Source organism: Ambystoma mexicanum, chromosome 6q (genome assembly GCF_040938575.1).
Source record: "Ambystoma mexicanum isolate Mex_15411 chromosome 6q, UKY_AmexF1_1, whole genome shotgun sequence".
NCBI lineage: Eukaryota > Metazoa > Chordata > Amphibia > Caudata > Ambystomatidae > Ambystoma > Ambystoma mexicanum.
The window spans coordinates 522,718,371-522,790,459 of NC_090937.1; positions in this window are offsets into that span (position 1 = coordinate 522,718,371).

The following is a 72,089-nucleotide window of genomic DNA, read 5'->3' on the forward strand; positions in this document are numbered from 1 at the left end:
TATTTAATGGCAGGGACACATTTGGAAATGTTAATAGAGAGTACGTAGGAGAGTTCAGGAAAACAGAAGAATATTTGGGTGTTGTCCACAAAGAGTTGGTACAAGAACCCAAAGGAGAGGATTTGTGCTCCAAGAGCAGAGGTGTAGAGTATAAAGAGGAGAGGACCCAAGTGAGATCCTTGTGGAAAAACACTAGTTAGAGGAGTGCTTTGATTGAATTTGTTGTTTCAGGAGACAGAGAATTGGTGAGGTGTCAGGAAGGATTCAATCCAGGCAAGTCTGTGTTCTCAAATCCCAAGAAAAGAGAGAGTATTAACGAGATCATAGTGATTGACAGTGCCAAATGCAGCATACGTGTCAAGAAGCATTAGGATAGAAGAAAGGTCTGAGTGCTTAGCAGAGGCGATGAAGTTGGAGACAATCATGAGAACAAATTCCATGCAGTGACAGGAGTGGAAACCTGCTTGTAAGGGGTCTTAAAGGTTTAGATGTCTACAAATTGTAAGACGGTTGAACACAAACCTTTTGAGCACTTTAAAGTTGTGCGGATGTAGAGACATAGGATGAAAATTACCTGGTAGGTTTGGATCAGCACCTTTATTTCTTTTTAGGAGAGGGATTATTGTGGCCATTTTGAAAAAAAGGAAAAGCAAGCAGAGTCAAAAGACAGGTTGAGGAGGTCAGTGAGGGAACAATAGGCTTGCCTACCCATAGGGAAAGAGGAGTTAGCCATCATCAGCAGAGATTGGAACTCTTCAGTATTAGTGTGACTCAAGTGGGAAATAGAGGCATGGGATGATGGTAGAGTAGATGGAGTGCAGCATGGAGGAGGAGATTGGGGATGGCCAGCAGACAATCTCTAATTTTGGAAATTTTTGCACAGAAGTATTCAGCTAGGTCATTACCTGTGAGTGTGAAGTTGATTGTCATAGGATTTGGAGGTGTGAGGAGTGAATGTATTGTGCTGTTACGGAGAATTCTCAGAAATGTGCTAATTCCCTTCTACCTTAGGGACCCCCAGGTCTTTTGCTGGATTTAGGACTTTTAATTTTTATCCTGGAGAGAGTGAGAGACATGTTTGCCATACTCTCATGTATTTTTCTATGATTTGAACCCTGTGTTTCTTTTGGTTTTGGAGTCTGACAAACTCCATAGGCATCATCTTTTTACATTGTGACACGCAGCACCTTCAGTGCAGTGACACATAGAAATCCTCTGGATTTCTGCTATAGTTTAAATACCTCCTGTTGGATAAATACTGTTTCCAAGAGCAGTGAAATGAAACTGACTTTACTTACATTTGTAACTTTCTAGACCCAGCACATACTAGCTTACAATTGGGTGTTGGAGGGGTTACTTAGTATCCTTGTTGTCTAGTTTCTCATGTAACATTTTATGTTACCCTGCCTACAATTGATGGCTGGTGGCAATAGTTTATTGCTTTCTACCATTGAGTGTTTCTACGACGGGCTGCAATTACAGCTGCAGTAAAGCACCCACGGGTGCCCATTTTGTCAAAATGGCCCTGGTCTTCTTTTTTCACCATTTCTTGTTGGAAAGGGCATTCTTGAGATTTACAGGTTTGGTCCCTTTGTTTGTTTTGTCTTTGGTGGTATTCACCAGTGAAGCCTGCCTCTGGCTCCAGCATGTCTGGCAAGGCAGGGCAGGAAGCGAGGGAGGTGCCCAAAACTCCCTGTGCTTAGTCTCCTTGGTTACAGGAATGCACCCACAGGTGTTTGGCTGGCTGGCTGTCTTTGGAGGACAGCCACCCTGCTGTGTGATTGACAACTAGGCTGTGAATGAATGGGAGAAACCTGTATAAAAGGCGTTGGGCCTCATTACACGGTAGGCGGTAGCCATGGCGCTACTAGCGCCATGGCTGCCCCCTACCGCCGTCAGAGTCCGGGTTCCCGGAATAGGGACATACCGGTCTATTCTGACCTTTGTGGGACCGGTAAGTCCCCATTCCGGGAACCATTCCCCATTCCCATTTGAGCCCCCATAGGGCTCAATGGAAATGGGGACGGAGCAAATAACGGTACCGCTATTAGCGGTACCGTTATTTGCTCTGAAGTCCCTCAGCGGGTCCTGTCCTTAATGTGTGGTCTGACCACACGTTAAGGACCGGACCCGCTGAGGGACCTCGTAGTAGGGAGGTAAGGGATTACCGGCACCGGTGCACTTACCGGTGCCGGTAATCCCTTACTGCATAACGTGTAATGAGGCCCGGGGTCTTTTGCTTGGAAGGCAGAGTCAACCACTGGACGATGGGAATCCGAAGCAGAACTTGGAAGAAACACTTGCTGCAACTCCTGGACCATTGGTTTGCCCGGTGAAGCCCTGCTGCAGTGCTGAAGCTCCAGATTCCCCTTGGCTAGAGAAGCCCTGCAAAGGATGACTTCTCCAAATGGGTTGGTGGGACCAATCAACCCCAAGACGAACTCATCAGCAAATCCTCTCAGAGCTGGCTATACTTCCATTGCTGCTGCAGGAACTGATTGCCGGGGAGAGGAACACCAGAATTGAGTGTATCATCTTCAAGTCGGACCTGAGCTCCAGGACGTTCTTCCGGAATCCTTGAAGCAGGACTGACCAAGCCTGAGCCACCTCAACAGAGTCCTGGACCCCAGATGAGAGGAAAGTCAATGAGGTATCTGAGAACCGCGGTGCTGCTATTCGTGAGAAGCTGAAACCGCAAAGTGCAGCTGATCTGAAGTCTGCCCATTGCTGCCAGAGACCTTCAAACCATAGTGCAGGAGTCCCCAGATGTCCTCTCTCTTATCCCCTTGACTGAGGCCCAGCATCTGCATGATCTACAACAGGAACAGAAGCCAGCTGAAACCAATTTCTTCAGACCTAAGGTACTGTAAACTAAGGGGTGCTTACCTCTTGTTGTGTAGCCTTGCCAGCTCTCAGTTAAGACTTTCCTTGGTTGCCTCTTGCAGAGTTGCTTGCAGCTTTGCCCATCACAAGCCTCCCAGCTTGTTGCCCAACAGTGATTTCTTTTTTAACAAAAACTCTCAATAACATTCTGCAAGACTTTTTACTTACCTTCAAGAAGAACTCCAGCTCCACTAGACGTTGTTCAAGTAACATTGGCTGTCCTGACTCCCTGAAGACTCTTATAACCTCTGACTTTGTGTTTTGATCTGCCCCTTCAACAAGTCACACAATCTATAACTTGTATAGCTGGGAAGGGGTTAATCTACAGTGCATTGGGGGTTCACAAGTAGTTACCTGTTTGAGAAACTTGTTAACCATTGTTTCTTACCTCTTACCTTTTCCTTTTAACGCCAAACTCAGTATTGCTCTAAATGTACCGCTGATATATCAATGTCCACAGTGTCCTAGTTGTTTAAGTCACCCCTGGATGTAGGACGTGTCTGTGTGCCATCCTAACTGCGTATCTACTGATTTATTAAAACTGAGAGTGTGCATTTTCGAAGAATGTTTTAAGTGTTATTTATATATTTGCTGCCTTCTAAAGAAGGCTTATTCCAACTGACTGCTAAATAAATAAATATTTGTTTAATCAAGAAACCTTGAGTGTAAGTGTTTATTTGGATACGTGTCACTGTGAAACTCTATGTTACAACCCTACAGCTCACAATGACCCCTCTTGAGATAAGCCTGGCTGCTCAATCACTCTACCAACTTATGTAGTACATGCTTATACCAAAGATTGGGTTACCTATTGCCAGGAGGACAAGGCTGGTGCAGTCTCCCACAAGGTACTGATACAATCATGCCTAACACTGGTGGCAGCCGGTGAGGATCTATTGTAGAGTTGTTACATTGAATACTTTGCTTTGCTCGTGTTCAACTAAACTCCCACAAGGCTAAACTCCATAAGAACAGCAATTGTAACATGCCAAATATGGATAACTTCAGTCAGGAAGCCCTGATCATTTTTACAGTAGATCATCTGAAAGAAATGTGTACATTCAGGAATCTTACTGTAAAAGGAAAGAATAATGAGTTGATTACAAGGTTGTTGAATCACCAAAATGTGGGTAGTAGGCATGTAACACCTACTAACATGCATATCTAAATTGATAATGAGGATGATAGATCAGATTCTAACTCTAATGTCTTGCATGATTCAGAGGAGGTAAAAGAGTCCCAGGATAGGAGCCCCTCTTTGCTGCCTACTGCTCTTTTGCCTCCAGCTATGTCCACTGGGACCCCACAAAGTCCATCACTGAGTCCAGACTATGTGTCTCTTGAGAAAATGCAACTTGAATTGGAATGTAAAAGGTTGCAAGCCTCCGATGAAGCCAAACATCAGGACATCAAGCTCAGCAATATGCTCTTGACATGAAAAGATTGTCTCTTGGAAATGGTTCCTTCCCAGAGGCCTCACCTGCCTAAAGAAGCAGTGAGTATGTATGATGTGAAACCTGATATTTTGGATTGGTTGGGTGCCTTTGAATACAATCATGGGATTCAGGGCCCCACAGGGAATCAGCTAATGGCTTTTGTCTAGGCTTCCCCAGGTTGCAACTGATGCTGTAATGAAAGAAACGAGTATGAGAATATGAAGCTGGCTTTGATAGCCAGATCTGGGAAAAGTCATTCCCAGTACCGTAAGAGGTTTAGGACCATCAAAAAGACTGATGGTACCCCATGGGCTACCTGGGTGTGTTAATGTTTGAAATACTTAGATGTTTGGGTTAAGAGTTACAGAGTGAACTCCTTTGAGGAAATGACACATCTGTTTTTTTTTAAGAGTCTATTTTTGATGCCTGCTCTCATGAGCTGAGACAGCACTTGGCTGACTCAAATGAGATTGATCGCAAGAGTTATCAAAGGCTGCTGAATTGTGGGTTGCTAACAGGACCACTCACAAGGATTCTTTGGCCACTCAGAAAAAGGATGAGGGGAAGCAGCGCAAGAAAGATGGAACAGAGAATTCAAATTCCAACCACACAAAAGAGGGCCAAAACAGAAAAAGGGTACACACTATCGGAAACCAGGTCAGTCTAGTGAAACCTCTGGTGCTAAACCAGAGGGAGGTCAGCAGAAGCCCCCATTCCACAAAACATTTGGTAAATGTTATGCTTATGGGTCAACTGACCGTGTGAAAGGGGACCCCAGATGCAAGGGTAAACCTTCAGGGGTCCACACTGCCTCCATAGCCTTCATCTCTGAGGATGAAGTTCATATGACAAGTGGTAATTTTCAGGTATTGGCTGAAGACCCCATTGGAGTCTCAGCCAGTGTTTCTTTAGTGTCCCTGGGTCTGTGGGAACAGCAGAATGTAGATGTGTATGATTCTATTCCATACAACACAAAAGAATACTACAAGGACAGTGTATTTGTAAATGGACAGGAGACCCCTGCCATTAGAGACACTGAGACCAGCATTACAGTAGTGGATAACACTTTTCTAAGGCCTGAAGATGTTGCTAAGGCACCTAAGGCTCCCACTTAACTTGCTGGAGGCCCACTCCAGATGATTCCTAGACTACCAGCTCTCATGCAGTGCAACACTATGACTGTGAGGATTCCTGTCAGTGTACAAAGTGAGGTGCCTGGGAGAGTCCTGTTGAGGAATGACTCAAGGACTCTTGGAGTTGTATCAATCACCCCCATACCTCCCAGTAAAAGGAAGCAGGAACAAACTAGATTGGCCAGAGAGGAAACTTTAGATGACTCTCAGAGGTAAGTTATAGAGGAACCTATAACTTGCAGTCCACGGGAAGGACACCGTTCTACTTCTAGGACAAAGAAGGAGACAAAGGGGAAACCCAAGGTATTAGGAAAGAAGAAAGGTGCCACACCTGTTAAAAGGACAAGGACATCCCCGAGAGGACAGTCCAAGGTCACACCTGTGACCGCTACACCAGCTGCGGCTGACTGTGAGGAACAACCAGAGAATGGTGAAACAGCTACTGGTAAAACAGAGCTGGAAGAAGTCCTTCACTATGTTGGAGATATGGATCCTAAAGACCACCCTGAGCTGCAGACTTTGCTTGCAGAAGGTGGACCCTCTAAGGCAGACTTCAGCAGTGGTCAAAGAGAGTGGCCTACTCTTGATGGACTTCGCCAACAGGCAGCTTCCCAGCTGGAAGGGCAAGAGCCAGGGAACCACAGGATGTACTGGGAGGATGGCCTTCTTTACAGTGAGCATATTGAGTCTACCCCAGGGGACTATATAAGACTTGTAGTATCTCAGGTGGTGAGACCCCAGTTTCTGCAGTCTGAGTGGGCTCCTTATTGAAAGACTCGCTTTCCCGCTTACTACCCACACTCTTTCTACCCCCACACACCCTACCCCCACTCTTTCTAACCCCCACTCTTTCAAACCGCACCAACCCTACCCTATTCTTTCTACCCACCCTATCCCACTCTTTCTAGCCCCACCTACCCTACCCCACGCTTTATACCCCACCCACCATACCCCCAGTTAGTCTATACCCACTTACCCTACCCCCACTCTTTCTACCACCACCCGCCACCCCCACACTCTTTCTACCGCCACCCACCCTACCCCATTCTATCTACCCCACCAACCCTACATCCATTCTGTCTACCCCACCTACCCTACACCCATCCACTCTACCCCCACACTTTCTACCCCATCCACCCTACCCCCACTCTTTCTACCCCCACCCACCCAACACCCACTTTCTACCCCTACCCACCCAACACCCACTTTCTACCTCCAAACACCCTACCCCCACTCGTTCTACCCCCAACCACTCTACCCCACTCTTTCTACCCCCACCTACCCTACCACCACTCTTTCTACACCCACCCACACACCCTACCTCCACTGTATTCTATCTCAACCAACCACCCACACTGCCTCCACTCTTTCTACCCCCACCCACACACCCTACCTCCACTCTTTCTACCCCAACCCCCCACCTTACATGCACTCTATCTACCCCACCAACCCTACCAACACTCTTTTTAACCCACTGATGCACCCTACCACCCTTCTTTATACCCCCACCCACCTTACCTACACTCTTTCTACCTACACTCTTTCTACCCACACCACCCTACCTCCACTCTTTCTACCACCCACCTCTACTCTTTCTACCCCTACCCACCCTACCTTCACTCATTCTACCCCTACCCACCCACCATAGCACCACTCATTCTACTAAACCCCACCCACCCTATCCCCACTATTTCTACCCCCACCCACACTACCCACATTCTTTATTACCCCCACTCTTTTTATACCTTCTCACGCCCCCCTTCCTTGTTCATATTTTCTCTTGTTCATCATCAATGGCACCCCACATCTATGGCTTCCCCCTTGCTCTGTTCCACTTGTTATTCTATTGTGCACCTGCACCCCTTATCGTATCCTCCTTTGAAAAGTTGCACTCTCCTCCTTGCACCTTGGTGCCTATAAATGCAAAATGCAAAAAAAAAAATAAGTAAATGCCAACACTATTGGCATTGCCATTACATGTTTAACCAGAGATTGTCCTGTTTGTCGGTTATATTGTCAGGCATTATAGAAGAAAAAAAAAACATTAGGCACATATTTATCTTCTTGATTATATAAGCCACATTCCTTAGCCAAATGTCATTTTCTTCCAGTTAATAACATGGCAGAGAAACTTAACCAGACTCAAATGTAGCCATACAAATAAAAAAAGAAACAAGGAAACTAGTGTTGCAACATCAATCTACCTATCTTCCCTTGCCATCTGCTCTCCCCTTTCTATTGTATCCAATTCTACACTTCTCCTTCACCTTTCACCCCCTCATTCACATTCCATCAGCTCCCTCTGAACACCATTCCCATTTACCTCCACTCCCACCTTCACCAAAAACACCCAAAATGTCTGTTTTGGCCTGGCTGGGGAGAATCAAGGGTGATGCTTCTTCCTCCTCTGCAAGGACTGAGCAGTGAGGCTGCCAGACTTTGTTCCATCTCAGACGGTGTACACTCAACAATGCCACCCTGAATAGTGTGGCTACTCCCAACAGGCCCTGATGGAGGTCCTTATGGTCCTGCCGTCTTGTTGTAAAAGACAGCCCCCCACCAGAATACTGAAGCAAGGAATAGGACATCTTCTTTCTTATAAAATGACATTTCAAAGCACAACATTGTATTTTTCATTGCATTTTTGAAGAACATTTTAATTGAGTTGAGTGCAGTGGGGAGTGCTAGCATGCAGACGAGAGGACCAGGGTTGAGGGGACTGGGAGCATGGGGCCGACAGTGCAGGATAAGGGGTTTCCAGCTTCCTGCTATCGTTCCTGGTGGGGCGTGGCAGGCAGGAGATGCCCTTGCTACCCCTGCCATGTCCCTGTACATCATTGCCTGGTTCATACTGTTTACATAATGGTTATAAAATATGCAATTGTCCAAGATGGATTTTTGTTTGATGTGTTTACTTTGATTTGCTATTGAATCTCACAATTTTGTTCAATACATGTGTCCTGATATTTTCAAAAAAATGTGTGTGTGTGTTTTTGCAGGTCCTTACACATGTGCTGCCCATCGTTTAAACCGTGAGGGACGCTTTTTTGAAATAGCTTATACTGTGAACTGAATCACTTCTAGAGGCACCTAATGTTATCAGGTAAAGGATAGTGTGAATAAATGATTTGCCCAGGATCACACACTTTGGTTAAGCGGTAAAGCCAGAATTTGAGACTAGCTTGACATTTAGATACACTTGACCACGCATCCTCCAAGCTCAAGTTGGTACAAATATGTGTTGAAGTTTAGTTTTGAATCTAAAATAATATTCAATGTTATACAATGGGCCTCATTACGACCCTGGCAGAATGGGTTAACGGGTGCCGCTAATGGATGTGGAACCGTTAAACCCATTCCGCCTGATTATGAGGTTCCCTCGCGGGACCCGGTAAGGACGCCTGGTAAAACCAGGCGTCCTTACCGGGTCCAGCGAGGGGACCAGGGAGCTAACAATGGGCCGGTCGGCATCGGGCCGCTATTAGCTCCCTGCACCCATTCCCATTGAGCCCTTTGGGGGCTCAAATGGGAATGGGGAAGGTCCGGGCCCAGGTTCGCTGAAGGAGGAATTACCGGGCCCTCCAAACTTGGAATGGCCCGGTAATTCCCCATTCAGGGAACCCGGACCCGGTTTTGATGGCAGCCATTCCCTTATTAAGGGCATGGCTACCGCCAAAGTCGTAATGAGGCCCAATGACTTTAAAATGGCACATAATAAACCAACCTGAGAATGTCATCATTGTAGAAATGTGTTGATGAAAAAGAGTAAGGGAGTCATTTTGTTTTGAATCCTAAATTGCACTACTCCTGTTTGCAGTTTTTTTGCAAAAGGGCCTCTCCATGCAAGTGTAATTGTTTCCACCAAATACTGGTAAAGTAAAGCATAAAACACTGGTAAATATCACCTTTGATCTTCACTTTTCCACTATGTGTCTGTAAAAGTGTAAATCTATCTGACAATTAACGTTTGTGGGAGCCATCCGCAATGGTTTCTTTTGGAATGTGCCTGCTTGTACCAGTGTGTAAAAGTCAGGTGGATTCCATATAAATCCATTGGTTTTGAACCAACATAAAAATACATGCTGGTGGAAAACCAATCGGATTTGGCAGGGGGACCTGTAAGAGCAGGCAAACTTCTGAAGTCCAATCTGCTCTCCGGCTTCGCCTGCCACATCATACAAAATCCTTCTGTGCATAGAAAGTGGTGATAAATGCGTTTAGCACCACTTTTTCCATTCTGCTTGGCTTTGAAAATGACCCCCTATGATTGTAGATTTATTTTTCCCATCCTGAATGGAAGCCTACAAGCTCCAGCATAGAAATTAATGAGAATTTAAAACAAATCTGATAAGACACAAAGTGAAATGAAATGCATGACAAGGTAATTGTTTCACACAACTTGTTCTGCATCCCCTTAAGTTCTAATCATCCATGTCACACATTTTATAATTTCAAGAAAAAACTGCCACAGAAATTGTCACTGCCAGTTACCTTTTCACATATTTTACCACTTCCTGTTGTAAATAATTTGCCTCTGAGACACATTAAAAAGATAAGATCTCATTGTGAGGGCATGTGTATCTCTAGCTGTTTGTGTTTGAGGGGAGAGAGACAGGGCAGGGGCAAAAGGGCATGGTCATCTGTCCACTTGTTAAATCCACCTTTGATTGCACTCTTTAGGACATATTTAAATACAGTTTGTTTTGGTTTTAAAAGATGTACACCTTTTATACTTTACCCATAATATTAAAGAAAATGCTCTTCTCTTTGGTTATTTTCCACGTGTTCATGATTAATCTTCGGGGAGTCAAATGTTTATTGGCGAGGTGGTAACAATTATCCCAACCCACTGCCATTCCCATTACTGGTGGGGTCCCGCAGAAAATACTGTCAATTTCCGGCACTGCCTTAACACCCTGCACCCAGGATTTACATCATACTTTCCAATCAAGACCAACTAAACACATAATGTATTCTGTATGCATGTACACTCTGTTAAGTTATTCAAACAGTATGGGGTTTTCAATGCATTCTATTTAGGTCTGGACCCCATGGCAAGTATGCATGAGAAGAAGATCTGAAACTAGTCCACACTTGACATCCTGCCCTTGTCATTTTCATGTAGGGCCTTGTTGGAGCAAATCGGTGAGGTATTCCCTATGCTTAGCAAACAACGAACCCATATCTGGGCATATACACTTTCACTTAGGGAGACAAACTGAAATTAACATGCATTGGCAAAACCAACCGCTTCGGTTTTGATTAGGCATGGATAGGCATTTGCCAGGCACTGCCATAAAGGAACCACCTGGCCATAAGATTGAACAGCAGGGAAACTGTCCGAGTGCCTGGGTATATGATGTCATTGCCTGGCAAATGTCTGTCTAATACCTATACACAAGACAACACTGCTGGCTGTGTGATAGCTTGTTTTAGACAGGGCTCCAGTCCAATGAACAGTGGCATTGACACAGATATTGCTTATAAAATCATTTTTTTTAAATCATGCCAGGAACTCATTTATAGAGGCAATTAAGTAATGAAACACTCAAAAGAATGCTTAGAAATAAAACTGGCAGGTCCTGTACAACACAAAGACTGGCGTTACTTTGTGCTAGAGCTCGCTCAAAGAGTTCCCAAAGGGTACGTTTTGTCAGTGAGGGGCAGGAAGTTGGTTCTAATGCCATTGGCATTCACATAGCCAAAGCTAGTCATTGGTTGGGTAAATGACCATACACACCCATGGGATGTGTGTTTCTGCACACATGCTGTCTCCATCCTATCTGTGTTCCACTGCAAGAGATCTGACTTACACTTAGCTGGCAAAACTAAAAAAAGGATAGAGGTAAGTCTCAGAATTAATCTTAACCACCGGCATTGCTAATGGCTTGTTCCCCTCTTTAATGGCACAGACATACTAAAGAATTATGGCATTGAATGTTGTGCAGAACAATAATAGTGGTAATGTTTCATTGAAATCCTTGTTTCAAGCACTTTTTGATTTTACTCCCCTCCCCTTTAGAATTACATTTTGTCACTACCAACGTTATTTTTTAGCTTATACTTAAGTTGTTAATGCAGCAGAATATATATTGTCAATGGGCCTCATTACAACTTTGCCGGTCCGGGAACTACGGTACCGGTAATCTTGCCGGTACCCTAGTTCCCAGACCGGCAAACTATGAGTTGTGCTAGTGGGTGCCTTTCTGCCTGCTAGGTTTGACCTGGCAGGCAGAGCGGCACCCGCGAGCACAGCATGCCGGATGCACCGGCACCATTCTGAATGGTGCCGGTGCATCCAACCTCCCCATTCCCATTGAGCCCTATGGGGCTCAAATGAGAATGGGGAGCATTTTTTTTTCTGGCGCCCGCGAATGGGCAAATACTGGTTCCGGCAGGAGCCGGAAATCTTCTGAAGATTTGCAAGAGCCTGCCGGTTTTACTGGCAGGGCTACCGCCAAACTTATAATGAGGCCCAATGTCATTTGTAAGGGCCCCCGGTCGATTGATGCACCTTTTGCAGAAATCTATGTGCAAGCTACATCATGTGTCATTTATTGTTTGATATAGTTAATCATTTTATGAAGCATGATGTGAAAAAACTATATTTCCACAGAAAATAAACATACTTTAAATGTAATTTGTGATTTTAGCTTTGAGAACATAGTTGTAGGCAGCCTGCTTGAGTAAGTGTGCTTGAGTAAGTGTTCTACCTCACTTAGAGGTGTGAATGACCCTTCATCTTCTTGGTCGTTTGTGCTTTAATGGCTGTGAGTCATAGATCATTGTCCAGGGCAAGCAAGCAAATCCTGGCTGGGATTCCTGCAGTGCAGACTCTCTGAATGCTAATCTCTCTGAGGTTCCTGCTGCACGTTTAGAGTGAAATCAACTCCCCCATCCCTTGGGTTCCACATTCAAGACCACTTTTCTAGGGGGGGACCAGGACGTGGCCTTGGGGAGCTTGGTCTGCTCCTGATCCTTCCACTTGTATTTTGTATTTTGTATTTATTTTATTTATAACGTGCAATCCATCAGGCCCAGAGGCATCAGGGCGCAATTTGTACAAGGTTACAGAAATGGAAATATACAGAAAACATTACATAAATTTACACAGAGGATCTATATACATATATTACAGTGGTTTTGGTGCCGCTAAGTAATAGCATAGGTCAGCAGGTCAGAGTATGTCAGACAGAGGCACAGAGCCGGCCTTAAAGCTGGTCGAAGAGCCAAGATCTAGTATTGGCTTTGAAAGTGTTAAATGAGTCTTCAGTTCTGATTGTAGCAGGGAGGGAGTTCCATAACTTGGAGGCTAGGACAGGGAAACTTGAACCCCCTGCTTTTTGCAGTTTAAATCTAGGGATCGCTAGACAGTGGGACTGGGCAGTTCTAAGAGGTCGGGAGGATGAGTGGCGCGACAGTCGACTACCGAGGTAGATCGGGGCTTTATTGGCCAGTCATTTATCCGTAAGGGCGAGTGTTTTGAGCGAAATCCTGTGCTTAACATGTAGCCACTTTAACTTAGTTCTGGTTTCTGTGATGTGGCGGTTGCAGGGAATGTTTAGGGCGGCACAAATGGCATTGTTTTGGGTGGTTTGGAGTTTATTCAGGTTCTCTTGGCTAGTGCCTAAGTAAAGAGCACTACAGTAATCAATTTTTGCCATGATAAGGGTTCTCGCTAGAGTGACACTGTTAGCCGTGGTGAGGAATGGTCTGCAAGCTGCAATGAGTTTGCACGTGTATGCAGACGCAGATCTGACAGCATTTGTTTGTCGGGTTAGTGATAGGGTGGCATCAAGGTAGATACCTAACCTTTTAGTATCTTTTGAGACTCGAATGTTATTACCGTCTATAGTGAATGACTGATAGAACAGTTCTAGTTTGCTCAGGCGTTGTGCAGTGCCCAAGATCAGGAGCTCCATCTTGTCGTCATTTAGACACAACTGGTGTTGGGCCATCCAAGCTTGGATGACCAGGTAGACGTCATTAAGGGCCTTGGTGTCAGCTAGATAATCACCAGTGATGGGAATGAGTATCTGGGTGTCGTCCGCATAGTTAGTGTAGGAGACACCCAGATAGTCAAGCACATCAAAGAGTGGTTTTGTGAAAATGTTATAGAGTGTAGGTGACACACAGGATCCCTGAGGTACGCCACAGTGAATTGGGGAAGGGTCAGCGGCTACGGATGGGGCAAAGACTCTCATCGATCTATTGCTCAAAAAAGATTTGATCCAGGCCGCAGCCGAGGATGAGAAGTTGGCAGCGGAGTGGAGGTGCTTGCAAAGGATCTGGTGGTTGACCAAATCAAATGCAGCTGAAAGGTCGAGAAGTAGTAGCATTGCTAGTTTACCCTGATCCTTTAATACCTCAATTTGGGTTTTAAGGTCAATTAAAGCAGTCTCCTTCCCGTTTCTGGGGCGGAATCCGGATTGTCGTAGACCTAGCAAGTTGTTGGTTTCCAAATAGTTTTGGATCTGAAGGTATGCAGCACGGTCTAAGATCTTAAGCAGAAATGGGACAGTGGTGATAGGTCGGAAGTTAGTGGGTATGCTTGGGTCTAGGGATGGTTTTTTAAGCAATAGGATCACCCAAGCGTCCTTCAGATTGTCCGGGACAATACCTGTTTTAAAGGAAGAGTTGATGAAGGCCGTGATGAATGGGGCCAACTCATGCGCTGAGTTCTTGATAATAGGGGCTGGGCACGGGTCACCTTGGCAGTTGGATGGCTTAATTATCAGAATTATATTTTCTACCTCTGCAACGGTAAGCGGAGAGAATGTGAATGGCATGGTATTGGCAGTGTCTAGAAGGGGGGCCTTGGCAGGGGAATGAGCGCGGTTGTCACGCTTCAGGCTATCCTGCTTATCTTTAATTTTTTTCTTGTAGTGTGGAGATTTTATTTAATAAGGCTGCTTAGATGTTGGCACACCATTTACTATCTTCAAGCACGTGTCAGGGGGGGCAGCTGGAGTTTCAAGCTCTTTAAGGATTTTGAAGAGTTCCTTTGAGTACGAGTCAGCTTGCAAAATACGGTTGTTAAGTGATTCCTTTTTTGCAGTGATGATAGCATCTTTATAAGAGAGTGAGGCTAGAAGGAAACCATCTTTATGCTCGTCCGAAGGGTGGCTTTTCCATCGATTTTTGGCACAACATTTAGCTTTGCGGAGCATTCTTAACTGTGGGGTGAACCATGAATTAAGATGAGCTTGTGGTTTAGCCTTCCTGAGTTTGATAGGTGCTATGGAGTCAATGGCCGTTAGCATTGTTTGGTTGTAGGTGTCTGCTAAGGAAGTCGGATCAGAGCATGTGTTGGTGGCTGCATTAAGGGTTGGGAGTAACAATGGAAGGAGTTTCTCCTTAGTTATGTCTTTTTTGCTTCTAGTCGGGAGTGCTGGGGCTAATGGTGACAGAATTCGTGGGGTTGCTTCAATGTTGAAGGTTATGATGTGATGGTCAGACCATAAACAGGGGGTATTGTTAAGAACCTTAATATTGCAATTGGAGCCAGCTAACCAGTCAAGTGCTCTACCTTTGATATGGGTAGGTTCTTGAATGTACAAGGTAAGGCCGAGGTCACTTATTGCGTTCTCCACGTCAGTTGCTACAGGATCTTTTAGGTCACCAAGACCTAAGTTAAAGTCGCCTAGGATGATTGTTTGTGAGTTGTTTTTGGTATTGTCGAGGAGGAGCGTGGAGATTTCACTGACAAAGGTCGGAGCAGGTCCCGGAGGCCTATAGATTAGGTGCAAGGTGGCTGTTTGGTTGGGTGTGAGTGCTAGTTTGACTGACAGCGACTCTGCTGATGTGAGTTTGGAGTCAGGTATCACTCTTAGGTCGAGAGCATTTTTATGGATGAGAGCCACACCTTGTAGCAGCTGTCCCTAAGCTGGTAATCATCCACTGTTCTGTCAGTCACTGTACCTTTGTCATAACCCTGATGTATTGTATTGTAATGTGATGAATGGGGCAAGTACTGCCACAAAGTCTTTGATGAAGGGAGCTGGGCAAACATCTCCTTGGCATCTCAGAGCTTGAGGCCTTTGATGATTTTGATTACTTCTGGTACTGAGACTGGCCTGCAATAGGTTGAGGGGTTCAGGCATGGGAGTGGTAAGCTCAGGCATATCTCAAATGTGCAATTTTGATTGCTTAATGATCATTTTGTTTTGGACTTGGGTGATTTTGTCCAGGAGAGCCTTTTTGATATTAGTGCACCATATGATATCCTTGATGCAACTGTCTGGTGATGGGGTTGGAGATTCATGTTTGTCTAAGAGTGCAAATAGCTCTTTTGAGCCTGATTTGTCCTTTGCTATTTGCTCATTGTAAGTGAGGTTTTTTGCTAGGAGGATGGCATGTTTATATGTTTTTGCTGCTGAAGTGAATTGATCTTTTTTGGACTCTGTCAGCGCTGTTTTCCAAGTAGTCTCAGCCGCCCACTTGGTGGAGCGCAAGGCTTTGAGATTCTGTGTATACCATGGGTTCAGATATGCTTTAGGATTGGTTTTACCATGCTCTGTGGAGCTACCTTGTCTACAGCACTAAGAAGAGTTTGATAATAGAGCTCTACCATACAGTTAGGATCACAGACTATGGGCCTCATTACGAGGCCGGCGGCAGCCATGCTGCCGGTAATGATTTTTTACCGGGCCCATGGAATGGGCAATTACCGGTTCATGCCAACCTTGGCGGACCCAGTAATGGCCCATACCATGGGCCCGGTAAAAATGAATCCCCATTCCCATTTTAGCCCCATTGGGCTCAATGGGAATGGGGAGGGTGCTAACAATGGGCCCATCAATAACAGGCCCGTTGTTAGCTCCCTGGTCCCCTCGCGGGACCCTGAAAGATGTCTGGTTTTGCCTGACACCTTTTCGGGGTCCCACGAGGGAACCTCATAATAGGGCATAGTGGTTTTAACGGCACAGGCACCATTACCGCTGCCGTTAAATCCATTCTGCCCACCTCGTAATGAGGCCCTATGTGTCGATGGTTAAATATAGGGTATAGCATTGGGAGCATGTTCTCAGGTGTGATGTTACATCTGTTTCTTGATTATGAGGCAGTCGCCAGTTGACGCGGGGCTTTAGTTGTACTGTCTTTGGGGATGGAGAAGAGATTGATGTTGTTTTCAGACCAGGGGCAGGGAGTGTGAGATATGATGTTTTCGTTCTGATCATATCTACAAGCCAGTCTTGCGTGCAACCTTTGTTGTGTGTGGGACGGGTAATGCACTGTGTGAATCCTAGAGATTCTATTGTGTTGGTTATAGACTGGGCATTATCATCTGCAGGGTTGTTCAGGCCTAGGTTAACGTCATCCATAAGGATGATTCTGGAGGAGGGCTTAGTGTTGGTGCCAAGGAGAAGAGAAACGTCTTCTTCAAATGATAGTAGTGCACCTGGTGGCCTGTAGATAATATGGAGGGTTAGTGTAGTGGTGTTGGAGAGTGTACGTTTTGTCGGGAGCAGTTCACCCAAATGAAATGTTTTTTAGTTAGGCAGTGCACTGATGGACAAGGCAATTTTGGCAATGGGGGCCACACCTCCTCCTTTGGCAATAGGTCTATCTCTCCTTTACATTGTGTATCCCTCAAGTATGACAAGAGAGAGTTAGGGGGCCGGAGGCTGCGTTCAACCACGTGTCTGTGATAGGTAAGGTCACTCAAAACATTGGGCACAGTGTGGGAACTCAAGACATTGGGCACAGTCTAGGTGTTTAAATCATTGGGCACAGTGTGGGCACTCAATACATTGGGCACTATTTGGGTGTTCAAAATGTTGGGAACAGTGTGGGTGTTCAAAACATTGGCCACAGTGTGGGCACTCAATACACTGGGCACAGTGTGGGTGTTCAGAACATTGGGCGCAGTGTGGGCACTCAAAACATTAGGAACAGTGTGGACGTTCAAATCATTGGGCACAGTGTGGGAACTCAATACATTGGGCACACAGTGGGCACTCAGCATTGGGCACAGTGCGGGTATTCAAAGCATTGGGTACAGTGCGGGCAATCAGTACATTGGGCACAGTGTGGGCACTCAATACATTGAGCACAGTGTGGTCACTCAATACATTGGGCACATTGTGGTCATTTAAACCATTGTTGTTTCTTTCTTCCTTATTTTAGTTTCCTTGTATGCGCTTCTGATTTGTATGCATTGTGGGTCTTCTTATGTATTGTTTGTACTAACATAAGTCTTGAATTGTTATCTATTTGTTCCATGTTTAACATTACTGAAAACTCTGATAAGGTAGCATTCATTATTTTACTATCCAAAATGTCTGGATTCAAAATATTGTACTTCTATGGTGTATGATGCAGCCATTGCCTATGTGTAGTGAGTGAAACTGGGTATTAATCTTAGCAGTGCAAAGTGGTAACGTGAGTTATGGTTGCTTAGCTTACCATAACTGGCAAATTTCCGGGGTGTTTAGTTTTACTTGGAACCATAAAGTCCCTTTAACACTGTTTTTTCACTGGATTTCATGGTTTTCATTAGTGTAATTTAACCCTAACGTCCCTTTAACAAAGTTTGTCACTGAATTTCATAGGTTTCTACCTGTGCAGCCTTAATTTGCTACCAGTTCCTTATATTATACTCACCCGCAACGTAGCAGCTCGAGAGTCCCTGTGCGAAAGTCCATGGACATCATGTAGCATTCACAAAACCCAGAAGCGCAGGGGTGAACACAAAATGTTCTACCCTTCAACACATATACATAAAACAACATTACTTATATTTACTACACCCAAATATACCGTTTTGTACAAAGCGTCATTTGAACATGTAGAGCTTTTTTTTTGTTCATTTAGCACACAATATAATGGAATACACCAAGCACAAACCATAACTGTACACCTCATATTATCACTTCAGTAAAACTCTTCATACAGACTCACAAACACCAGGCACTCATTAAAAAATCACCTCTTAAGAAATCGTAAATAGACTGTATTTATTTCTTTATATGTGTAGAAAGCTAATTAAAATAATAATGTCTTCTTTTCTTATAGTACATAGTTTACATGAAGAAACAACATCTCAATTTAATTATGGAAAATACCAACAATCACAAAGACAATCCCTCTACCCAACTGTACATGATGAAATCCAAATTAGATGAACTTAGTAATGAATTTAGTAATGACTTTAAGGAACTTTTAAATTGAATTAAAAATTATGCTATTTGAAATGCTGATTATCACTGTCCTTCTTGTACCTCCAAGTAATCACCCCCATCAATGAAAGATGCTTTGATGAAACTTCTCCCCCTTCCTCCCTTCCAAATCCTCCCATTTATGTTTACGATTCTGACACCCTAACTCTTTCATAAATAAATGTACATGTTATGCTAGAAATATCTTGTTAATTATTCTGTCATAATTGTTGTTATTTTTTAAAACCCAATTAATAGTCAGCAGACTATACAACTGTCTGGGGTGTTTGCTCATGCAATAGGGTGACCGCCGACATTGCGCTGTATTCCGGCATGTCCGTTCTCGCATGACACACTTTTAATTAGTCCAGGGACAGCACGCCTGTTTGCAGACACCCATGTCCACATGCTCTGCGGTCTCCCACCCACTGGTGTTCGCGGACAACCATCAGTGCCCCGGACGTCCGGGGATGTCATCATGTGACCACATCCATGCTGCATGATGGTGTGTCCACGAGCAGTGTACATCACCACGTACATTTTGAAACTGCATTTTTCTGCCAATCTAGGATATTTCAAATGGAAAATGTACCCTTGCAAAGCTCCTATACTATTCTTTTTTGATTTGTCACCTTACAACTTTTCAAGGCCTATATTCAACACGGTAGTCTGTGGACAGTTGCGCCATCCATGGACAAATCCTATGAAGGGACTCACTCATTACTTTTAGTCATTCTGGCAGACGAGGAGAGAGCACCGAAAAGAAGCAGCTGCTTTGCAGATCATTGTGCCTGCATCTATCACTTCACTCATGGCCTACCTCCAGCACCCAGAGTGAGTCATGGCTGTGGGGTTTTTCACCACCGTTGGGGGTCTTCCGGAGGCTGTGGAAGCCAAAGTGAGATGTACTGAGTGCATGGTCCTACTCAGTCACTGAAAACCTGGGTTGCACTCCTAAAGGACCACCTCCATGTGCCGCCACACCAGATCCAACCACTCGGGTGCTCTGAGAAAGGCTGTTCCTTTCTCAGGGAGAAGCAGGTTGACAGTATCTACCCCATCTTCCTCAATCCAATTCCTACCAACACACAGGCTATCCAGTTGGGCAGAAGATCCTGGTGGCCACCTCACAGGCCAAACAGAATGCTTTTGACCTGTACCTTTCGAGGGTCACAGTACTATGTTTGTACTGCAATGCACCGATTTGCAGGGGAGAGCAGTTTCAGAGTGCTTTTGGGGCCGCGGTCAATGAGCATGAGAAACACTGCAATTTACGTTAAATTTAAGGGTTGATAAAAAGTGTTTCTCATTTTCTTTCTGTTTTTACTTATTGTTAACTTCAACTACTAAACAATACTTGAATCCATATTAAAATCTGATTGCTCACATTTACCAGATACCCTCCATCTTTTCTAAAAATGTTGACAATATCAAATTTTATATTTTCATTATGAAAAGATGTCATGCCAACATCCCGCAAAAAAGCACATACAACTTTGTTCACATTGCACTTTGCTTTCTCAATGTGTGAACAAAATAAATTCAAACACATCCACATTTGTCTCTCTATCCAAGGAAAAATTATTTTTGAATGTCGTACAGTTCCATCACCTTTCTAAATGTATACTTCATGGCAAACTTTGGTAAAATATCCGGTAACATAGCCCAAACTGTTGCTTACACAGTGAACTACAATGATGTCCGGATGCTTCAAGTTAACCATATTCTCACAAAATGGGAGGAATTCCGCCCACTTCATTCCTCCAATTCCACCATGAACCTTGACCTTCATCTAATCCAGAATTCTCAGACAATCCACAGTGCCCAGAACACAACTTCAGCCAAAGGATCCAAGAGTCTCCCAGAATCCATACACGCTGCTTCCTCAAAGACATAGCCATAGCCATCTTCAGTGCACTCACAAAACAAAACTCCTGCTACTATGTCTGACTGTGCACCACACCCACGGAACCTGATTGGCTGATCCCTGATGTCCACGAACATCCACGACTGTCCATGGTCTCTGCAGTCCCCTTTTCATGCCAAGCATCCTTAAAAGACCTGGATGGCAAGTGCGGGTCCGCAAACTACCATAGTGTTGACAGACGCTGGATCACACTGCAGCCCTTCTGCCCTTTCTCAGGTTTCAACATTTCCAGAATCTGGGAACTATTTAGCTCCTGGTCATAGCCAAGGGGAACCTGGTTAGCTTGAAACCAACAGATACCAGGAGCTAATTTTGACTCCTGGGGCAAGTGGTGCATACAAACCTAGCTATGTGATATTAACTTTGTATGCTTATGGATGTATATAAAGGATAATAAAGAACACATTTAAGGGACACTTAGAGCATATTGGATATCATGAAATAGACAAAGTTACAGTTTGCATCTTGTGCAAAGTTAGATTTGCTGTGCAGTCTGTACTAACTCTTGGTTCCCCAGAGGAAGCTCGTGCCTAACTTGTTATGCCGGATACCCTGGAGCTACTTTTTGGTCCTGTTCAACAAATCCCAATTTCGATCCATGCTTTCTACTTTCATGTTTGAACCAGTCCCTCATTTGCTGCTTTCAAAAAGTCACACATCCATCCACCCCTCGCATCCAAAAATGATACATGTAACCGTGTCATCTCAGTTCAACAATTCAGAAATATTCTTGAACTCTCACAGTACAAGTCTCCTGTTACTCACAAGCACCTACATCAGAAACCTCTGTAGAAGTCCTCAATATATCTACTTGCAGATACAGCATCTGCATCTAACAAGGCATAGTACAGGTATGCTTATTTTTCAATATTTTCAATAAGCACATTCTCTTTATAACCACTCTAGCAAATGCCATGTGTTACAGCATTCAGCACATGCTGTAACATCAAGTGGCAGGTACTTAAAATGCTGTGTGTTTAAAAATGTTTCTTTTTCAGAGCATTTTCATGAAAGTTAAACAATGCATATGGGCATTTGTAGCAGCACTGTTCTGTGCGTAACCTTTTTCTAAAAGGAAGTAAAACCAGATTCAAGAGATATGTACAACATGTTTAAATGGCTCTTGGTGTGAAAAGGTTTACTATGTTGGCAGTACATGCATGCTAGCAACATGACCCATTCCAATCAAGTCTCCTTTTTTTTCTTTGTTTGCATTGTGCGACTGTAATACCACTTCCCCCATTACACAATACAGACTACAAGACTACAAGTTCCAGAATGAAAAAACAAAACAAGACTGGACTGGAATATTCCAAAGTGTGACATTTATACAGAATGAAAAATGTAAAATATGTCTTTTTAGCAGCATTTTCATTAAACTTAAGAATTGCATATATGCATTTATAGCAGTACTGTGTGTTATATTGTTGTAAAACAAAGAAAAAACAGATAGAAAACATCTTCCCAACATTTTTAAGTGCCACTTAGTGTGTACAAGTTTAATATTTTGGCAGTACATGCATACTTGCTAACATGACCCATTCCAATCTGTATATGTTTATCCAGTCCTAGTGGTTTTTTTTCTGCATTCTGGGACTTGTTGTTCAAGTTTTCTAATGCAAAAAAGTGCAACTACAACTCCGACATTGCAAAAAAAACAGAAAAATAGCTGATATGCACCTACATATTGGCATGGAATATGTTGGTAACTATGCGTGTACTGCTAACATATTAAACTTCCACACCCTAAGTTCCACTTAAAAATGTTCTACACACCTTTTCCATATGCTTTTCTTTTCGTTTACAAAAAAGTTACACACAGTGCTGGTATAAATTGCATAGTTTACCTTTCATTAACATTTTCCTAAAAAAACATTTTGAAACATTTTTAAACAGTCATCATTTCTATTTTTTATTCCATATAAATGTCACACTGTTCTACCTCACTCATTACATACCTTACACTGCCACCATTTTCCACCTGCTCACACATATCTGTATACCGCCAGAGTATCTATATACAACAATTCACCTTACATATAAAGTACTCTTCTTTGCAAACCTCTACTATAAGACACCAAATGCCTGCTGCAACAATCCATCATTGAAATACCACAAGGCCACAGTGTTCCTATTCTTTAAAAAACAATGCAACACATTACAAATGCATTACACCACAAACAGAGCACTAATTTCATTAAAATCAGCAGCACAAACATAAACCTAGATTTCTCACATACGTGTTTGCCCAGTTTCTTCTAATGTGGCAAACATCACGGCTCATACTCCAATTCAGTTCTTCTAACAGCATAGTTAAAACACTCTAATACTCTACAAATAACACAACTTCATTAACTCCTTTTCCCAACTCCTCCTACATTCATAAAGAACAGCCTTGCTTACTAAAAGTACTTCATCATTACCAAATATACCCACTAACCTTCTTTTACTATTACAGAAAAGAAGAAGATTGCCGAAGACAACTACCAGAAAAAGAACCCTCTTTACAACCTGCTTACATTAATTAACCATGTATATCTCTCTAACTGTAACAATGTACTTTCACTATATACTAGCCAAGGGTATTATTTTCGAATCAACATTTATTTCACTCTTACTCATTATATTGCAACATTCACACTCTTTCTAAACACCACCATTATAACACCCACTGTTTTCCTCCAAACTTCATAATGTCCCTACGTATTCAATCACACCTTACTCACTAATCCAAGACTATCACACCTCTACAGACTCTTACTATTAAAACCTTCCCAACCACACCTATCATCCCACTACACAATCACACAGCACTCTATTAATCTCTAAAATCACACCCACACATCCATGCACAATACATATATATACATTCCACAACTTTCAAACCCAAACTTGCTTTTTTCCCAACAGACAGAACAGAATGCCGACTAAAAAGTGACTCTGTAGAAAACCAAGAAAAAATATAGCAGATAAGAATATAAGCAAGGCACATAGTCATCCACCTCTAAAACAACATCTAGAAAACATTAATACAAAACAGCTAGTAACCTCACTCAACAAATCAAAACCAGTCACCACTAATAAAGTAAGGTTACTCTTGCAAAAACTAAAAAGTAAAAAAGCATGTACAATCAAAAGGTGACCTGCTAATGAACCTAACACTATATATCAGTGTTAAAGTAGCCACAGTAAAGTAGTCCCAAAACATTATTTTACAAAAAAATGTCCACCATAGAGTTCGTCACAATCTAATAAAGAAAGATAACAAGTCACGATCTACCATAAAACATACTAAAGAAGACTAATCCTCAAAGCTCTAATTGACAGCACATTTCTTCTAAAGAGAGTGTTGTTTATATTGATTTTAAACATAAAGAAACCACTAACTACATTAATCAATACATTACTAAAAGTATTTCTAAACATGTGCAATGTCAATATAGATATGTTTTCAAACTTCTGTGAAGTGAATGGATTCACATAAGCAGTACATATCCATATTTCAATGAAGAGGCTTATAAACAAGAATACAAAACCCCAATTGCAATAAACAGTTATGGCGTAGGGTATGAAATGGTAGGAGACACCCTTATGGCAAAAGAAACCCTTATAGAAAAAAAGTCCCCAACTCACCTTCAACCAAATGTTCCTTTCACCCAAACAAACCGTCCAGTGTACAAATGTACATGCAGCTTAATATGTAATGTAAATAAACCAAGAATCCTTCACATTTTTACAACATTTCTTCAATCACTGTGTGAAACTAAAAGACAAAAGTAGAATCAAAAATGTACAAACGATAGACTCCTGTCCAGTGCACAGCCACACTGGACTGCAAGGAAATTCATTAGCTTGCATTTCAGGAACTGCTTTCAAAAGCAGCATCCACCACATAAAAATCTTAGCAATACAATGTTCTGCTATGCTATACAACATCTTGTGCATAGACTGTATTATGCAAAAAGTTCTACTCTAAATAACATTCTCCTACACGGAACAGCCAAAGAACTCCTTCGAGAAATAGAGCACATCCAAAGTAAATATTTTGGTACTGAAAATTCAGTAATTCACAAAACATTGGGAAAGCCGCACAAACACCAACCTCTTAAAAAACACATACAAAAAAAGAAATAGCAATGTTTCAAATCACATCTGCTTAGTAAACAGACCAAGTATGTTTCTGTTGTTCCAGAAATTTTCATAAAAAAGAGCACAAAAATAGTAGATATGGCCTACAAAATAGAGGACAAAGAAGAATCCCAATGGTTCCAACTAGCTTTATATCTAAGAACAGAGCATAAATACCAAACAACTGTCCCCTCAATAGTATGCACATACTGCAATACAAAGCTTCAGAATAACCAAATGCCATCACATGCCAGTACTAACAACTTAGAAATCTCCCCACTTCCAAAAGCTCTCCAACAACTAAACTTGTATGAGAGCATTATAATCCAAACAGTATATCCATTTCAAGCTGCAATATGCCTTCAAACGGAAATGGGCAAATTGCATCCATCGGAGTTACTAAAAGGCATCTGTGGCAACGTAGTATATTTTCCTTTGGATCTTATAGAAAATGTAGACACTCTAGGAGTCTGACACCCAACAGATCAATCTTTGATTGTACTAGTTAATAGTGTACTAACAAAAGATAAAACCATTTGGCAACAAGTAGTCAACTTGAACAAAGTTAGACATGCCCTACAATATCTCAAAGATATAAACATGGAGGAAATGTATCAAATAATTCAAGATTCACTAGCAACTGGTGTATTTGAATGTGTAGATCCTGTTACTGCAGCCAACATTTTAGACCAGTATACCATTTACCCATTACACTCCAAAGACACCATTGAAGACGCATTAGAAACATATCAAATTTGTCAAACCAAAGGATCCCCAATGAGCATAGCAGAGAAATGGGTAGGAGCACATTATTTTCCTCTACTCTTTCCTGCATGAAAAGGAGGACAAAATGATAAAATATCCATACAAATTAATGCATCAAAATATCACTCTTTACACATGTTTCTTAAGACCCCAGATGCAGACAAAATTCAGAATTCATTTTCTACCTCCTGTTTGAAAGTGAAGTAGCAACTCTATGTTATGGAGGTGCACACATATAAAAAACAGGCTCTAAAGTTTTAAACATGTACAATACCCAACTGCTTCAAAAGATAAAAAACAAATATGTCGTTTTGCATTCAAGTATCACAAATCTATTGGCAAACATACGTGGTATAAAAGAATACTGGTTCCGACATCACACTGATACAGGTTGTAAGCTAAGGAACCTAGGCCCTCCCACATATTTTGTTACTTTAAGTTGTGCAGAATAAACATGGGATGATTTGCACAACTTCTTATGGACGGCAAAACAAAACAAAGAGGGACTAGATATACAAACACCTGGAAAATTCTGTTCTCTGGACCCTGTCAATGTATCAAGGCACTTTCACCATCGCTTCATTGCCATGCCGTACTTTTACTGCAATAAAGCTACCCCTCCACTCGGAGTAGTGGAACAATTCTTTTAGAGAAAAGAATATCAATCCAGAGGAGCACCAAACATCCACATGCTTTTATGGATAAAAGGCTCCTTAACATGTATAGCCTTAGATGGCAAATCTGAACTCATTGTCTATCTAAACCTTGGTCCTGCTTCATCCTAAAAATCAGCAGCACAAACATTAACCTTGATACTAAATTCCTACCAAAAGATAGAGACAATAGCCACAAATGATCCCAACATCCAGGACATTTTAAAAACCAATTTAATTGAAACATACTACCCAAACAGAAGTACTGCTTTGGAAAACATGTGTCTGTTTGACATAGCACAAAACTACTCATACAAGAACAATGTCACACCAGATGAGAAAACGGGCAAATATTCAGTCTCAACTTGTGAATGAAGCCTAGTGAAACCAACCAATCACAGTCTAGTTAATCATATAAAGTTACCATATACATCCATGCATCATAGAGAACTTTATTACATGGCCCTTTCATTTCAACTTCTTAAACCCTGGAGAAAAGAAGAACAGAAATTGATTTTAATATTTGGACTGGAGATATTATTTTAATTTTTGATTTTTCCAATGTTTTAATTCTTTGGGACTTTTAATTGAGGGGATTCTTCTTTAGGTCCTTCAATCGGAAAGACTTTCTTTTATGTCATCACTGTGTCACGCTCCTGCTCTTTTTCTTGCACTGAAGAGCAACCTGGAGGGGATGTGGGGCAGATGCACCCAGCAAACATGCCGAGAGCACGCCAATGGCTTTTGAAAGGCAAGCGCACCTGGGTGCATCTGGGTGCAGGTTGGGCCATGGGCCCATTCATTATGTCAAAACCCAGACTCCTTCTAACATCCAAGATAGAAATCATCTAGGGAGAAGCTTTAAATATTATATGCGCTATGAGCTCCTTAATCTGGCTGCACCGGCTTCTAAGATGCCAGTTGGAGTTCAGAGAGCGAACCAGGTCTGTCTGACTTAATTGAATAACCTCTCCCCAAAAGATAAAGTAAGTAGGATGACCCTAGTGGGAAGCAGTAGGGGGACTGGATGGGAAACTCGCTCTGCGAGAGATCTTACAGGATTATTAATCAATGCCAGGTCAGCTGTGGCACATCGTTTTGACATCTACAATGTGCTCGAGGATTTGGCTCCTGATGAATTGTGTATAACTGAGACTTGGTTCTCAGCCTGCTCAGATCCTGACATCTGTCAAATGTTGCCTGATTCATATGCAATGTTATGCTGTGACGCCCCCCCGGCCCCTCGGTTGGGGAGGTGGCCTAGTGGGGGTTTATCATACCTCCTTGAATGGCAGATCAGATGATTTCCAAAATCCTATTAGGGGTGAATGGGTAGGAGCCATGTACTGCACTTCTTAACACTCTGATATTGGTAGCAGACACTCTAGCCCCAGTTTTGTCTCAGTTTGGACAGACCAAAATGACTGCGCCCTGGTTAACAATCATTTTACTGACCAAGAAACAAAGCTGTCATTGCCTGGAGAGGAAATGGCAGATAAACTATAGCTGGGAATCATGTATTATTTATAAGCAGACAGTGTTATGCTATCATAAGTTGAATGCTGCTGAGATATTACATTGTTATGCTAATAGGATGTTAGAAGCTGCCTGCTCTTCCCGGCATCTGTTTAAAGTTGCAAAAGAGCTCTTCTCTTGTCCTGTTAATTGACTGGCAATAGGCCTGACTCTCAGGCACATTGCAATGCTATCAGTGTCTTCTATTCAGAGAAGTTGAGTGTTATCCGGCAGGCTACTACTGATAAGAATTTGGAAGCATGTATTATTGTATAAGCAGACAGTGTTATGCTATCATAAGTTAAATGCTGCTGAGAAATTACATTTTTATGCTAATAGGATGTTGAAAGCTGCCTGCTCTTCCCGGTATCTGTTTAAAGTTGCAAAAGAGCTCTTCTCTTGTCCTGTTAAGTTGATTGGCAGTAGGCCTGACTCTCAGACACATTGAAATGCTATCAGTTTCTTCTATTCAGAGAAGTTCAGTGTTATCCAGCAGGCTACTACTGATAAGAATTTGGCACTCAGAGACAATGCCCTGAGGCATAACTACCTAAGAGATACTGCTATATCTATTTCTGCTGGTGTCTTCCAGCTAGAACCAATGAATGATGATATTTTTGCTAGGGCTCTGAATCGACTTAAATCATCATCACCTCTCAATCCTGTTACACTTCATATTTTTAAAGCACTCCCATTGTTTGGAAGCTAAATGAGGGTTTGCATCTGTTTCAATCAGGATTCAGGCCCCAAATGGGCACATAGTCAGTTGAGATTTCTCTCCCGGATGATCGTGCACTTCTTCAAGACCATGGAGGGGTCAGAGTGTTGATTCTCATTGACCTCTCCCCGGCCTTTGACACAGTGGACCATGGCATTTACAGGGGCATTTTTGGCATGGTTTACTTCCTTTCTTGCAGAGCACACACAAACCATGTCTTTTTAGTCCTTCTGTTCCTTTCTGTCTGCTCTTCCCTGTTGTGTCCCCCAGTGGTCGGCTTTGTCACCTCTCATGTTCAATTATACCTTCGCCCACTGGCAGACCTTTACTCGGAGTCCAGAGTTTTATTCTACACCTATACCGATGACACACAGTTGGTGTTTCGGCTGGACTACCCTATGACCAAGCCCCCTGCTAAACTGAGAAACTAGGCATCATTATAAGGGTGGCGGTGATGGACGGTATGAAGGGTGCCGGTAAGGCACTGTTCCCGTTCATACCGTCCCACTGCATTATGAGTTCTGCTCGTGGGTCCCTGACAGCCTGGCAGGTTTTACCTGGTGGGCTGTACAGCACCCGCAAGCAGAACCCGTGATTGCACCGGCACCGTTATAAACGGTGCCGGTGCAACCATTCTCCCCACCCCCATTCTGCCCTATGGGGCAGAATGGGGATCGGGAGCCCAGCATTACAGCAACCCGCGAATGAGCAATTACCTGCCCATTCAACTCATAATGGGGTTCATATTGCCCAATCATGGGTGGCAGGGCCATAGCGAGCATGGCGGTAGCCATGCCTGCCATACAGGCACGGCTACCGCGATGCTCGTAATGAGGCCCCCTATCTCTCTATGATAAGCAGATAGATGTCTTCAAAATGGTTAAAGCTCAATGGGGAAAAGACTGAATTGTTAGTGCTTGGTACCTAGGCTGCTGCTAACTCCTGGAGTTCCCAGCTTTGGAATGACTCTCCTGGCTCATGCCCGATACCTAGCACATCCATGAAAAGCCTAGGGGTAAGAGTTTTGGCTAGCAGCTCTCACGATGGCCAGGTTGCGGCTGTCTGTAATACTGTTTTATTTTTCAAAACTTAGAGTTATGAGAAAGATTCTGTCACTGCTATCTGCTGATAGTCAGACCAAGTTAGTTACTTCGGCAATAATGGGACCATTAGGTTATTGCAATGGAGTCTACCTAGGGCAACCACAATATGTGTTACAGAGGCTACAGGTACCTCAAAATTCTGCAACCAGGCTGGCCCTGAATGCCCCAAGATTAATCCCCTCTGCCAGCCTGTTGCATACAATTCATTGGCTATCGGTGAAGGCCCAAGTTAAGATTAAGGTTCTCTGTGTTACTCATTGGGCTCTTAATGATACTGGGACCAGCAATTTGAAAAGCAAGATTGAACACTATCATTCTACCCGATGCCTCCGTTTATCCTCAGTAGCACTCCTTAGAGTTCTGAGACCTCAGCAGGGCTGGGTAGATGGTGGCTCCTTTTTGGTGCTTGCCCCTACCCTTTGGAATGGCCTACCCTTGTCTTTGAGAGTTATGGATGACTTTTTTACCTTTTCATAAGGCTCTTAAAACCTTTCTTTTGTAACCATTCCTCTTCTCTGCTAGTTTTTTTTCCACATATTGTCCACCAAGTGTTGAGCACCTAGACGCCTAAAGCCATAGATCCACTTTATACATTTTGTTACATTACAATACTACTACTGTACAAATAACTCTGTGTCTTAACTGCAGAGCCATTCTAAAATGTAACCTTAACATAGAACAAGGTTTAGTCAATGGAGTAATTGGTACAGTTGTTGGTTTTCAAACATATCCACATGACAACATTCTGTTTGTCAACATCAACTTTGACAAACTTTCAGAAGTTAAATAGGCTGCAAATAGCATGTTTCCTTATTTTCAAAGACATGTACGTATGCAGAGAGCTATTCTCTCTATGTATTGCATATGCTGTCACTATTCACAAATCGCAAACCTAGATCAAGCATTGATTGACATTGGCCGCACAGTCTTTAAAGAAGGTGTGAGTTATGTAGCACTTTTGTGTCTCTGTAAACTCAATAGTTTATTCCTAGTTAACTTTCATGCAAACAAAGTCAATGCTGACATTTGCTGCATCCTATAATACAACAGGCTATGTGCACTGTACACCCCCACCTAGATATGTACCATGTACCTCAAAAAATGCAACCTTTAATTAAAAAGAAAACAAATACAAATAGAACCTATAACAGATCTCTCAACAATACCGCTAAAGAAACAAACAACAACTGCAGCTCTGTCAAATAATACAACCAAAAAACTATCTTGTCCAAAATCTACTGCACTTCCATCAGAATGAAACAAGACAAATGTCACTTCGCAAAAAAACAACTGCAGGCCCATCAAAGGAACCAGAGGCACAACTCTCTGGTCCATTTAAATTCATAAACACAACTGGAGTAAATTGCTATACAAATGTAGTAATCAATCTTCTTTTCCAATTGCCACCAATAGTTCACAACATTTACATAAACGGCTCGGACCAGTTGTGTTTGCAAATGCTCATCCTTCATAGAAATGCCACAAATAATCCTGACAGCACCTACAGTGTCTCAGGTATAAGGCAAGAATTGGACTAAGGTCTTCTAAGGTACAATGCAGATGGTACCAAAAACAACTGTACACTTACTAACTTCACGCATGGCCAAGTATCTTTTGGCAAGAAAACCTTCACAACAGTGGGCATACTCTAACAAACTGGTGCCACAACCACTTCAAGCCACTATACTGCATATGTCAAAAAAAGAAGTGGTTGGTTTGAATCCAATGACACCTCTGTTCCTCCAAAATATAGGTTATCAGCAAATCTAACAAATGCCTACTTAATATTCCTTCAACCCAAATTCAGTCACTAGACTGTTTGTTTGTTTGTTTGTTTGTTTGTTTGTTTGTTTATTTATTTGGTAATGCGCGCCAAACCCTTAGGTAGCCGGGCGCAAAAGAATACACAAGAGAACTTACGCTTCATTACAGTATTTGGCATGAGTATATAAAACACATAGGCAGCAACACATAGGCCGAAATATATACAAGAATATATACAACATATGTAGAAATATATACAAGAATATATACAACATATGTACAAGTACAGGGCATATCTGGGATGTCCAAGCACTCTAGCACGTTTATCTGAATGGACAGATAACTAATCAAGTTTATAAGTCAATCTCATAAATCTGAGTATCATATATGGGCTAGTAGGTGATGTTACATGCTCAGTTATCTCAAGTATGGACTAGTTCATGAAGGCAAAAGGTTCAGTATGGGCCAGTTGTAGTAGGCTAGGTGTGGGTCAGGTTATGTGTCGTTGGCACTCAGCCATTTAAGTATCTCGTTTCTAAATTTAGGGTAAGGTTGTTCAGTTCTGAGGTCGAGTGGTAACTTGTTCCAGCATAGAGCAGCTTTGACAGGAAACCTAGTTCCTCCCGCAGTTGAACGTGGAGTCTCTAATTTAAAGGTGTTAACAGATCTCATGGGATGAGTGGATGTTTTCCTAGAGATTTTTTCCACTAGATACGGTGGATCTAGGTTGTGCAGACATTTAGATGTGAGGGAAGCTGTTTTGAGGAGGATTCTGTCCGTTATATTCAGCCAGTTGACCGTTTTCCTGAATTTGGTGATGTGCTCTTTGTGAGGGATGTCTAATGCTGCTCTCAAGGCATTGTTTTGTAGTCTTTGAATTTTGTCTGTGATGTATTTATTGGCTCCTGAATACATTGCATTGCAATAGTCTAACCTAGACATAATAAGAGCATTGGCTAAGGTGATACAGCTAGCACTGGAGAGGTACGGTCTGGATGCGCGGATGAGTTTGCAGATGTAAGTGGTAGAAGAGGCAAGGGAGTTGACTTGTTTCTTGAGAGTGAGGGAGGAGTCCAGATAGAATCCAAGGGTTTTAACCACAGACATCACCTTGATAGGGTTATTATCAATGCTGAAAGATGTGTAGTTGGGGCTTAATTTTTGGATGTTAGCTTCAGAGCCTAAGATTAGTATCTCCGTTTTATCATCATTCAGGCAGAGGCCATGGGAGGCCATCCATGCCTGAATGAGGGTGTATATCTTGTTCACCAAGGCTGAGTCTGCCTCAAAGTCGCCGAAAGGGGTATGAGGATCTGGGTGTCGTCTGCATAGTTTGTGTAGGTGACACCCAGTCTGTCCAACTTGTGAAACAAAGGCTTGGTGAAGATGTTGTACATAGTAGGGGAGACACAAGATCCCTGTGGGATGCCACAGGTTATTTTGATAGGGTCAGCAGAGTCGGATGTGGAGAAGACTCGCATAGTGCGATTCACTAAGAAGGATTGGACCCAGGCTATAGCATCTCCGGTGAAGTTGGTGACAGAACTGAGGAGGTTGCATAAGACTGCGTGGTCCACCAAGTCGAAAGCTGCCAACAAGTCCAGTAGGAGGAGCAAAGCTGTTTTTCCATTATCCTTTAGTTCCTCAATTTGTGTCTTGAGGTCTAGCAAAGCTGTTTCCGTACCATGGAGTGGGCGAAAGCCAGATTGCCGTGAGCCAAGCAGGTGGTTGGCTTCCAGGTAATCCTGAAGTAATGGGAGGAACCAGGATTCTTTAAGGTTGGTGGGTACCATGTTGGATTTAAAGGAGGAGTTTATAAGCTTGGAGATAAAGGGCGCTAGGTCCCTAGCTGCGTCCTTTATTATTTGTGCAGGTCAGGCGTCGCCCTTGCAGTTTGAAGGTTTGAGGGAGAGTATTATTTTTTCTGTGTTGATTATGGAGATGGTCTTGAATCTGAAAGGTGTGATTGTCCTATTCTCCTGAAGTTGAGGTGTTTGTTGGTCCGAGGGTGTCAGTGTGGCCTTTTTTTTGTTGAAATTTTGCATTGAAGAGAGGAGATTTTGTTTGAAAGGGCATTTTGCATGTTGGTGCACCATACTTTGTTTTTAGGGGCGTTGTCTATCGGTTGAATTGGGAATTCCAATTTACAGAGGATGGCGAATAGCTCTTTGGTATTAGAGTTAGCTTTCGCAATCCTGTCATTGAAGGTATTCTACTTAGTATTGATTATTTCTTTTTTGTAGAATTTGGCAAATTCATTTAGGTTGTTTTTGTTGTTTTCAGAGGGTGAGTGGCGCCAAGGATTGGAGCTTTCTTTTTTGTAGTCTTAGGGATTTGAGGTGGGGCATAAACCAGGCATTTAAATGGGATTCCTGTTTAGCTTTGCACAATTTGGTTGGAGCAATTGGCTCTAGTGCTTTAATCATAGCATCATTAAAAGTGTTTACTAGTAAGTCGGGATTGTTACTTTCCAATTCAGAAATAGCTGGAAGGAGAAGAGGGATAAGATTTTCAGCAGTTATATCTTTCTTACTTCTGGTCGGGAGAGGAGGTACCATATTGTTTGTCTTAGGGCTAAGGAGATCTAGTGTGGCGGAGAAGGTTATTAAGGAGTGATCAGTCCATGTTTGAGGCGCAATATCAGTAATGCTGATGTTGCAGTTCAGTTCAGATACCCAGTACTGTAGTACAATAAATGGTTAGAATATGCCAATGGGTATCTAACTGCATCCATAATACTCCAATAGTACTTTTTAAAAGCCAACAGAGTTAGAATACGCCAACAGGCAACTAACTACTTCACATATACCATTCATTGCAATACACTTCAAATATGCCATCACAGTTCTTGTTACTGCAATACTTCTTGGAAAATCCAATATAATTACAATATATCAATGTTACCACCAAATCTATCAAATACCTACTTAAAATTCCTTCACCCCAAATGTATTTAAGAAACTATACTTGAATACACAGTGAGAGTATGCTAACTGGTGTCTAACCCGCTTCTAAAATACTAAAATAGTACTTTTAAAACCCAAAATAGAATATGCCAACAGGTATCAAACTATTTTTAAAATACCATTCATTGCAATACACTTCAAATATACCATCACAGTTATTCTTACTACAAAACCTCTTGTAAAGTCCAATATAGTTAGAATGTGCCAACAGGTATCTAACTACTTTAAACATTCCCTTAACTACAACAGACTTCAAACAAACATACTATCACACTTAGACTCAAATAATTACATTAGGTTTCTTTTAATGCCCTATGGATTTTTTTTTTCACAATGACCCAATGATTATTTCATATGAACACAACAGTGTAGCACAGACTAATGGTGTACTAAACATAGTACATGAAATGTACTGTTTATGAGGGTCAAAAAAGTAAATGTATATGTAAAATTGTATGCAATCAAAGCTTTTTAACTATCCTGCTTAACAAATTATACAATTATTTTTACAGAAAAGGAACCAGCGATTCCAACTTTATTACTTTATGCAACTAAGTAACCATACCAAGTATTATCAAGAATTATCCTATTTGTTATCTTCACAAAGAAAAAAAAAAGACATGTTTCATAAGCAATCGTCAATTGTAATACAATCATAAATACCATATACACTTCAATTATATCATTCCACCATATTACTAATACTGTATGCTCCCCCTAGAGTACCTATAATTACTATACACATATAACTATACTATGGGCCTGTTAGGCAGAAACCTGTGCAGTTCCCTTTGGGAACACTGCAAAAGATTTAGGACTACAGGTGTTAGCAGTTAACCCACTTAGTAGCAGTCTGTACCACCCAGATTTACCTGGTAGCTGTGGCTGAGCAGTCAGACTTCCCTCAAGAAGAGTTAGGCAGTATGCAAAGTATACACAATAGGCACTCAGATACAATAACACAAGCAAACACTGACCAGAGCTTTGGTATCAAAGTATATAATTATTTATTTAAAAACACACTGTTTGAAACACTCCAGCACTCTTATTGTAAAACACTCTACACAGTTACTATTATAATATATACAACCCTTATTCATTATCAGATAAGTCTTAGTTAACACCACTTATTTTCATACAGAGATGAGCGCTTAACTATAGATGGCACTCCAATAAGTTCATGAAGAAGGGAGGGAAAAAGATAGAATATGGAAAGATACACCAATCTAAGATTTAGGAACACTATTAGCAAGGCAGAAGAGCAAAAGTCACTTCTGAGCCAAAGTCCATAGGCTGGGCCCACTCTTACAGAGAGAGCGGAGCACAAATGCGCCCAAGATCACACAGTTACACTAGGCTTAGAAAGTCTTGCAGAGAGCTCGAAAAGAGTATAGAGAGGCTCAAAAAAGTTTAGCCAGGGTGTCCCAGGCTAACCCAGGTTCGAAAGCCGGGGGCTAAATTTACCCCGTACAGTCGGTGGCATGGGAAGCCAGGCGGAGCACGGTACCTTAAGTGGGAAGGATCCTCCAGCGGTGGAAGTTGTTCCTGGCAGCGGGGTGCAAGTCACGTCGTTGTCCAGGGGAAGAGAAGATCTCGACTTGGAGGAAAGATGAAGGTCATTGCACTGCCAGGGAAGAAACCAGCCGCAGAGTTTTCCGGTTAAAGGTATTACCCTTTATTTCGCGGTCGTGGTAAAACGTGGTATTCCGGTTGCCGGGGTGCTTGGCACAGGCAAGGCATCCACGAGATGCGTTGGGAAGGCGAAAAGACGGTGAAACTGGTTATCCCCACCAGTCAAAGGAAGAAGACTCTCCGGCGGGAGATCTCCTCTGTCGTTGGGAAAAGTGGTGAGACGGTCCAGCAGGGCTCCACCGGTGGTGTCGTCGTGGCAGGTCGGCTCAGCTTCTCCCTCTTCGGATTCTTAGGTCCTGTGGCGACTTCTGAAGTTCCAGTCCCCAAAGCCCTGCTTTTATGCAGAAAACCCCCATTCACTCAGCCTAGCTGTCACTCAAACATGTTAAGTGGTGAGCCGGCCGGCTCACCACTTGGGCCAATCAGGATGGAGTGCGACTTGAGTTGCCTGGGCAACTCAGTCCAGGGTGCCTAAATCCCCCCCACCCCTCCTAAGTACCCCAGACAGAGTGGCACCACTTTGGAGGGCTTCTGTGGAGAAGCCCGCCAAAAAGTGGAACAAAGAGCTGGACTTGGGTTGGAGTCACAGAAGAGAACACAAACGCCATTTTAGAACCGAGTTTTGGCAAAAAATACCAACCAGAGAATTAATAATAATTAAATAAACCGGCAGTATGTTCGAGGCTATCGTATTTAAATAAATAAAGATGGTAGCCTCGAACAATGTGAAAATCCCATAGAGAAATATTTGCGGTTGAATATAAAAAGTAGTATCCACTGCCACCAGCCAAAACTCGATCAGGGGGGACGGAGACGTGCCCCCTCGACTAACAGACCCCGGGGCAATCGAATTGCCCCAGCCAGTACATCCACAATATGATGGTTTGTACTGGTTCTGTTCAGAATTCAAGACTAGTAAAGTCAATGGTGACTTTACATGCCCTGGGAGACAGTAGTCAGTCCCAGGGTATGGAGTCTATACTGGGGGGTCACTATGACACCCCTGCGTTACTGCACTGAGGGTGCTGTGTAACACATATCACAAAAACACATGAAGCCCTATGGAGTAAAAGACCCCACAGCCCATTAAACACATCTAGAGTCAAAGAAACACACTCAAATCATGCCTAAGAGTGAGGGTAAAAGAGTCTCACTCTTGGCAGGAGAAAAAAATAAACCCCAAAAATCCAGCAAAGCTGCTTGGGGACTCACTAGGTAAGGAAATTCAGCCTAAACAGAGAATTCTCCCTAACAGGGCCTCACTGCGAGTCTACCAGTCCGGAAATAATGGTGCTGGTAGCAGCGTACCAGCACCCTTTCTGGACTGGCAGGCTACAACTCTGCTTTCCTGGGCCTGTGCGCCTGTCAGGTCTGACCTGCTGGGTACTACAGTCCCAGAAAGCAGAGTTGTCATGGAAGCACCAGCACTATTAGCAACGGTGTCAGTGCTTCCGTGTACCCATTTCCATGGAGTCCTATTGGATTATACGGGAATAGGGACGTCCCGATTCCGCCGCCTGATACCTCCGGCCAACGGCATTTGTAATGCCCGGTGGCACCGGAGGTCAGGCAGCGGATTCAGTGTTACGGGCGGGATACCGCTGTCCTCGTAATGAGGCCAATGTGTTGTCAGTGGCCAGATTCTTGCCCCCAGGAATCTGGCCACAAGCAGTACAATATAATTAAACAATATAACAAGTATGTACAATACACCTTCCAACAATTACAATCTCCCTGAACCCCCTGCAATCCAAATGATGTATGCGTACACTAAAAGTGACTGCGGACTCGGTGGCACCTGCACATCCTTTTTTCACCCATAAACACAGCTCTATGTCAAATGTATTCCACTCCCCCACCCTTTCCAGACGCTCTTCCGGCCACCAAATAACCCCAAATGTGGTTTCCAAAATGTTTTTCCCACTGCACTGTTTTCGGTCAGTGCCAATGCGCGCAGACTCAGCGGAAACTGCAAACCCTTTTCCACCCCCATCTTTACCAGAGCCTCTTTCGTCCACCAAATAAGTCCACAAGTGTTTTCCACAGTTTTTCCTCACCTTGCTATCCACTGAGGTATTTGCATACTTAACTGAAAAACAATTGACCTTTTCGATTTAACCAAACATTTTTTATCTTTTTTTCGGTCAAATAAAACTAAATACATATATGAGGTGATGGTGCAGGGATGAGGTGGGGTTTCATTGGGGGTCACCCCCACATTTTTGACAAAAAATACAACAAAAACGATCAAATGGAAATGTCAAATATTTTCGACCAAGTAGACCTAAACCATATGCGGACACCGGTGGCTGTACGCAGATCCAACATGGCAACTGTTCCAAAAAATATGAGCCAGTTCATGCTTTTCACCATCCAATCAGCAGGCACCTACGATGTCTACGCACATCGGCATACCCTGATTGGTCAACTGGCATTCACGGACCCCAATTAGGAAATTAGTCTGCGTACCTGACCCAGATATTACAATTTGTTGTTCCTACTTTTAAGGCATTTTGTTACAGAACTACTGGATGGATTTACATATATTTAATAACCACTGAACAGATAATCATGCCATGTTCTTTCGAGAGAGGGGTGCATGCTACCTTTTTTTGTATTTTTGGAAGGAACTTGGGGTTGGTCACCCTAAGTTACCTGGGGGCAACCCGACATGGACTCCCTGCTCACTGTGCTCAGAAAGGCACAGCTTCACCTCACTGATGAGGCCCAACAAGGCTGAAACACGTGTCTGGGGTTGCTGTTGGTACTCATGTTCAGAAGGGGATTGCCATAGCATTTTGGTGCTGGACTGCCCAAGTGAGCGGGACAAAGACTGATATACAAATGGATCATTTCCCATCTGTGAAAGGTACAGTGAGCAAAAAGCAGATGGCTGTGAACTCTCAAAGTGGTTAATAACCACTGAACAGGTTATCATGCCATTTTCTTTTGAGAGAGGGGCGTCTGCTAACTTTTTTGTATTACTGGATGGATTTACACTTAATTTACAAAAGCACGCCAAGCTGCCGCTTCTAGCGCACATTTGGTAAAAATCCTTCCAGTGGTTTTGCCTGTAGATGCGAGCACCATTTTTTTGTTTTTTTGTTTATTTCATCTTTGAGGATTTCCCAAACATGTTGGGACCCCCTATAACTTTGCCCCCATGGACGAAACAACACCAAACTTCAGAAAATAATTCGGAGTGGGCCATATACTTTTTATGCAAAGGATTCATCGAGGTGGGGCAAAGTTATAAGCTGCCCAAAAAGTGCTATTTCTATGATTTGAGCAACTTAAGCATAACTAGAGGGTGCTACCGCAGTCCCTGTAATTAATACTCTAAGGATAGACCTGCGCACCCATATCTAGCATAAACCCACCACATGCTCATTAAACCATGACAAGATATCCGGACATTTCTCTGATAAAAGCAGACGAGTAACAGATGTACATTGATGATATTATAAAGACAGATGGCTCTCATGTAAGCATCACATGATAACATTCTGTGAAAATTACATATGTAATACAAATTATGCAATTGACATATTCGATCTTTTGTCGATATCATGTATGAGGCCATCAGCAAAACGTTGTGATGAACCGCTGAGATTGTAAACTAACAATGTTAGAAGAATATGGTGTATTCACGTTACAGCATCCAAAATACAGCTTCACAAACAAATCAGATAGTTTCGATATTAAAGATTTTGTTTTGCTTATAAAAACACAACAGTGTGATGCTGGTTTCTTAATTGCGAGAGAAGATATGTGATCTTGTTCGTTCTGCATCATAACCTCCCAAATGCCATATTTCATCCTTTGGCAGTTGGTTCACTCAACGTTGACGTCCTCTTTTTTACATGAAACCCTTTTTTTGAGGTGGCATAAATACCGCTTAGAAGCAATATACCTTCACTTACATATGTTTCTTTAAAATCCTCTGCCTAAATTACCACGTATGCACATGTCTTACTTTTCAAAGGAGTATGCTTGCTTTCTTGCCCACACCCACTACACTTCAAGCAAAGAGCCCCAGAAGAAAACATAGAAGCAAGAATGAAACGGTATAAAATGAATAGTGGTACCAGCTCGCTGCTGAGCTTCAGCACAGGTTTCATACATGAGAACCTGTACACAAGAGTGTTACATGCAAAATGACTGCAGGCGGATGATTTATGGAGAATATATGGACCTAGGTTTGAGTTCAGGTGTCACGGGCAGACGAGCTGCAGAGTGGCAGGATTTTGACATATCATAATTATGATGTATGGTTTTCACTTCCGCAAAGGAGACATATGTTATTTTCCCCTAACGCTATCCACGCAGCAATCATCCTGACACTGGACATTAAGTACTCGTCCAGAATGCACATTTCCGATGCTGATGTTTTCGTTTTTTTGTATTACATTTCAGTTTTTTTTTTTTGCAATGCAAAATGCTACCAATGCATAGGGGATACAGAATTCTATGTGACTCGCTTACATTCACAAAACCAACAGTAAGCTACGCAACATGGATATTCAAACCAAAAAAAGATTTGGCACAGCTGTAATGTTACAGCGGACATTTTTGCACTCTTAGGGCCTCATTACGACCCTGGCGGTAAGGCAACAATGGTGCCGGTAGTGCTACCTGCGCTGTTGTTGCCTCACCGTCTCATTACGAGTTGTGCTCGCGAGGCCGCCCTGTACGCCTGGTCAGACCAGATGTGCAGAGCGGTACCCGCTAACAGAACAGGATGCTAACAACGGTCCCGTCATTAACGGGATCATTGTTAGCCTCCTCCCCATTCCCTTTGAGCATATGGGGGCTAAAATGGAAATGGGGACGTACCGGGTCTGGGTCCCGCGAATGGGAATTACCGGGCCTGCAAAGGTCGGAATGGCCCAGTAATTCCCATTTTTTGGGACCCAGACCGGACACAAGTTTGGGGGTAATCATGCCGCTAAAAACGGCATGGCTACCTCCAAACTCATAATGAGGCCCTTACTCTTGAACTTACATATGTCTTTATTGTGTATCATTCACAAACATTTTAGAGCAAGGTTTGTCACACAACGATAAACAAAAAAACACAACGGGTGATTGTGAATTAGGGAAATTCTTTTCCCAGTTTCATTAGATGTTCTTGTGTTTTGTCGCCACAGACTCACTAATTGGGGGCTGGCTGTTGTATGGTTGACACATCATTAGAATGAAACATATGATGTTGGTCTCAATTTGCCTGGTGGAGAACATGGTATATATTACTTTTCCCGGTTTTGCTTTGAGATTGATCTGAACTTTGTTTATGGATTATGTTCTCATGATTGTCCCATCCAGATCAATTTTTAACCCACGGTACATTTTTTCTTCTTGTGTGTGTTTTTTTAATCTTTTTTTAGGGTTGACAACACCCATTGTGGTTTTCTCTTTATTGGTGGTTTTAGAATTATGCATACTTGAATTCATCCATATCACGTGGCGCTTAACAACAAGTGAGTGCACCGTTCTGAAGAAGACGGGCACCAACTGAAGCACAGCTAGATGCTCTAATCCGTTGGAACTACTAATGTGATGTAAACAACGATTGTTAGGTTGACTCCAAATTTCGTTGCAGTCCCAATAACAGTGTAGTTGATGAATGGCACCCCACATTAATCATTTGTGCAATTGTTCTGTTTAGGATATTCTACTATTGATTGAATGTGACGAATGGCACCCTACTTTAATCATCTGTGCGGTTTTTATATTTAGGATATTCTACCACTGATTTAATGTAACCCACATATATTTTTTTTTAAATTTCCGCATACACACTCGTGACTATCAGTTCCCTCTCGCGTGATTCCCTTCAACCGACTGGGGTGTCTGGCTTTCCACTTGTTTGATGCTGTGTGGACCACTATGGTGGTTTTCACTAGGACGTTATCAGCACTTTAACTGTGAAGCACTTTAACTGTGATGCACTTTACTCTTATTACAAAGACCCAATATGTATTATGGGCTAATATAGATTTAATATGTTATTTTATTCATTTGTGAACAATAAAAACATTTAAAATAATCTTTTTATATAAAAGTGTTTGGGTTGTTTTTTTGATCTGGTTCCGCCTCTCTGGGCACTGCTCCATTGAAGTCTGTTGAAATACTCATGCATTAATTTGAATTTAGTTCCGCTTGGCATGACCACTGTTTGACAATTGTTAGTTGTTTCCCCTCTGTCTGCCAGCGATGAAGGGGACACCCATCTTTTGTTACATATCCCTTATGGAGCAGGCAGATCCTGTATAAGCAGTCACCAACCAGCCATGCTGGTTTTTACTGTATGATATTGCATCACAATGACGATGATTCTCCTCTTAAACCTCTGCTTGTACCCTTTTTCAGCAGAACTTTCTTGGCAGCAGAGTACTTTGCTGTTGCTCTCATCTTTGTGTGGTAGTAAAACTTGTTATCCTTACAAGATCGACTTGGACCTTTCTTCCTTAGCGGGTTGTATTCTCTCTGGTCTGAGCCTCCAGGGGCGTGCCTTCAGTTTCAAAGGGGATGGGTATGCCCTTCATAAAAGGGTGAAGAGTGCAATGTTCAATTGCTCTGTTATTTGATCTACAAAGCATAATTCTGATGCTCAGCTGTTATACTTGTGCATGAGCCAAATAACCTACTGAGGGAGCCTCTTGAGAATAGGAAGATACGGATATCTGGTTCTATGACATGTATAATTGCCTTAGGGATTTACCCTACATTTATTAGAACATTAATTCGACTATTATCCTTTTTTCCTCTTCACATCCTTCATGTCATATGAAAAAGCCCTGTCCTGTCTAAAGGGTCTAGCACTTGTGAAAGCATCATTCCAGGGACAGTGTTATATTGTTGTCATTCATTCTGAAATGAGTCAGTGACACAAGAACAATGTGACATCCATCAAAACTGCCCATGGAAAGAAACATATAGTTTACAGCGGTCTTGGCAATGGTCAGGGAAATAACTTGCTGTGGCATAACAAAGGACCCAATATGGATACACTTTAATGCTACCCATGTAGGAGTCATTTCTTGAGTACCTATTGCTGCCACTGCCCCAGGTGGGGGTACAAGTGATTTTATATACACCATCCTGAGTTCAGTGCGATCCCACAAGTCAGAGGTTACAATGATGGAATGTCAATCATCATGCCCTGACCATGCTATGAGTGACAACATCCACTGCCTTATGGCATCCATTCTGGCCAAACACAGCTTTGACTCACAACAAACATGCAGTGGATGCAGAGGAACATGTGCAGTGACACCAGTGAATATATGTACATTATGAAGTAAAAGGATGTAATTAAGATGTAATTGCCAAAGAACTTCGGATCCTATTTGGGGTGGTAAGGCATGAGAGCTGGCGCTCAGGTGAAGAATCTGAGCAGGCCTCAAATGGATATATGGAACCTAGTCTGAGACTTATATGGACAGAGACCTTTGCCACCACAGACAATAACTTGTATGAAGGCAGGGTGACTGAAAACACCTCTAACTGCCTTGCTTCAGGCCCACCAGATTGTGAGCATTGGCACGACCTGTGTATGTGATCCAATCAGTTGGGAGTATAGCACATGACGCCCAGTAAATACAAAGGCCAAGCCCATTACCTGCGAATATACATATTATCCCCATAACAGTGGAAAGACTACTGGTGCTCCCCTCTGCAGGATAAAAGATGCTGTTGCAGTCCGGTCTTGAATATTTCAGATAGTTTTGGTATCGGGGAAGATTTTCCAGTCCTACTGTTTTTCCAGACATTGGACAGGAGGCAGGGGATGGTACAGTCCAAAATGGAACCTGAGGAGATATCAGGCATCAGACATGGGCGTGCAGAGATCATGTGCCCTGTCACTTGACCAAGGCTAGAATAATTGGATGGCGAGGACTTACAGGCCAATCAGCAAACACTGCATTTCCAACTATTTTAATCAAAATAGGCAATTGAGGAGTGTTATGGAAAAGGCTGAAAATTGTGTAAAGTGACCATTCCACTCTTGGTATGGCATTTCTAAGGAGCTGGAAATTTGGGCTGTGAAACTGGGAGCTGCATTTCTTCTTAGGCACAGGCAGCTACTGCGAGTCAAACTGGGATAATGGAGAGTGAACAGGTGAAAAGGAAGGGTCATGCATGTTGTGACTGAGCGATTATAGGCAGTGCCCTTGGTACATTTGATGTAGATGTGTCATGGTAGGAACATGACTTACAAACCAGATGTCCACTGAATTGGGGAATGCATGGTATACAGAATTGAATATTGGTTAGAGAGTTTGTTAGGATTTCATGTTTCTTATCGTGTGATTGCACTATGTTTATTGAGGATATTCCCAAGGCTGACACCCATATGTGATTGTGCGACTGGTGTTTGCATGCAATAAGCATTACATGTACCATGTTAGCTTTTACAACATGTGATACGCTCCATGTGGAGGTCATATGGGATTGCTATAAGGTCTCATTATGTGTTAGGATGCATGTTGTGCAGGGTTCTTCATTTGTAATTTAGATGTTCCCTATGTGCCTACATGGAGAGTTTGATTATATACATTGTGTGGTATTTTACAGGTGGGGATTCTCCAGATGAGGAGCAGTCTGCACCATCTACCAGCACAGGCCTACAAACAGTGTCCAGTCAACATCCCAATGCTTAGAGGCAATTATGATATGACATGATAAGTTATTTATAACGTGCTTAATACCCAGAGGTTTCTAAGCACGGGCCCGGGGATCGAATTTGTGTTTCTCCATGTCATCTTGCTCCCAAGGCGAGCACATTGCCCCTGGGCTATCCCCCCAATACAATTATGTGCATGTCTAATAAATTATCCTCCTCGGAGTGTTGTGTTACTAATGTGGGTGACATATTTGTGGAACACTTGCAAATGCCTACGCTCACTATGCGGGCAGAAGAGGATTTCCTCCTGTTCACATCTGAGCCTGGGAAAGAGCAGACTCGGGCCAGCTGTCCCTTGGCTGATGGTGAAATGCAACAAATGCATTCTAATGTTGGGGTCTCCCAGTAAACTGGGTCACATATGAGGCAAGGCACACATGTGCCTTGCTCTGGTGTGTCCACAGCTGCAGGTGCTGGATCAGGGTCAACACTATTGCAACTAACATCACTGAAGTCTTCAGTGTTGGGAGGCACAACAATATCAGGAACAGTGTGAGATCCATAGACTGTTGGCTCATAACATCAACACAAGCCATTGCCATCATGCCTACTTAGGCCACACATAGATGGGTGCAACTTTACAGGCAAGCAGTCTGACTGAGAGGAGGAGTTGTGGCAGCATGTATTTATAAAAAGAATCCCAGAAACCCAGTGTCTTTCCTTCTCCCTAAAATTCATAAAGATCTGCATAATCTACCACATCACCCTATGGTTTCACTATGTGGAACTATCTTAGAACCGCTGGGCAAATCAATAGGCTTCTTCTTGAAACCTATAGCTTGTTGAACAGTAACATGCCTTGCTGACTATAGGGATACCATCAATCATATCGAAGGTAGACCCTTCAACACCTCAACAGAATTACTAGTCAGTATGGATATAGAGGCTCTTTACACTAATATTTCACTAGAGGAAGTACTTAGAGTGTAAAGGATTATTTAGACATTAGGGAATCTCCACAGTCCATTCATACTTTTTAATTCTAGAACTGTTGAAACAGAATTGAGTATAAATCACTTTAGATCTATGTCTTGGTTCTGCTAGCAGATTAAAGGAACAGCTATGTGGCGACATTTGCCCTTTATTATGCCAATCTGTACTTGGCTGTGTTTTGAGTGTGTCACATTCTTAATCTTTCATTGACTAAAATAAAATTTTCCAAGAGCTACATTGATGAAGTTCTGTTAATTTGGGACACACGAAAAGGACAGATTGATGATACTTTAAATTGATCAATAATCTGAATCCTAATGTAAAATTCAATTTGTCCAGTAATACAAAAGATATTTATTTTCTTGATCTGATCATCAATTATTGAAATAGCCAATTTGCGGTCAGCTTATATCCAACAACTCCATGTGGCCAATGTTTAAGGATCAGACGTAACTGTACCATACTGAGCAACTTTTATCAATAGACAGAATTCATTTCTGAGAGACCTTAGATACGAGGATATGCAAAACATTTACTTAGGCAGTAGCAAAAGAGAGCTAGATATGAAGATAGAACCAATCTACTGCAATTTCCAACAATGACCAAAGGGATTAACAATCAATTGTGTTTTACCACTTTTAGTCTTTATAACAATGCAATCAAGAGATTGGTCCTCAAACGTGGGTATATCCTTCAACTTAAAGAGTTTTAATGTCCACACCTATAATCTGCATTTTGAAAAAAACTTCAACATTTGTGAAAATCTTTTCTTTCTGCTAAAAAAAAATCTCTGAAATGTACAAAAACATTAACAACATTGTGTGGCCTATATCCCGTTAAGGGCCATGTGCCTTGTGGAAGCTGCAGCATTTGAAAATTTACATCATTAAAACACACTTCAATGTTGGATAACAAAACTTGGGATTTAAATAACCAGACAAGAAGCAATAGCACCAACGTTATATACATCTATCAGTGTCCATGTAAACAAAATCTATTTTGCAACACCTCAAGGCAACTTAAGACTCGTATAGTGGAACATCAATAAATGATTCACACTAACATTGTGGAGGATCCCTTAGATGAAAATTACATCAGTGTGGGACCTAGTCCGAATTAATTGCAGGTAATTGAAAACGTGGAGTTTTCTGACAGAAATAGAACAGAAGATAGACAATCAAACAGAGAATGATTCTGGCTGTGACCAAACAAATAGTTTTATTAATGGTTTGAATGACCATGATGAGTGTCATAAACTTGGATGTGTATAATTCTATACATGTAGGAACCCTTTGTCCAGCGAATGAGACTAATGTATGCAACATTCTCATGTTATTAGAAACATGTCAAGCCATGTATTTTATCTAATGTGCCAATCTTTACGTTTTTATGTACTATTTAAATTGCTGTTGAAGTACAATTCTTTGTTGCAGCACTTTGTAGGACTATCATTTCATGTAGTTATTGGTGTTCACATTTTGCATTCTTTTTTCAGTTAGATAGCAGATGGGCAGGGATGTGCCACACACATGTAGACCAGTGGAACAGTAACAGGAATGTGTTGTCTATCATATGACATATTTCTATTATACACTTTTGCTGTGGCTATACATACAGCTATGAATTGTAATTATTTGGAGATAACTTTTTTTTAAAATTATAGACTTATGTCCCAAAGGGCCATTAGAGTAGAGATTTCAATGGCACGTTACAGTTCTAGATGTTCACTTAATTTCACATGATCCTGACATTACATTTACGTATGATGTGAACACTGTATGACACTCTCTAATAGTAACACAGCCACTTACTATGATACAGCCAGAGAAAGAAATCTGTGGATAATGACAAGGTACAAAAATATTTCTTTGGGAATTCACAAAGAAAATAAACATAAGTATTGCAAAATTAATCAGAAATATTTTACTCTTTCTTTTTCCTGAACTTCATTACTTTGTTTTTAGACTGATAACCGCTCAGGAGTAATGAGAGCAAGCTTCAAGTCTTTTACTTGATCATCAATAATGCTAGAAGGACATTGTATTGAAGCTAATTTATTTAATTCAGAGCGATAACATGGCAGATCAACAAAAAGTCCTCCGCTGCAGGCTGGCCCCTGAGTGTGTCTGCATCCTTTTTATAATAAATGTAAATTGATATGGCTTGGAGTGATTTCACCATACCTGTTTTTTTGTCCCCTTTAGGCAACTATGTGCCATGGGTGCTTGTGTATTACACGGCCACAATAGTGGCCGTGTAGTTATGGTTAAGTTGCTAATCCCATAGGAAGAGCACTTTTTGGGCGGCTTATAACTTCGCTCTCCCTTAACGAATTCTCACCAAACTTTGCAAAAAAAAGTATATGGCCCACTCTGAATTATTTTGCAAAGTTTGGTGAGGATTCGTCCAGGGAGAGCAAAGTTATAGAGGGGGTCCCCCTTTTTTTTTCCCATAAACTGAATGGGGAAAAAACTTTGCTCACGCCTAAAGCCCACACCACTGGATGGATTTTCACCAAATTTGCGGCAGGAGCAGCGGCTTAGTCCCGAAAGCGTGCATTTGTAAATTTGGTGAAAATCCATCCAGTAGTTTTTTAAAAATTACCAAAAAGTAGGTCACAAAATATTTGTGATATCTATGTCCGGTCCGCGGACACACTTCCCTGTTCGCTCCGCAGACAGTGTCCTGATTGGCTTATCGGCTTGCGTCATGTCCGAGGACATGCAACGTGTTCGCTGATTGGATGGTAAGGAGCATGAAGTGCGTCAGATTTTTGGAATCGCCCGCCATCTTGGATTCGCGGACAGCGGCCGATGTCCGCGGACATCGCAGTAAAAACATATGAAAAAACACAGCATTCCACTTGTCAAATTTATCAAATAATCTCTGGGGAGGTGAGGGGTGATGAGTATGGGATGGGATATGACTGCAGGAAGCAAAAAAAACGGGTGTTTTTTGCAGTGAAAGTCCGCGAACAGTCCGGATGTTCGCGAGCAGTCCTGTGAAAGTTTGTGAACACCTTAGCATTAGAGGGTTGGTGAAATGCAGTTCTTTGATGGCTTATAACTTTGGCACCACTTAATAGAACTGTGCATGTATATTCCTGGGCTGATCCTGAGTGAGTATGCAACGTTTGGTGGGATTCTGTCTTGAGTGGACAAAATTAGAGGGGGGATCCCAAAATAATGTAAAGGCTTATAAATGAGGTGCCATTTGACAAATCTAAACTTCATTTGGCAAACTGATTAAAGATCAAGATATAGATATTTTTGCGAAGTCTGGTGGGATTCTGTCAGGAGGGAGTAAAATTAGAGTGGGGGTCCCAAAATATTGTAAAGGATTATAAATGTGGTGATATTTGACAAATCTACACAAAGGTTTGCAAAAAGATTATAGATCTACATTTAGATGTTTTCGTAAAGTCTGAATGGATTTTGTCAAGTGTGGGCTAGGTTATATGACGATTGTATGTGCATACATTTGACACTTTTGAAAAAATAAAACATGGGTGGATTTCCAGCAAACTTGAGTAAGGAGCATTGGCAAGGACCCACAAGCATGGTTTTGCAAATGTGCCAGTGTTTTATTGTTTGACAAGTGTCACAGTGTAGCTACAAAAAATAGCGGTATACCTTTAGTGACTGAGGGGTAGCCTGTGGCCGTGGGCAGTGGCCAGATTATCTGATTGTCCGGGTCATGGAATAAGGTCATGATCCGGACAATCTGGCTAGTGGCCATGACCACAAAGGACAAAACATAGGATTAAAGAGGCCATGTCCACCTGGGACTGGCTTTGTGGTAAAGTTATTCAAAATTAGGATAGATTTGAAAGGGAAGAAAAATGTGCTCGTGGTAATATGGTCATAGGGTTCTCTTTTTGCCTTCTGCAGGCTGCTATGGAAAGCGAAGAGGGGCCCTGTATGGAACCCTCACCTTCCCTTTCCATGGTGGCCATCCTGGAAAAGGATTGTCCTTCCTACACCGGGATGCCGCAGGCGTCCCGTTATTGGAAGAAACATCCTATTTTTTAGCACCCTGGGTTCCCGCTTTGGGAACCTAGGTTGCTAATGGCCTTCATCCCCCATTTCAGGGGCTGGCATGGGGGAATAATGGTCCAGAGACCTCATTATCCACCCTCACTTCGCTTGGGATGATAACTTGGGCTGCTGGGCTGTATCCACCGTTCCAGTCCCTGGAACAGAGGATGAACACCACTTTAATCCCATTTGCATAACACAAAATGCAAATGTAAATGTTGGAAAATCTTATTTAGTCTATGTACTTTACTGAGAAATATAAAGTAGATGGAGTCTACACATTTTATTTTTTTTAGTTCTGTTTTTTAACTGTGAATGGTGATTCCTAAAGGTATATGTTGACAAGGGAAAATGTGCATGTGTGTTATTTCTAAGTTAGGGGGCACTGTTTCTCATGCTCCTTGATTACAGCAGTGATGGTGGCTCTTGAGGAGGAGGGATGGCATTAGCTAATGCCATTTAAGATAAATAGCAGTTTTACTAAAAGTATGTGCTGTGTACTAGATTGTTAATGGATAATAAGTAGGAATAGGTGTTGGAGCTGTGCAAGGGAAATTTTGAAGTTGGGAGTTCCTAGATGAGTAGAAAATGCAGTTCCGAACTGTCCGCCAAGCAGAGATCTTATCATGAAGTGCGGACGGGTTCTCAGACACTTCAGCATGCCGCGCGCAAGCGTATGGTCATGTGGCACTGTCCGGAAGGTCCGCTATGAAGTCAGATGTTCATAGACGTCCACGGATACAAGACTAGTTGAAATAGTTGCAACAAGTGTATAGAAGTGTTAAAAATTATTCCAGATGGTGGGAAATGGCAGAGTTTTAAGGTGAAACTTTGGAAATTGGACACAAATATTGCTATATCGGGTAAGTATGATATTAGTAAGTTGTAGGAAAATAGCATGCACTGGTAAAAACCTAAGAAATTCACTGAAAAAACTTTGTTAAAGGGACGTTATGGTTAAGTTGCACTAATAAAAACCTTAGAAATTCACTGAAAAAACTTTGTTAAAGGGCCGTTATGGTTAAGTTGGACTAATAAAAACCAATGAAATTCAAAGAAAAAACTTTGTTAAATGGACGTCATGGTTCCAAGTAAAACCGAAAAACCCCTGACATTCACCAGTTATGGTAAGCTAAGCAACCATAACTCGCGCCACCACCGTGCACTGCTCAGACTAACACAGAGGACATCAAAGATGACATCAAAAATGTCATTGATGACATCACTGATGACTTCACACGTGAAATACATTTTGATGAAAAGTCTCTCACAAGGAGTTGTGTTTATATTGTTGATAACAAGATGTCAGGAGTGATCGGGAGACCTATCATGAACTACTTAATCTATTAAAGAATGTACACATCTAATATCATTGTATTGGAGTGTTGTTGTTAATACAGAAACCTAATCATATATAAACATAGGCAATAACTGCAGCAGGCACCATAGAAGTACACTATTTACAATATTGTAATTTTGGATAGTACAATAATGAATGCTCCCTTATCAGAGTTTTGAGTAATGTTAAACATGTAATAACTAGCTAGCAAGCAAGTTCACTGCTAAGTTCCGCTTTACCGCTCGAGAGGATTGCTCGATTGCAACTTTGATGCTGTTTTCCAGTGTGGACATTACGGACTTTAAGGACTGCATTTTGTTAGGCAGCACTGCTCTCCGCGTTCAAGCGGATTTGTTTCCCTGTAACACCATCAATCTGATTGACAACTTCCTTCAAGTCCCGCCCAGGAAAGGGCGTGCCTGTGTTCCAACAAAGGGGGCCTCCACGCGCACAGCGTGTGCGCACGAGCAAGTTCACGGCTAAGTTCCGCTTTACTGCTCGAGAGGATTGCTCGATTGCAACTTTGCTGCTGTTTTCCAGTGTGGACATTACAGACTTTAAGGACTGCATTTTGTTAGCCAGGTGACATGTTTGCTCGGTTTTACCTGGAGTTAAAACCTGGTTATACCTTGCTTTTTGAGGGGGTCTAATATTTAAGGCTGACCTCTTGTTTCTTGTGTCTTGTCTATGATAGGCAGTGCTCTCCGCGTTCAAGCAGATTTGTTTCCCTGTAACACCATCAATCTGATTGACAACTTCCTTCAAGTCCCGCCCAGGAAAGGGCGTGCCTGTGTTCCTACAAAGGGGGCCTCCATGCGCACAGCGCGCGCGCACGAGCAAGTTCATGGCTAAGTTCCACTTTACCACTCGAGAGGATTGCTCGATTGCAACTTTGCTGGTGTTTTCCAGTGTGGACATTACGGACTTTAAGGACTGCATTTTGTTAGCCAGGTGACACGTTTGCTTGGTTTTACCTGGAGTTAAAGCCTGGTTATACCTGGCTTTTTGAAGGGGTCTAATATTTAAGGCTGACCTCTTGTTTCTTGTTTTCTTTTGTTTCTTGTTTCTTGTCTATGATCTAGTACTGCTCTCCGCGTTCAAGCGGATTTGTTTCCCTGTAACACCATCAATCTGATTGACAACTTCCTTCAAGTCCCGCCCAGGAAAGGGCGTGCCTGTGTTCCTACAAAGGGGGCCTCCACGCACACAGCGCACGCGCACAAGCAAGTTTACGGCTAAGTTCCGCGTTACCGCTTCACTGCGGCACGGCGGCCGTGGCTCCTACTCGTGTGCCTTGGCTTCGTATAATTTACTATTAATCCCATCTTTAGCTGGGCGTTTTACTTTAGTCTTATGGTTTTTGTCCCCTACTCCTTGAAAACAAATATGCCAGACTTCGCTAAAAAACCTAATGATACCTGCACGATCCCCATGCTATTTCAGTCTCAACTACCAGTCTTTACCCTTTCTCCAAGATTATCTGATAGTAAGCTTCCACAATCTCTGAATGCTGCATTACCTGTAAAGATGACTCCCGTTCTGACTCGGCAGAACACCCAAGCTGAGGTGTATGGTGCTAGTGAAAATACCACATCTATTTCCGACTCACAGTTGCCCATTTATCACCCGGACAATGCCCGGGTGAGTCCACAATATGATCAATGCATCTCTCATAAAACCATTCTTGCTCCATTGAAAGCAAGGCATATTAAGTGGAAATTTAGCCCTAATTGTCTACATAGTCTATCTCCGATTAGACCGATAGCATTAGACGGCTCTAGCATATCAATATATGCCAGCCAGTGCGAATCTCCGACCTCCTTAAAAACCATCCGCTCAGATGCCTCAATTGCAAACATTTCGCAGTCTCAATCCACTTCGGCAAACTCAGCTATTGTTTCCTTTGCCTTTCCTACACCAAGAGCAGTTAAACCTTCTATCGGCGCAGCCCATTCTCCGGCACCAACGCTGTTGGAGTTGGCCCTGCAGGCGATTAATACATCAATCCTTGGTTTACACAAAATTTTTGATATATTGAATCACAAAATGGAATCGCAAGGGGCTCAGCTAGATGAAATTATACGATGGAGTCAGCTCCACGCCCACCCAATTGGGACGATTTCCGTTCCCAAAAAAGATCTGACCCCTGTTGCGGAGGCTTCCATTATAACATGTGGCAGCTTTACTGATTTTGCGTCCTCTCCATCGATTGAGACAGCTCCTCCAAGCAACATCCATCAAGGTGACTATGCTGGCCTGATCACCTCTCTCCCACAATTCAACAATGTAATTTGTGCTATTGAAGACTTACCAACCTCAGTCCGTCTACCACTACCCTGGTGAACAATATTAATGGCCCTCTTGCCAATGATTTGATTGAGCCTTGTATAGCTGCACCCTTCGCTGACTCTCATGGCAAGAGAGTATCGAAAATTAGAACAAAAAAAAACGTATGCGGTTTTGAAAAAAACAAAAAATCAGCCTGCACGAAGAGGGTCTAAAAACACCCTGAATGCGTTCTTCAAAGCGATTGGAGATTCGCTCTCTAAGGGGGCTCCTGATAGTATGTTGGCTCTGCCTATCACTAATTCCCCTCTTGTAGGGCTCACCGTGTCTACAAATCTACCGCCCATTACATCAGTTGTCACGGATGAGAGTCCTCTAGTGGGGATGCCTGGCGTACAGGTGCAGGAATCTTCATATGCCCCGTTGGATGAGCTTGTTGAATCGATCACATTGCTTGAGCAGAACACAGACCAGACACTTCCTAAGGACTTGCCCAAAAAAAGTGTTTCATTTGCTTCTAATGATAGGCTAAGTGTTCAATCTGCTGCTATACAGAATCAGAATGTGTTAAATGATCTAAAACAAGCAGTTCATAAATATCTGCAGGACAAGCTCTCTACTGCTCCTATGTGTAATAGTCTATCTGTCTCTTCTGCTCCCCTAACTTCTATCTCCATAAGTAATGCGACTCCTAGCTTTTCCAGCAATGATCAGTATGTCATTGAGTCTCAAAGACAATTTGTCAAAGATCCAATTCCCCAAAACATGAATTTGGAGTCACATAGAATACCCAGAATCTCCAATCCTCAAACTAGTTGTTTTTCTTCCTACTCATCACAGATGACAAAAAAATCGTCTTCTTTTCCACTCATCCTAAAATGTCGAGAAGAGCCTTACCCTTCATATGATCTAAACAGAAGGAGTGTTTTGAACATTTTTAGAGATGTGGTGGAGTTAAAGGATGTGAGTACCAATGATGTGGAACAAATTGAATTTATATCTGCAGCTTCGAACTCTGTCGTTCGATTATGGATTCCATCTACTATTGTTGCCAATACCATATGGCAAGCCAGAATGTCCCTTTTTAAGATGGGGTTTCTATTGGCCCAGGATCCAAATTGTTTACCAACTCAATCCAAGGAACCCGTCACAAAATCGCACATTTATGAAAGCTGCCAGCCAAGTGGTTTTGGCAATGAGAGATCACAAACAACACAATTTGGCACTCAGCATTAACCATTATTGTCTGGAAATGAAATGATGTTAAGAATTGCATGTTGGAACACAAGGGGACATACACATTTACAGACCTCTATCAAGAATATGCCAGCTGAGTATCATATTCTGACCCTACAGGAAACCTGGCTTTTGGTTCCCCTGGTTTGGGATGGATACAACATCTCTTTATTGCCTGCTATCCAGACCAAAGGGAGACCCTCTTCAGGATTACTTGTTGCTGTCCTCCAAAAAACAGAATTTCGTGTCACCCCGTGGGCCTCATTTAGGAGCCACTTGCAATTGGTCAGAGTTGACACGGCCTCTCTAGCTTTTGCTGTGTTGAATCTATATAGAAATCCCGTTGCTTGTTCTGACGAGGACTTCTACATTGGCCTTACATCTATTTTGGATATTATAAATATCACGACATCTACCAGTTATAACATCATTTTGGGGGACCTTAATTTGGATTGTTTGGTCAATACTCAACATTCAAAGGAAGGTCAACGTTGGCTTCATTTAATGAATGAACGGAATTTTGTCATGATCAATGGAGCCATTAGGGGTGATATCCCGCCTCAAACAACGTGGCATAATAATAACAGTGCTAGTACCATCGATTATATTTTCGCTGACCAGCAACTGTTCAGACTCTCCCAGGAACTCATAATCATTGAATACCCTGATAGTGACCATCATTTATTATCCTTCGCTTTCTCCTGGCAATCCTTACAAATTGTCATCAACAATGCAGGGTTTTGACATTAATGCGGCTAGAACTAGATTGAAATGGACGGATGCTAGGGTCTGTGAACTTGAGAAGTTGATGAGCTCTGATCTATCTAAAGTGGGTGTTCAATATACTAACATTCTTGGGCCTTACATACAAACGATCTCTATTCCCAGAAATAACCGGATCAAGCATTGTCACACTTTTGATCAACTGATTAAAAATCGAAAGACATAGTTCAGGCTAATCAAGCGCCAGATTCTAGCTTCTGCCACAGATGCACAGTGGCAGCTACTAAAAAATGCAAAAACTCATTACAAGAACTTGTTAAAGGGACTCAAATCCCTGTTGTTTCAGAAAGATAGTGAAGCAATGTTAAAAACAGTTACAAATAAGAACTCTGCTCAAATGTGGCACCTGCTTGGCAATCATGCTTATAAGAGGGACGCAGATGCCCAATCAAATGCAGTTAATGAACTACAGTGGTTCGAGTATTATGAAGAGCTTTATGCCAACCCCAATTTTGATCATAAAGCATTTCTTCCCATTCGAACGCCACAATGGCAGTTGGACTTCTCCATCTCGGACATAGAAGTAATCATTAAAAATGCAAGCTCATCTAGGGCTGCGGGACTTGATGGTATCTCCAACGCCGTGTTGAAGGCAAATTGGGTGGAATGGGCTTGCATCTTATACTGCATTTTTCAAGTGATTATTTACTTTGGTACCATTCATGTGTCCTGGAAATCATCTATCATCATCCCGATTTTCAAAAAGGGTGATAATTGCCTTGCTAGACTGCCCTGGTAAGATCTTTTCCAAACTTGTCTTAAATGAATTTAATAAAGGGACTCTCTCAAACTCTCTCAGTGATCCTTATCAGGCTGGATTTATTGCCGGGATGGGCACACAGATGAATTTATTAACGTTAAATTCCATCAAGATATCATGTCAAGAGTCGAAACAGTCGCTATATTTAGCGTTCATTGACCTACATTCTGCTTTCGACTCCATTTCTCGAGTCTTGTTATTTGATAAGTTACAACGAGATCACTGTCCCCAAACACTTTTTGAAAAAATGTTGGCTTTTCATTCTGAGACATCAATTTTCATCCGTCTTTCACTGGATGGGACCTTATCAACAGCCATTCCTACTGCCCGTGGGTTAAAACAGGGTTGTCTACTGGCGTCCTCAATATTCAACTATTTTATACATGACACGGTGGCAGTTTTTCAGAAAGTGAACTCTGATTCTCCAAAAATAAATAATCATCAAGTTAAAGGCTTAATGTATGCAGATATATGGTCTTAATGTATAAAACCCAAATTGGTCTACAAAAACTTTTAACAGCTTTTGACAACTTTATTGTTGATAATGAGTTAACAATTAATACCAGTAAAACACAAATTCTGATTTACTCTCCAAAAAGAATAACTAAATCATTGTTGTGGAATATCAGTCAAACCACTTTAGTAATTGTCCCCAGTACACTTATTTGGGCATGGTGTTTGAACTGACTAAACAATCCAAAGCACACTTGGAAGGTGTTGACAAGAAAGTTCAAACAGCCATATTGCAAACCAGATAAATTATCGCCAGATATGGGAAATTTTCAATCAAACCAGCTCTTGCCTATTGGAATCAAAAGGCTGTGCCAGGTTTACTATACGGTTTGGAAACACTCCCAATCAGCAATAGATTCAGTTTTAACAAATGGGAGAGTACATTTTGGAAAAATATCCTACGACTACCATCTTCTATACCTGTTTTTTGGATTCGATATGAGTTGGATCTAATCTCCCTCGAAGCATTGTATATCTGGCGACTATGTGCCCTATTTAGAAAATGTTTAATATCTTCTAAACATAATACTCTCTTAAAAGATCTTGCTGAATTTATGTTTAATACTAAACAAACTTTTTTTGAGTCATGGGTTAACTCTGCATTTTCTGCGCTTGGTTCAGCAAACATTTCCCTTGACACTTTGATCAACAATCATAATAAAGCTAAACAACAGATTTATGAAAATGATTGGACTAAAACATATGATGCATGCTTAAAATATATCGATGGAGATCATATTCGATTTCCTCCGAAAAAAATGCAAACTCTTCCAATGTATCTCATTAGGGCTCCAGCCATGAAAATTTGTACTGCAATATTACGCTTACGTTTCAATATTTGGCCTACCAAAGCAATTTGTGGAGACGCAAGTTGATACCAAACTCAGAAAATGTTTGTCGCTATTGTAATTTAACCTCACAATCTGAGACATTAGAGCATTTAGTTACCCAATGCACGGCTCTATCATTGCTAAGGATTAAGCATTTTGGAAGACACTGCCGGTATTTAGGCTCCTTGGAACATGATAAATGTTGGTCAATAATATTGAATTCTTCCTATTTGCTGATTCAAACTGCTACTGTTACCTTTCTTGAAAGTTTGAAATTGGATACCGAGAAAGTGCTGATTGAATAATTTGTTGTAATATCTCATTTATACTTTAGACTGCAAAGCTAGATCTAAGTGTACTATGCATGATACTTAGTGTTCACAACTTGAAACAAATTGTATGTGTTATCTTTTTTCTTTTCAAAAAGCACTTTTAAATTTTTCTTCATATGGCAGAATCTTTGTTGTATTTGTATTTTGTATTTATTTGTATTTATTTTATTTGTATAGTGCAGACCAGGCCCGGAGGCTACCGGGCGCATATCTTAGAAACAGTGATTACAGTGGTTACATAACAGTACGATATTTCATTTAAGTTGAACATAGTAATAAAACACATTGGTAATTTGTACAGCAATACATAGCTTATCAAGTTTTCAGAGTGCAACTTGGGCATCGGATGTGACTAGCCAACATTTGGCTCTGTGTTTGAATAGATTAAGGGAAGGAAGGCTTCTGATAGTCAGGGGGACAGAGTTAAACAGTTTGGCTGCCAGGACTTCGGTTTGGAAAAAATATTGTCATACAGTGATGATAATAATACTCTGCACTGTTAAGGGTATTGTAGGACTTGCAATGTGAAAACGATTTTGTCCTTTTGTCATAACTAGAGAGGCTCAAACTTCCTGGATGTTAATATTCAAAAAACTGGATTGAATCTAAATACTACAATCTATAGGAAACCTACAGACTGCAATAGCACATTGCACTTCGGAAGCTTTCATCCTTCTCATCTCAAAGAAAACCTCCCTTTTAGCCAGATGCTAAGACTCAAAAGGATAACATCTGACGTCACAAGACTAAAAAGTGAATATGACGAAATGAAGAAAAGATTTAAAATAAGAGATTTTCCGGATACAATCCTGGATAAAGCAGTTGCTCGAACAGAATCGTTCTCTAGAGCTCAACTACTTGAAGTAAAACCAAAAAAACCCACAACCAGACTCATCCACACCATGAAGTTTTGAAGTCAGAGTTATCAGATCAAAAAGATCATCACAAAAAATTGGGATCTCATAAAATCAGACTCCAATTTAAATAGACTTTTTCCGGAACCCCCAATGCTGGCATACAAAAGAGGGAGGAATTTCAAAGACAGCCTCATCAAAGCAGAAAGGAAGAAAACCTCGAGTCAAACTACACTTACGAAACAAAAACCGGAAACTTACCCATGCTTACAGTGTCAACATTGTTCCAAAATCATCACGTCCGCCATCCCAGTAATGGCAAAAAAATCCTTCTTCACGATTTTGCTACATGCGATAGTAAAAACATCATATATGCCCTCAGATGCCCATGCGGGAAATATTACGTTGGCAAATCAATTAGAAAGGCTAAAGAACGCTGGACGGAGCACAAGTCCTTTATCAGAACCAAAAATGAAAAATCTCCAGTCTTTAGACATTTTAAAGAAAATGGTCACAATATCAACCAACTACGATGGGTAATTTTGGAAACTGTACACTCATTACCGAGGGGTGGGGACTTTGCTAAGAAACTATCCCAGAGGGAATTATGGTGGATACATAAATTAGACGCCGTTCAACCACATGGTCTCAATGATGATTTTTACTTAGGATCCTTCCTCTGAACAAGGTTGATAATGATACTGCAAAGATTGTTGACAAAATATGCTTCATACCTTAAATGGTTATAGGAAATCAGATTGTACATACTATGTTGAATGGCCACTACCTACCTGTATTTTTGACTTATTTTGTGAAATGTCTAGTACTGCATCAGATTGTGCACTCCAGTTTTAGGAGACAGGAACCATCTTGGTTATACACCATATATACGATAACACCTTACTATTTATTCTGACAACGACAGTCTTTCTGACACTTCACTGCTCTTTGAGTACTAGAAATACCCTTACTGATATGGACTAAGCAGTGAAAGGTATCCCAGATCACATGCTATCGCTCCCATTATAAGATTCTTTTGATTTTTTACATACACTCACAACACGTGATTTTACCTGCAGACAGGATCAGATAATTTGGTGCAGCAGGATTTGAAGATGATACAGACTTGCAGAAGGGTCCAGATCAGTTAGATGAGGGTCAGGGTGATGAATTCAAATTTGTGGAGACCTATGGTGAGTTATGCTGCAGCATGCAGGTCGTATCTCAGGAGGACAGCTGATCTGAATTAGTTGTTTTGGGATGAAAGTCTTGACTTTCCACAGGACATACAGATGGTACCTAGCAGTTTGTGTATTCCTTGCTCTGTGCTGTTTGAAGAGGAGGTGCCTGTCAATGTAGAACTCCAAGGGACATAGTGGAGTTGGCCAGGTGGTGTCTGAAGCCTTCGAGGTACATAGCAAAGAGCAAGGTCTGGATGTCAGGGTTTCTTTTGTTGTTGGTCAGGAGTAAGAAGTCAGTCTTGTAGGGGTTAAGCTTCAGGTAAGTACTGGACATTCACAAATGGATAATTGAGGGGCATTCCTTGAGCCTGTGGATGCCTTCAATGGAGGATATCTTGAGGTAGAACTGTGTGTCATCTGCATTTTGATCAATGAGTATGTTGCATTGATCGATAAGGATTCCAGGTGGTTCTATGTAAAGATTGAAGGTCACAGGGGAGAGGATGGATCCTTGCAGGATCCCACAGTTGATGGATAGAGTTAGTGATCTTGAGGGATCCATTTGTACAAACTGGTGGTGATTAACAAGGTGTAGTTTGAACCAGCTGAAGACATTCTTGCTTATCCCCACGTGAAATATAGATTGTTGGTGTTTATCTGGTGGTTTACTGTGTCAATGCTGCTTAGAGGTCAAGGACAACCAGGAGGCAAGGATGGGAATCATCCAGGATTTTAACAGTATTTTTGACCATTTTGATAGCAGTCATTCATGTAACGAATGGTCTGAAGCCAGATTGGTAGGACTGAAGGAGGTTGTAGGCTTCGATGTGCTGGTGAATTTGCGTGGCTCTAGCATTCTCAATGATCTATTCTAGGAAGGGATGATGGGTGATGGGGAGGTAGTTGCTGAGGTTGACCAGGTACATTTTTGTTTTCTTGAGAAGTGGGGGATATGTCTTGTCTTGAGGGCCAAGGGAAAGGTGCCATGAGTTATGGCGCTATTGATGATTGTCAGGTAAGGGAGGAGTGCTTCAGTTGGAAAGGTTTGAAAGGCAGGGAGGATGTTGCCTGCAAATGATGTGGCATTGAGGGATGCTATGGTGGCAGTGAGGTCTTAGATAGTGTCTTGAAATGTTTCCTGATAAGTGTGGTTTTACAAGATGGAATGTGTGTACTGTCATTTGTATTGTTGGTATCTATGTGATGGCAGGTCATGCTGAACTTGTTGATTAAGAAAGAGATGATGTTGGTGGATTATTTGATGGAGTGAGGTATGGGTGGGTTGGGCTGTGGGGTGATGCAGTGCTTAATGCATTTGAAGAGGTCTCTGCTTTTACTGTTCACCTTGGCTATGCTGTTTTGGTTTTAGTTGGCCAAGGCAGTGGTTCTCAGCCATCTTCGTGTAGTGCAGGGTTCCTTGAACAAGGGGAGGATGGATGTGATGCAAGATTTTTGCCAAGTCTTTTCTTGTTTTATAATGGTTTGTTTGTTGATGTTGTGTTCTTGAGTGTACTAGGGTTTTGTAGATTTAGGTTTCACTGTGCATAGTTTCAGTGTGGCAAAGTGTGATGCTGGAAATGCATCGGAGGGACAGGGCCTCTGTATCCTTGTCCTTTATTGCTTTTTTATCATGTGTTCTGATTTGTTTTCTGAGCAGGAGTTCATGTGGTACTCCTGGTGGTGCGGCTCTTCCTGTATTTGGTTTGGTGAACAGAACCTTGGGATACCCTTATGGCACCCATGGGTTGGCGTATGACCCTGTACTCCTAGTGTATGTTTTTGGGCACCTGTGTGTGGCCCACAGATCAGGGTACGGGCTGGTGGCAGCTCCATGCTGAATTGACAAGTGCCCTGTGCATCCTTGATTTTGGGGTGCCCAGGCCCTGTCATTGGAATCAGTGGATTCCTGATAGAAAACAAGATGGCCCCTATGGCCTCTTGCTTTCTAATGCCTGTTACCTTATATTTCCCAAAGTCCCTGGAAGCCCTGACTCTGTCCCTTCCCCCTGACAGGCTGTTAGGTGGAAGTTCCATATATGGTGTTGTGGGGAAGTCCAGGCCAGACTGGCTGGAGCCTTCCCAATGACTGTATGTTGTGGGTACGCCCGTGGGGTGGGACCTGGGTGAATGGAGTGTGTGACGAAATACGCATTCTGTGTTATGGGTGTCTAGCATCTGGTGTTTGACAGAATGACTGAGACAGTCTTGCCCAAAACTGGTATGAATGCAGTGTCTAGTGCTCAATGGCAGAGTGCTTGTCCGAATCCACATTCCGTGTTCTGAGTGTCTGGATGTTGAAGAATGGCCTGAATGCACTGTGCGCCTGATTGGCTGCCTGACTTCCTGAATGCCCATCTAAATGATTGGTTGCCTGAGTGTGACCCAGCAGAGTGAATGGGAGATTAACAGTATCTGGGGGCCTCTCAGTGCTAGAAATCGTTCAGAAGCTGAAGTTGATACTTGATGCTTACTCTCGAAGCCTAGCCGGAAGAAGAAGGTGAACCGCTGTTCCCTTCCTTGCAAACTGAAAGCTGCTGTGCCTTCAAGAACTGATCCATGAGAGGACCTGGCTAGGAGAGCTCTCCTGAGCTGCGAGGGACCATCGTGCACCAGCTGATCGTTGCCAAAGCTCCCTGGTAAACAGACTTACGAAAGGATGCTGACTGGAGAAGAGGACCGCCTAGTAGAAAGAAGAGAAGTACCGGACAACTGTCCACCGGCGACAACCGCCGTTGCCAACCAGAGCCGCCATGCTCCCTTTGACTAAGAACATTTGATCCAAGGACTCCCTTGATCATCCTCGTCAACCACTTTCGTCCTGCCGAAGAAAGTCATGGACGTGGACCACCGAGGACAATCCGCCGGTCGGGATCCCGCCACCCGAAGACCTCAGAGACGACGATGAAGCTACTGAAGCCAGCCGTGGACAAGTCCCGTTCACCGACTCCAGACGCTGACAACCTGATGCCCTTACTGGGAAAAAGTTCTTCACTGACTCTTTGCGGCAACAAACCATCGTCATCGAGGTGCACTGCATGCCTCCCCTGTTGCAGGATGTTTTCGAAAGTTTTTTCACTGAATTTGAAAGGTTTTTAGCAGCGCAACTTAACCATAACTTCCCTTTAACAAAGTTTTTTCACTGAATTTCATTGGTTTTTAGCAGCGCAACTTAGCCATAACGTCCCTTTAACAAAGTTTTTTCACTGAATTTCATAGGTTTTTAGCAGTGCAACTTAACCATAATGTCACTTTAACAAAGTTTTCTCACTGAATTTCTTAGGTTTTTAGTAGTGCAACTTAACCATAACGTCCATTTAACAAAGTTTTTTCACTGAATTTCATAGGTTTTTAGTGGTGCAACTTAACAATAATGACTTTATATACATGTCATATGGAACTGACTGAATCTCTTCTACTGTACTTGATGTCCGCGAACTCATTTAATGTTCGCAGACATGTTCGAAGAACAGTACCACTACCTAAAAACTCTGGGGGGGGGTATGTTTGATTGTTATATCATAACATAGGAACATTTAACAAATTCAAAAAGGAGCACACAAACACATTATATGAACTAATACATATGAAATGTAACCCATATATACAACACACTAACCATTCATTTAAATGCACTATGTTCTAAAATGGAATATACCACAAGAAGATAAATTGGCTTCCAACATAATTACCTCACAAACACGACAGAACTGAGAACAAGAGCAGACCCACTGAGTACATAGGACATATCTTACCTGAAATAGTAAGTGTACTTAATTGTATTCATACATTTATAAACTTTCTGTATTAGATAAAAAAATGTATTATCTTTTTTTTTTCTCACAGAAATGTCTAGTACTCTGGATTTTTTTTTTTTTTTTTTTTTTTGTACAGAGCATACCAAAATAGAAAATACTTCAGAAAAACCTGTTAGGGATAACACTTTTCACAGTATAGAAGAAAAAATGGATTTATTGTTGACTAATTTTAATAAATTGAAAATGTTTGTGGAAGATCATTTTAAACCAAAAACCTCGTACCATTGCCACACATGTATTTGTCCCTCCTCACCATATCCCAGTCAATTATCCCCAAACCTTCTCCATAAACCATAACGTTTTGATGAGACTTCCATCCCTTCTTCACCTAATAACAATCATGTTGAAACCCCTAATTCTCCTGTTTTTGTTTCTGTTTCTGCCTCACCTTCTCTGTCATAAATTATTAATATATATTAAATAAAGTTTAATTTTTATATTGTGTTGTAAATAGTTTCGTTTTTTTTTTTTTTTTTTAAACAATGTAGGTGTCCGCGGACAGTGCAGGTGTTCTGAAATGTTCGTAAATAAACGAAAATGGAGGTGTCCTGAAGAACACTATACCTGTCCGTACTGTTCGCTAGCAAGTTGGAACTGTTCTAAGAACACAATTGGTGTCCTGAAATGTTCGTACATAAACAAAATTGGACGTGTCCTGAAGAACACTATATCTGTCCTTACTGTTCGCTAGCAAGTTTAAACTGTTCTAAGAACACACGAAGTGTCCTGAAATGTTCGTTTCACGTGTGACGTTTTTTTAATTACTTCAGGACCCGAACAGTGTCCGTAGAACATCAACGCGCATGCGCTAACCAATCTCCGTGCATTTGGTGTCCTGCAGACATGCGCTTCCTTCGCAGACTTGTTCGCGAACGGATCATATGACCGCGCCCACGCTGATTGCGTGTTCTGAATGCGGACACTGTCCGTGTCCCCGAACAATTTAAAAGTACATTTTCAATTAATCCATAATATTTTTCAATAAAATCTCACCAGGGCACAAGTCCCACATAGTAATCCTGAGTTTCTACATAACTTTTGAAACTTTTGAAACTTTTTTTTGTGTTCGATCTGTCCGCGGACAGCGCGCATGTCCGTGGACCGCGCACAAGCACCCCTATAAAAGACCACGCCCTAGAGCTTATTCTCGTTGTGTTTCTGGCTATTCTTCAGAACACAGCGATTTTTGCTGCCACCTGCAGATTACACCATCATCGAGATGGCATCCATGGCTGAACTACTGCCACCTGGTGCTGCACCTGCTTCAGCACCACCCCCACCCCCTCCACCACCACCACCTCCCCAAGGGCCTGACGAGGGGAACAGGAGTGACAATGCAGAGGAGGAAGAAAAGGATGATGAGAGTGAGGTAGAGGAAATCCCTACTACCCACACTAGGTGTGAGTCTTGGGTGTGGCGGTTATTTACCATTCATGGGAATGGTCCTAAGGCTCGTGCGAACCGTGTTACTTGCAATGAGTGTAAAATGATACTCAGTTGCGGGAAGCATGGTAAGTACAGCTTTGGGACCACTACTATGAAGTGACACCTGAGGTCATTTCACTCTGGGGCTATTCGCAGGGTTGTACCTTGCGAAGAACGTACCAGGTTGATTTCCTCTACTTCATCCTCTGTTTCTGATCCTGTCAGCACAAGGACCACCTCTGTGGGACAGCGTCTTCCTCAAGCTGCCTCACAGGCCACACAGAATGCTGATGACCCTTACCTTTCGAGGGTCACAGTTGTATGTATGTACTGTGACACAGTACTCTGCAGGGGGGAGTGACTTCGTAGTGCTTTTGAGACTATCGTCTCAGAGCATGAGAAGATCTGCTCACTACCCAAATAAAACCCACTCTACATTTTCCTCTCTCAGCTCGCCCTTTCTTATCCCTGTGGTTGGTGTCCCCCCTTTACCTTCCTTTCCCCTCCTCTCCTAGTGTGTCGTGTATAAAAAAAACCAAAAAAATACAAAATATTAAAAATCAAAAACAAAATAAGGCTCTTTTCAGAGCCGCCTTTCACAGTTAAAAAATAGAAGTGAAAATAAATGAAGCAGGGCCCTTTGTATTTTTTAGAAGTCCGCGGACAGTTCTCAAACATTTAAAAAATTGGGTTGCTACCCTATCGCAAACATTGCAATTTTCTCTGGGAGGAAGTGGTGGCTCTGAAAAGAGCCTTTGGGAGGTGTTTGTAAGTCAACAATTATAAATGCTTAACACCTACTTCAAAATGGATGTTGTAATTCCAAAAAAGGTTGCAATGCATTTTGTACATTTCTCAGAAAAATCTGATTGCCACCATAAGTAAGATGGACTCCATCTTTGCGAAAAAATGTTTTTACTACAAAACAGAATATTTTCATTGTGAAAAGAAGACATGCTGAAATCTTTTAGAAAGGCACAAACAGCTTTATTAACATTGTGCCTTGCTTTTTCCATTTGTGGACCAAATGAAGAAGAACAAAGCCACATTTGTCTCTGCGCAATCTGTGAAAATATCACTTGAGAATTAGGAAACAAGTCCATAACCTTCCCAAGTCCTTCTTTCATAGCAAATTGCAAAAAAATTCCAGTCACATGTCCTAAACTGTTCCCTCCACAATGAATTACAATTATGTCTGGATGTTGCTCTGTCTCCAAAATAGTACAGAGATGTAGCAAGTCCAACCACTTCATTCCACATACTCCATGCCAGTGTACTTCCACATGTGGGAATCCAAGATCTACAGCTACTGCACAGCTTTCTGCATGCACCTTCAACCAATATATCCATGAATCTCCCAAAATTCATACAATCTTTTTCCTAAAACACACAGACATAGCTATCTGTTGTTCTCTCAGCAAAAACAGTATATGAGAAACTCTCTTCTGGCACAACACACCCACTAAACTTTCCTGACCAATCACTTTCAGTACTCATTCTCATTTGCATGACTTCTGAACCCAAAAATCCCCGGATGTAACTTCCGATGTCCGCGAACTACCGCCATGTCCACGGACATATCGTAACATGAACAGCCCTTCTACCATTTCCACTTCACTCTCAATGCCATTCCCTCATTGGATGTAGCTAAGAAGTCACATGACCATGCACCAATCACATTCAAGACCTCTACATCTAACTGCATCATAATAGATCAGCACTGCAAATGTACTGTGAATCTCTCTGAGTACAAGTGTCATATCATTGGCAAGCACCATCTACCAGAAATACTGTACAAGTCTCCAAAATTTCTACTTGCAGCTCAATGCATATCCATATGCATGAACACAAACTTCAGGTATGCATATTTTCTGTACAGTAGATGAACACATTTTCAAACAGACTTTTAGTTGTGTAATCTGTAAAATGAACTTACTGTATTTTTTTCAAATTCCTAAAATCAACTATCACTTATAAACCTTTATACTATTTACTTTCTTTATACACACACACTAAAATCATGTTAAACTAACATTTTTTAAATGAAATATATAGACTACATATATTCAAACAAAATTGCATGCAAGCACAATCTGTGTTTAAATCTTTAAAAAAAATACTTATACAATTTCATATTGTTTTGCTTTTATTTATATATTTACTTCATTACTTTAATTTAGACATGACATTGAGGCGCTATTACCTAGAACAGCTTAGTTACAGAAATAGTGGTATTCACTGGTATATTTTAAATTTCACAAGACATAGTAAAGATATTTTTTTTGCTACAGTTAGTCTTTCAATACAATTTGTTCATTAAGAACATATCATATGTACTGAACTGATACAATGGCCCTCATTACGACCCTGGCGGAGAACCATGGTGCAATTTGCACCATGGTCCATGGCGCTAAGCTGCCAACTCCGCCATGGTGGTTGGCGGACTTACCGCCCCATTCCGACCTTAATAATAATAATAATAATAATAGGGTCGTTAGTCCCCAATCCCCATTTACCAAACCCCATTCCCATTTTTGCCCCATAGGGTATAATGGGAGTGGGGAAGGCGTTAATTACGCCACCATAAATTACGGTGGCGTAATTAACAACAAGTCCCGTAGCGCCATGGATTTTTCCGCCTGCAAAAAGCAGGCGTAAAAATCACCATGGCGCTACGGGAACTCGTACTCTGGCGGAAAGGGGCGCCATGGTTTACGCCGGCGTAAACCCCTTTCCGCCAGGGTCGTAATGAGGGCCAATGTATCTTATGTAAATAAATTAGTTTAATGGTTTTGAAGAAGGCGCTGAGGATTTCAATTGAAAAAATCAATATTTAAATTAAAAACAGCGCTATATACAAACAAAATTACTAATTTGAATCTTTTACAATTGCAGTAAAGACCAGTCTCCTGAAAAGAAGCAGCCGAATTCGAAGGAAAAACAAGAACTAAGAAGTTACCTGTTAATTAAGTAAGTAGAATATCACCATAATATTTGTATTATTACTCAAACATACTGTAAAGTTAATACAAGCTATTTCTGTGCCTAATAATAGAGATTGTGTACCATTTTGTCCAAAAATCTCCATGTCTTAAACAACGATTTACAGCCAGAATGGCCCACAAATTCCTATTTTTGGACACACAAATTAACCAACTGAACCGCTACAATTTTCATAATATAGAACAAACAACTGTTTTAATTGCATACATTAGATGTACTATTTGTACTTTTCCACACCACTAGCTTACTTTTTTTCGTCATCTGAACCCCAGTTTAGTAACACATGAATTCAAGAATACCTATCCCTACTAGTTGTTGTTCCCAATGCACAATCACACACCATTAAATACATCTTTATCATCTTATTCAAACACTCATGCACACAGCACACATACATTGCAGAACACCCCAACCCATACCTTCTTTATTTTTTCAACAGACCCTAAAGAATGCCTACCAAAAGTCAAGTCCGTAGAAAGCAACGCAGAAGTAGAGCAAATGAAAATAAAAGTGTCCAACATAAGCATCGATCTCTAACAGAATTTGTAAAAAAAGTTGAAACAAAACAGCTAATACAGTCATTTAGTGAAACACAAGAAGTTTCAAGTACAAAAACTTTGCCTCCTCTATCAAAATGTAAAACAAACCAAAAAACAATTAACAGAAAATCGTCTATCACTACAGATAAAACTACCCTTTACATTTTAATATAGTGCAAAGTAAGCATACCAAGAAAAGTATTTTAGCCAAAATGTACCATCACAAAGTCCTTCAAAATCTTATAAAAACAGGAGAGAAATCAGGTTCAATGCTTAAAACCTATCGTAGGTAATTAATCTTAGAAGCGTTGATGGACAGTGCAATTCTTCTCAAAAGAAAGTTATTTATTTTACTTTTAAACAAAATGAACCCACTAACAAAACTAATAACTAAATTACAAAAAAGACGAACTGTCAACAGAAAGAACTTCTTAAGTATCTGTGGAGGTGAATGGAATCACACTACGAGCACAGAACCATATTTTAATGAAGAAGCGTACAAACAAAAGCAAACAAATACAATTGCCATACATAGCAGTGGTCGAGGTTATGAAAAAGTGAATAATATCATAATGGAACAAGAAGTACTCCTTACAAAAATATGCCCTGAAAACTTAGAATTACCGCTCCATTCAACTAAATCAGAACGTCTAGTGTACAAATGGCCATGCACGTCAATGTGTAACATTCCCAAAGAATGTTTCAAATCTTTACGCCAATTCCTCAATAAATATGTAAAAAGCAAAGACAAATCAAAATTAAATTACTGCAAAATATGGATACCTATCCAGTGCGCAAGTACACAGGACTACAAGGACATTCATTGGCCTGCATTACAGGACCTACTTGCAGAACCACTTCCATGATATCAAAAGGATATCAACACATCATTCAACTATAAGAAATCTAGTCTATAAACTGTACTATGCTAAACGTCCTGCTTTAGCACTAGTACATTTAAATAACATCCTTCTAGATGATACAGCAAAAGACCTACTTGAAGAAATTGACTATATCCAGAAAAAATATTTTGGAAGTGAAAGCCATTTACAGAATGAAATAGCTTTAAATCAATTAAGCAACAATTCTACACATGGTCACCTTTTGCTAAACACATACAAAAAAGAAATACTAAAATTTAAAAGTACATCAGCTGAAGTACCAAATCATGTATGTGTATGTTGCCGTAGAACTTTTTATAAAAGTAAACAAAAACTGTAGACCTATCATACAAAATAGAAGACAATGAAGATTCTAAATGGTTTGAATTAGCTCTCTACCTTGTAGCAGAAAACAAATATGAAATAACTGACCCCTTAATACTTTGCAGTTACTGCACTACAAAACATGACAACAACCAAACTCCTTCACGTGCTATCACAAATAATTTGGAATTATACCCATTACCAAAACCCCTACAACGACATAGGGGCCGATTCATGGAACAAACGTACGCCGAAAATCTTTGCGCAAGCAGGCGCAAGCGCAAAAAATCAGGCGCACGCGCACGCATGGCGCACAAGTCACTGCAACATCCCAAAAGGCGTGCGCGATGCGCACAGTGAAAGCGCACAACCTCGGCGCATACACCAGAAAGTGGGCGGGACACGGGGCGTAACGCGCGGAATGGGGAACAACGCACGAAAATAAGGGCGTAACTGGGGAGGTACTGCAGGGAAGCAGACGGAATGCCCACACGCACTCGAACCACACGTATTCATGTAATCGAATAGGGCAAAGCCACACACAGCCAAAGACACGCACAAGCTGAAACACGTCCGCCACACGAAGGCAGGCGGTAGAGTCCCAGCGCATCACAAAAGTGGCAAAATACAGCAATTAGGCCTGTGCGAGCGGGGCACGTGTATTGCGGGGGTGCGCGGGAAGTAACACACGCGATTGAGCGGGGTACGTGTATTTTGGGGGTGCGCGGGAAGTTACACACGCGCTTGAGCGGGGTACGTGTATTTCGGGGGTGCGTGGGAAGTTACACACACGATTGAGTGGGGTACGTGTATTTCGGGGGGGCGCGGGAAGTTACACACGCAATCACATCAGGGTACGTGTATTTCGGGGGTGCGCGGGAAGTTACACACGAGATCTCATCAGGGTACGTGTATTTCAGGTGCGGGGGAAGTATCACACGCAACATCAGCAGGGTACGTGTATTCCAGGGGTGCGCGGGAAGTTCCACACGCAATTCCATCAGGGTACGTGTATTACAGGGGTGCGTGGGAAGTTCCACACGCGATCTCATCAGGGTACCTGTATTACAGGGGTGCGCGGGGAGCACCACACGTGAATTGCACGTGTGGGTCCTCCCAGGTGTTCCCTCTACACCCTCCACGGCCCCTGCAGGTGGCTCACACCACAGGGGCCTACCCTGCACATGTCCTGCAGGCACCCCATCCACCATGGCCATGCCCCCCAGCCAACCCACATGTCAACTTGCACTACTGCCCACCAACGCATGTCCCCCTGCACCCCCAGCCACCAGGGGCACCCTCCACCAGGCCCTCACCCATGTCTCCCACCACCCCCACCCCCCAGCAGTGCAAGGGCAGCTTCCACCAGGCCCCCACCCATGTCTCCCAGCACCCCCACCCCCCAGCCACCAGGGGCAGCCTCCACCAGGCCCGCACCCATGTCTCCCACCACCCCCACCCCCCAGCAGTGCAGGGGCACCCTCCACCAGGCACCTACCCATGTCTCCCAGCACCCCCACCCCCCAGCCACCAGGGGCAGCCTCCACCAGGCCCCCACCCATGTCTCCCAGCACCCCCACCCCCCCAGCCACCAGGGGCAGCCTCCACCAGGCCCCCACCCATGTCTCCCAGCACCCCCACCCCCCAGCCACCAGGGGCAGCCTCCACCAGGCCCCCACCCATGTCTCCCACCACCCCCACCCCCCAGCACTGTGGGGCACCTGCCAGCAGGCCCACACCGATGTCCAACTCATGTTCCCCACCACCCCCACCCCCCAGCACTGTGGGGCACCTGCCAGCAGGCCCCCACCCATGTCTCCCACCACCCCCAGCAGTGCAGGGGCACCCACCACCAGGCCCCCACCCATGTCTCCCAGCACCCCCACCCCCAGCCACCAGGGGCAGCCTCCACCAGGCCCCCACCCATGTCTCCCAGCACCCCCACCCCCCAGCCACCAGGGGCAGCCTCCACCAGGCCCCCACCCATGTCTCCCACCACCCCCACCCCCCAGAAGTGGAGGGGCAGCCTCCACCAGGCCCCCACCCATATCTCCCAGCACCCCCACCCCCCAGCCACCAGGGGCAGCCTCCACCAGGCCCCCACCCATGTCTCCCACCACCCCCACCCCCCAGCAGTGCAGGGGCACCCTCCACCAGGCCCCCACCCATGTCTCCCACCACCCCCACCCCCCAGCAGTGCAGGGGCACCCTCCACCAGGCCCCCACCCATGTCTCCCACCACCCCCACCCCCCAGCACTGTGGGGCACCTGCCAGCAGGCCCCCACCCATGTGCAACTCATGTCTCCCACCACCCCCACCCCCCAGCCACCAGGGGCAGCCTCCACCAGGCCCCCACCCATGTCTCCCACCACCCCCACCCCCAGCACTGTGGGGCACCTGCCAGCAGGCCCCCATCCATGACTCCCACCACCCCCACGCCCCAGCAGTGCAGGGGCACCCACCACCAGGCCCCCACCCATGTCTCCCACCACCCCCACCCCCCAGCCACCAGGGGCAGCCTCCACCAGGCCCCCACCCATGTCTC